The sequence below is a fragment of the Carya illinoinensis genome, chromosome 9 (genome assembly GCF_018687715.1).
Source record: "Carya illinoinensis cultivar Pawnee chromosome 9, C.illinoinensisPawnee_v1, whole genome shotgun sequence".
NCBI classification, from domain to species: domain Eukaryota; kingdom Viridiplantae; phylum Streptophyta; class Magnoliopsida; order Fagales; family Juglandaceae; genus Carya; species Carya illinoinensis.
Window position 1 is genome coordinate 15,471,628 of NC_056760.1, and position 69,968 is coordinate 15,541,595.

General features: G+C 35.7%; 8 protein-coding genes and 2 non-coding genes across 12 annotated transcripts; 6 read left to right on the forward strand and 4 right to left on the reverse strand.

Moving 5' to 3' along the window:
• The first annotated feature begins 2,210 nt into the window (after positions 1–2,210).
• On the forward strand, positions 2,211–4,488 carry LOC122276133 (cytochrome b561 domain-containing protein At4g18260-like). Its single transcript, XM_043085630.1, has 4 exons — positions 2,211–2,592; positions 2,782–2,946; positions 3,629–3,777; positions 3,892–4,488. The coding sequence occupies exons 1-4, from the start codon at positions 2,455–2,457 to the stop codon at positions 4,232–4,234; spliced, it is 795 nt and encodes a 264-aa protein (XP_042941564.1). The 5' UTR covers positions 2,211–2,454; the 3' UTR covers positions 4,235–4,488.
• Positions 4,489–9,807: 5,319 nt separating this feature from the next.
• On the forward strand, positions 9,808–15,933 carry LOC122276132 (urease accessory protein G). The gene is made up of 6 exons (XM_043085629.1): positions 9,808–10,324; positions 11,425–11,485; positions 14,493–14,694; positions 15,160–15,281; positions 15,411–15,515; positions 15,665–15,933. Exons 1-6 carry the CDS (start codon positions 10,035–10,037, stop codon positions 15,746–15,748), a joined length of 864 nt encoding a protein of 287 aa, XP_042941563.1. The 5' UTR covers positions 9,808–10,034; the 3' UTR covers positions 15,749–15,933.
• A 2,821-nt stretch (positions 15,934–18,754) lies between these two features.
• Positions 18,755–19,888, forward strand: LOC122276846 (protein FAR1-RELATED SEQUENCE 5-like). The gene has a single exon (XM_043086744.1). The coding sequence runs from the start codon at positions 18,755–18,757 to the stop codon at positions 19,886–19,888; it is 1,134 nt and encodes a 377-aa protein (XP_042942678.1).
• Positions 19,889–20,071: 183 nt separating this feature from the next.
• On the forward strand, positions 20,072–21,010 carry LOC122276847 (protein FAR-RED IMPAIRED RESPONSE 1-like). Its single transcript, XM_043086745.1, has 3 exons — positions 20,072–20,704; positions 20,785–20,826; positions 20,975–21,010. The coding sequence occupies exons 1-3, from the start codon at positions 20,072–20,074 to the stop codon at positions 21,008–21,010; spliced, it is 711 nt and encodes a 236-aa protein (XP_042942679.1).
• Positions 21,011–23,675: 2,665 nt separating this feature from the next.
• LOC122276134 (uncharacterized protein At4g18257-like) lies at positions 23,676–26,930 on the forward strand. Its single transcript, XM_043085631.1, has 3 exons — positions 23,676–24,039; positions 25,387–25,707; positions 26,584–26,930. The coding sequence occupies exons 1-3, from the start codon at positions 23,756–23,758 to the stop codon at positions 26,744–26,746; spliced, it is 768 nt and encodes a 255-aa protein (XP_042941565.1). The 5' UTR covers positions 23,676–23,755; the 3' UTR covers positions 26,747–26,930.
• Positions 26,931–27,384: 454 nt separating this feature from the next.
• On the reverse strand, positions 27,385–27,468 carry TRNAL-CAA. The gene has a single exon. It is a non-coding gene; the product is annotated as a tRNA-Leu (tRNA).
• A 94-nt stretch (positions 27,469–27,562) lies between these two features.
• Positions 27,563–27,635, reverse strand: TRNAR-ACG. The gene has a single exon. It is a non-coding gene; the product is annotated as a tRNA-Arg (tRNA).
• Positions 27,636–34,678: 7,043 nt separating this feature from the next.
• Positions 34,679–38,125, reverse strand: LOC122275784 (uncharacterized protein At2g34460, chloroplastic). Of its 3 annotated transcripts, none has more exons than XM_043085019.1 (5): positions 37,909–38,125; positions 37,476–37,688; positions 37,217–37,336; positions 35,201–35,518; positions 34,679–35,047 (listed from the first exon to the last, which is right to left on the reverse strand). In XM_043085019.1, exons 1-5 carry the CDS (start codon positions 38,044–38,046, stop codon positions 34,883–34,885), a joined length of 954 nt encoding a protein of 317 aa, XP_042940953.1. In that variant the 5' UTR covers positions 38,047–38,125; the 3' UTR covers positions 34,679–34,882. The 3 variants fall into 3 exon arrangements, with proteins under 3 accessions (XP_042940953.1, XP_042940954.1, XP_042940955.1); XM_043085020.1 differs by having other exon boundaries at positions 35,201–35,473; positions 37,909–38,122; XM_043085021.1 differs by having other exon boundaries at positions 37,834–37,977.
• A 2,816-nt stretch (positions 38,126–40,941) lies between these two features.
• On the reverse strand, positions 40,942–48,961 carry LOC122275783 (3-oxoacyl-[acyl-carrier-protein] synthase I, chloroplastic-like). The gene is made up of 7 exons (XM_043085018.1): positions 48,411–48,961; positions 46,528–46,959; positions 45,839–46,012; positions 42,919–43,032; positions 42,615–42,716; positions 41,927–41,993; positions 40,942–41,828 (listed from the first exon to the last, which is right to left on the reverse strand). Exons 1-7 carry the CDS (start codon positions 48,855–48,857, stop codon positions 41,761–41,763), a joined length of 1,404 nt encoding a protein of 467 aa, XP_042940952.1. The 5' UTR covers positions 48,858–48,961; the 3' UTR covers positions 40,942–41,760.
• Positions 48,962–59,361: 10,400 nt separating this feature from the next.
• LOC122275754 (high mobility group B protein 14) lies at positions 59,362–66,942 on the forward strand. Its single transcript, XM_043084969.1, has 6 exons — positions 59,362–59,530; positions 60,051–60,230; positions 62,095–62,152; positions 62,274–62,318; positions 66,489–66,569; positions 66,657–66,942. The coding sequence occupies exons 1-6, from the start codon at positions 59,445–59,447 to the stop codon at positions 66,708–66,710; spliced, it is 504 nt and encodes a 167-aa protein (XP_042940903.1). The 5' UTR covers positions 59,362–59,444; the 3' UTR covers positions 66,711–66,942.
• Positions 66,943–69,968: the final 3,026 nt, after the last annotated feature.

Below are 69,968 nucleotides of genomic sequence, written 5' to 3' on the forward strand. Positions count from 1 at the left end.
CCCACCCTTTTTTACTCTCTAGATCATTTCCAAAGATGAGAGATTACGACTAGTTTTTTTATTAATAAAATAACTCTATTTTTTCAAATTATGTCGAAGGAGGTGACGTGAAAATGTTTTTGACTCTAGTGGTTTAAATAACACATTGTAAATTGATTTATTGAAGAGTATCAAAAATTTTATATGCAATCACTTTTGCGTATTCCTTGCATACTCTAATGTGATTGGCTGCATTATTTTTTTAATATAAAATAATTATTTTGACTAATCATATCAGTGGAGTGTGTAAGGAGTACGCGAAAGTGACTGTATGTATACAAATAATAAACCTTTAGTATTTTTAATTTTTTTCCCACCAAAAAAGGGACTTGCCATGTGAAAGACAAGAATAACCCAATTGTCATTTTAAAAAATAAAAAAAGAAGGGAGTGGAACTAATATTAGAACTCAAAAGTGCAAACTGCAAACCGATGGTAAGTTGAAAAGAACAAAAAAATCCAACCTATATGCCTTTATTTGGGGCTATGCTATGAATTTTCTAGCTTTGATTATCACCAAGTAATGGAGACAATCAATGTTTCATTATTCACCATGTGATTGGATGTCGAGTATGGATGATATCTTCTACTATTTTTTTTTTCCTGCACTTTCAATGTTTGGTTATGTTTAACTGTATGAGGGGCAGTTGTCTTTACTTGAAATAGAATATGAGTAATTTTTTTCCACAAAAACAACAGTAAACCCCCCCTCCTCTCTCTCTCTTCACAGAAAAGAATTATCTGAGTCCTGCTGGAGCCTCGTGGATATGATCATAACTTTTCTTTCAGCAGTAAAATGGTAAAGCAAATACGCATCCTTATTGAATTATCTAAATATAAATGTAAAATTTGCATAATATAACATGATTTTACATTTAACTATTCCACTCAAAACTTATTTTTACATTAGATTATTCATCTATTAGTTAAAATAATAATATTTTTTTCAAAAAAAATTTCTATTAATTTTTTTTTCCAAATTAACAGTTTATATGGAAATACATTATTATTTTTTATTAAATAATATAGAGAAATAATGCACGAGGAAGAATGAGAATGGTGAGGGAGAATAGAGGGATCGAGAGAGAGAGAGTGTTTAAATATATTATTTTTTATTTATTTAGATGTGAAATAATAACGATCAAATTTGATTGCAAACCATAACTTTACTGTAACTAAAAGTCAAAAATTTTGAAATTAGATCATCCAATGTAGAGCATTGTCAAATTCTATTAACTAAATTTCCCATTGAATTTGTATTTGCATTATCCATTGAGGATGCTCATAACTCAACCTCGCCTCCCCCTCTCCTTTCCCTACTTTCCTGGTTTTACTTTTCAATGTCAAAAATGGAATTTAAAATTACACTGTTCATTCTAGATATACTACTCTCTTACTTCTACCAAAAACCAATCAATCAAAATGATGAATTCATTTGAATTTAAGAGTCTTTAGCCATGGGTTCGGTAACAAGAGGCGGTGATCAGAATTAGAAAGACGAGGCTCAACAAATTTAATCATTTGTATGCATTTGTCTTGAGGTGCTTTAATGCGTCCATAATCTATTGAATTGGGGTCATAGATCTCATGATGTCATGCCAGGGTGGATCGGTAGTTGTGTTTAAGAATTCTTCAAAGCTTTGTTAATATGCAGAGGCAGTTGAAATATACCTTCTGTCATCATGAAAAAGACATATCAATCTGAACATCCCCATATTATCAACTAACAGTCTAAGCTCATCCCATTATGTATTATTTACTGACTGTCGACCATGTTGTGCCTAACATGATTTTTGACGATAAAGTCATGAAGCAAATGCTTAAAAAAATGATGTAGAGTTGTGCAGAGTATGACAGACATGGTACCATGTCCATCATGCATCCCCTACGCGGTCCTTCTCAACCTTTCATCAACGAAAATTTTGACCCTTTTGTGTATGCAATCCCACATTCTCCTTTCTGTACCAAAAAGCTTGCCCATGTTAGCCCTACGTCGTTGAAATTGTTCGTACCCTCCCCGCCTTTTTGTTTTTTTTCGGTTTAATTTATGAATCCTAATCTTCTCACTCACACCAACCACCATGAATTGCATGACCATGCATATGAATGTCATAACCAACATATCTTGTTATTATCCATTTTGTATTCACTAATCATACCACACTCGGTTTCTTTGTACAGTAAAGAAGTGCAGTTTCTGGAACAGCAACCAAAACTAGCTTTAGTTAAAACTCTATTTAAAAGCTCTACCTCCCATTGCCACTGAAACAGACTTCAGCATAAAGCATCTACTTTCATAAAAAAATTAAGAAAGGCTGAACTTTGGAGAGGGATCGAGCGGCAGAGAAATTTCGGGTAGCGATCGAGGCAGCTTAGGATTTGTGGTTGTATTCTTGCTTTCCCTGGAGATTGAAAAATGCAGGTTTTTCAGAAGCTAGCACCTTTCACCATCTCTGCATACTGTGTTATTCTTCTACCATTAGCTGGCTGTTCATTCCACCAAAAAGTGAATCAGTCCGTCAGTCACAAGAGCATTACACACGACTTTCACAAGGTAACCCAGTTCTTCTTCAAGTTCCCTTTTTCCTCTTCTATCTTCTTCCTCTTCATCTTCTGGAGAAGTGCAAAGGAAGATTTTATTCACCATTAGCAAACTAACTTTCCCATTTTATTCTTGCATTAGTTTTACTATGAGCTTTTTAATAAGTACCAGAGGTAACAGTTATTTAGTCCCCTATTGCAGCTGAGTCCTCAGATGACATCTGATGTTGCAATTCATGGGTTTCTCCTATGGGTTTCACTTGGGTTCTTAATGCCTCTTGCGATACTTGCTATCAGAATGTCTAGAAGAGAGGAACCCCGGTCCAAAAGGCTCAAAGTTTTTTTCTACCTCCATGTTTTTGTGCAGGTATGATCTTCACTCTGTGCATACTATGCATACAGGTCCATCATCGAAACGTTGAAGAATGTATTCGCATCCATGCATATCCTCGTATTTTTTAATCATGGCAAACGAATGCAAATTCAGAGCTACAATATGAAACATTAAAAATTTGATCTTTTTCTACAAACAGCATCATGAAAGTTACTTGAACCTTAATGGGGTCCACAATTATTTTGGAAGAAAATAATTTTGTAGCCCACCGTTTGAAAACACTCGAGTTCAATTAGTTTCTCGAATTCCTAAAAATTGGCTTGGATGGCAAAAGAAGGTAGGGATTATGTAAATCTAGTGATTATGTAATCATATATTCTTTTTTCCTCGACTTCATTAGTAGGATACCCCCTAGGCTTTCTGTATCACAATGGTAATCACACGCTGAAAAATACTATAATCATTTCTACAGGAGCTAGCAAACTGCTGCTATCACTGACATATATATAATATTCCATTCCCCCAAGTTTACTAGATCAAATGATTTAGGCACCTTTCATGGGGCTATGGATGACTACAGGGGTGAGGTTTTTAAGAAATAGATGAATCAAAGAAGGCAAAAATCTTGCAAGTTCTTACACCAGCTCTTACTCCTGTCCTTCTTCTAAACCTTTGTCTCTCTACGTGCTAAATTCAATGTTTCTTCCTTTAACAGATACTGTCAGCGCTTCTTGCCACAGTTGGAGCTGTCTTATCGTTCAAAAAACTTGAGAACTCCTTCACCAACAGCCACCAAAGATTAGGACTAGCACTTTATGGTGCCATTTGGGTGCAAGCCTTGATCGGATTTTTCAGGCCTAAAAGGTAATTGGTACAATTTTCTCACGGTCTAAGTCTTACCATCGTTGATTCTCAATTAATGCCAAAGTTTAACCCACCAAAATTTAATTCATTGCATCATTTTCCTTCCTTTTGCAGGGGGAAGAAAGAGAGGAGTTTGTGGTACTTTGTGCATTGGATGCTTGGAACAATGATTTCTCTGTGTGGGATCATCAACATCTACACAGGCTTAAAAGCTTACAGTAACAAAACATCAAGAAGTGCGACCCTTTGGACCATACTTTTTACAGCAGAGGTCCTTTTCATTGCTTTCTTTTACCTCTTCCAAGACAAATGGGAATATATACAAAAGCAAGGTGTGGTTTTAGACAATGCACCTATCACAGTTTCTAATCAACAAATTCCCGATGGGCTCTACCAAAAGGAATTGCAGTCTGAACCATGTGGCAAGCGCATTAGATTTAAGAATTTGTTTGATTAATATGAGATTCTTTATTACCTTTTTTCTCTATTATTTTTCTTATAGTTGATCATTTGCACTTTGTTTTTTGATAACTGCACTGCAAGGCGATTTCTCAAAAGAATTATTGGAGTGCATGCAGCTATGCCCAAGGATTTTCCTTTTTCACGTGACATACGTACGCACTCTAGCTAGATATATCTTTGATGTGACACTGGCCATAGGAAATTATATATATGGAATTGATGGCGATTATGCAGTGCTTTGTTGGAGAATGTTACGAAGTTTGTATGTTTGCTTTTATAAAAATTTATATAAGAGAATATCACACATACCTTTCTCAAACCACCGTACACCATGTCTCTTTCAGTTCATGGAATAAAAGAAATCAAGTGAAGCCTTCGAGACTATTATTGTGGGTTTAGTTTGGTGGATGACAAGTCATGGATTCGGGTCTCTATGGACATAATGATAATACCAAGGAATTGAGATTCATATCCATTATCTAGAAGTGCATATTTCATTAAGAAGTGCTATAAATACACAGTAATAATATTAAAGTAAACTTACAAACTACGTGATTTCATATAATTTATTAAATCTATTTTATAACAAAAATAATTTTATAATCTGATATACTGCATCAAACCACACCAATTTGTAAATTTTTATTAGTATAATCCATTAGTGGCTAAATTATTTCTCTATTTTGATAACACTATATATATTAAGTGAAATTACCCAAGTACTCCTGTGTATTCACGAAATTATCTACAAATTCACTTGAACAAATTGATTAGATCTCAATCTTATAGTTATTTAATCAATCAAACATATAAAGTAAATAAATAAATTTTCACCAAGATTGGTAACGAAGGAAAATCTCTTAAAGAATTTTTTAAAGGTAAAACCCTACGGGACAGCTAAACCCAGAAAAGTCAATTTTATTATTTGAAAATCAAGTTATAAGTAAGTTCTCAATTACAAAACTTTCTTCAATTAACTCTCTTACTTAACCAAACAAACGATACGTTTGTCTCTAGCGCAGTAGTAGCTAGAATCTCTAACGATCTTCAGATATTGGCTTTTCTCCTAGAACTCTAGCGGCTGAAACTCGACCAATCAATTCTCCAACATGGAGCATGATCACACTCTTTGAGATAAACAATATGAAAATTCTCCAAGGAATTTTCTTATCAAAATATGCACTAAAAAGTGCTATAGAAAAATACCCAAATCTGAATCTCTACAAACCTAACCAGTAGGATCCCTTAAATAAACAATTTGAAAGCAGTTTTAGTTTGAGTAGGACTTTGCTGACGGAGTGAGTCTATCGCGAAGAGTTCTCCTGAAGGGATACTGACACCTGCGCTAAATCTTCTCTGCAGCAACAGATTTTATTTCAATTTCTTCTCTAGATAAATGCAGATTCCTTGGGACTCAATTTTCACACATATGATTTATCTAAAACAATATATAATAACTCATATATAAACTTAATATTGTCAATAAATAATTTACATTCATCCAAAATACAAACTTAATAATAGGATCAACTCTATCATTTTACTCACAGTCTTATCCAAACTTATCAATTTGATTATCTAGTCCAAGCCAAACTCTTGCATCTACATTAAAGAGATCCCACAAAGCAGGATTTATGTGGAAGAACCACAAATGTACTATCAAGACAAACTTGAGTTATATTACAGATCCAAACCTAGCCCACCAAAGGCATGGTAGGGTTAAGCTGGCATGGATGATGGCTCAAGTTCATCTTTCTAAAGTCCCTGTGGTTCTCTCGCTTCAATCATCCTTTGCCCGCATAGGTCCCTCTCAAAGGAACATCTTGTGAATAAAGGTACGCTACTATGATTATGCCCAAGTAGAGACTACCACTTTGATTTTCCATTTCCGTTTCCTTTTTATGAATTCAGCTATTTGTAAACTTATTTTTTGTATGAAATCATTCGACTGCCATCCAAGTAAACATATCTCCAGCTTAATATCAAGGGGAAGTTCAAAAACTTCACCGGCTGACAGCATGCGTCTTCTTCCAAGATATGCAGTCTCTGAAAGTGTGGCATGCCAGTCTAGAATTGAATATTTCTGGGAAGTAAACAAACTCTTGGCTCTTTGCAGTTTGCATATCTACCGAGTGGCTTGTGTAAGGCGATTCTCAAATAGTGTATAGAAAGGACCAAAATATATATTAAGAAAAAAAATTGGAGCAGGGTGTGGGTCCAACCCCAGAGGTTTTTGTGCAAATCCAAAATCCTAAACGACAAATTTTGCTGACTTTATATGGAGAATATCAAGGTTGGCATAATGCAAGCAAACGGGAAAAGTTGTGTGCATGTATGTGTATATATGCATATGTATACATATATATAGACATGGATATTAGTTAATTAATGTCCAAACTTCAACTGGAAAATCCCTGTTGAGTAGTCTTCAAATAATTTCCCGTTCTTACATTCCAGAAAAAAGGTTTTGTGGACACTCTGGTTCGTTTCTAAGCTGGAAGAAGAAAAGAGAGGAAGAGTTCAGTGGTATTAATTTCTTTTCTTTCCACTAGCAGCAAACTCAGCGAAAGATACTGACAAAACAGTAGTGAAATTTGTGAACAACAACAACACATTCCCATCTGCATTTTCATAAGCCAAAGAGAGAACCTTCTAGCTGCTACTTGCAGCGCCACGGCCCCATGTTCATCAATTTATGTGGTTTTCTACGTGTGCCATTGAATTCCTTCCTCTCAGAAGTTGCATCCAACAGAACCTCCACTAACTCAATACTACTAATTTGGCAGACCACCAATACTGCTTCCATATATATATATATATATAGAATATTGGGTAAGCATTGTTACTCTATTAATCAATACCAAAGGCAACATCAACACATAAATCTTACATGGTTAAATGCTTCTAAAATGAGAGTCATTATTCTGGCAAACTAGTTGCAGAATGAGAAAGAGTACGTGCATGGTCAGTCAGTTATCATGTAAATTATGCAATTGACAGTTAAAATTAAGTATTAATTGAGTCTTTTACCACTCATTGTTTGCCTTGCAATGTTCATGGGCAACAAAATGTATCACTTTCAAGTGGCATGAGATGGGAGCCCATCTAACATCATTTAGGTCCTCTATGCTCAGTTGGCATAAGGAAGTGTTTTTCCCTAAAACATATGAAAACACAAAGAAAATAATTAGATCAAATAAACTTAAGTCTTATAATTCTAATAAAAAATAAATTGATTGTAATGCACATTTTTATTAGAATTGAGGGGAAAAAATATTAATAATAACAATAAAAAAATAAAAATAAAAAACTCTTTCTTGCGTGATATAAATTAAATCTTGCATTTTTCAAGAGAGAAATTAGGACTTTATATCAACTTTGTCGTAGTCGATGTCCAAAAATCCAACTCCTGATCCGGACTCCAAGTATGGCCCAAACAACTTATATCGTGCTCCATTCAGACTCAGTTTAAACGATGTGGATACTGAACTGGATCTTGGGTTTTTTTGTGGGCCACTAATTTTTTGGACTCAAAGAAGTGTTATAATTAAAGATTTTTAAGATCCACAAAAAATTAAAGTGCATTAGGCCGCCCTATAGTTGGTCTCATCTCATTCTATTTAATTTCATCTCATCTAAATATTTAAATAATACTCAAATATAAATATTTTTTAATTTTTTTATACCTTTTCATCTAACCATTACTAATAATTATAGTATTAAATATAATTTAATAATGTATATTATATACATGATCACTATATATAAATAATTGTAATATATATGCTATATCTATAGTTAGTAATGTCAAAGTTGAATTCAGGGCGAGAGTAAAACTAGAGTCGGAGTTGGTCAAAGAAACACTATTTCTGACTCTGTCCCGTTTGAATTAAACAAGAAAGTGTTTAATCACATCTCATTTCATCATCAGTTTAAGAAAAATACTAAAGCCAAGTGCCGGATGCAAACGGCATGTAGACGGCGTGCCATGTTAGTTTCAATTTTTTTTATTTTTAATGAACCACATTGTTCAATGATATCACGATACTTCCTTAAACAAATTTACCAAATCACCCTGCAAGTCCCATCAAATTTTCAAGCTGTGACACTCTGTGCATAGATAACTTTTTATTTAAATAATCGAACTACCCTCATGTCCATACCTCTTAATCTTGTTGACAAAGCTGCGTAATTTTGTTTTTTTTCTAATCTTCAAAGTTGTGTAATTTGGTACCATACTAATTCAACGAAATTAGCATACTCTCTCTTCGTTTCCCTCTCATTTTTTTTCCCTTTCTTTTCCCTCTCCCTATTCATCTATGATCCCAAAGCCTTCTTCTGAATCTTTGAGAATAGGCCAGAGCAAAACTATCAAAAAGGGTCTTGTAAAGCCTTTTGTTGAATCTATCGTAGCATAGAAGCATTGCTCAGTGTTGAATCTTCTGTGATTCATTCATCTTTTCATCCAATGGAGGAATCTTCTAAGGATTATTATGAAAGCCAAGCACCAAAAATTGAGCTGCTTGGTGAGTTTGTGGTTGGAGAGATAAGTAGCTCTCTGAGGAGCTGTGGCACAAAAAATAGGAGGATATGAAGTGAAGATAGCATTTATTCCCTTTCTGCAAAGAAGAAGTCAGGAAGCAAGATCCATTCAGTTTCTTTACAGTCCTAGCCAACTTTCCCAGAGTTCTCTTCCATGAATTCTCATTCATATGCAAGATATATTATTGAGAAGAAAGTTGTGAAAAGGGTAGAGTTTAATGATGGCTCCACCACCTAGCTCTAGTTGCCGACGGAGAAGACCCACACGAAAATGAAGACCCAATGTCCCAAACGAACAAGAAGATTCAGACCCAATGTGGGTAGCAACAAACCTAGATGAGTCGAGCAGGAAGACGAAGTACTAACACGCACATGCGATTGAAAACCCAGACAAGCAAGAAGACGAAGATCCGGATGAACATGAGCTTTGTTTCAGTGCCTTTGTTTGGATTTTTTCTTTCTCATTTTGGTTTCACAATCTTTTGTCCTTTTTTTTTTCTTTTATCTGACATGGCATTAGCGACTCCGCACCGTTTGTACAAACCGACTATACATAAAAGAATTGTTCAATAAACATGCATGTCACAACATTACATTTAATTATATAGATTATATAAGATGGGATGATATAAGATGGGATGAGATAATTTTTTTTTTAAAGTTGAATAAAATATTATTATAATATAATTTTTTAATATTAATGTTGTTTTAAAATTTAAAAAAATTGAATAATTTATTATATTTTATATGAAATTTATGAAAATTATAATAATTAAATAAGATAAAATAAAATGAGATGTTTTGGATAAATAAATGAGAGTTAAGGTATATTTAGATGTTAAGAGTACCTTAACACTTTTCAACATACTTTATTACTATTCATTATTTTATTATAATTTTTCACATAATTTTTATTATTATTTATTATTATTTAATATTCTATTATTATTTTTATTTATTTATTTTTTTCATTATTATTTATAATATATTTCAATATTTCTTAGACACTCAAACCTAAGTGACAAGAGGAATGGTACACTTTACTTCAGCAATTGAAGGGCAAGGCCGCTAGCCAGCCAATCAATAACTGTTCAGCTGTGAAGCTCGGGCTCGGCGACTAAAAAATACACCGTTTGCACAGATATCAAGAAATATAAATGATTTAATCAGACATCATCTCCTTGTTCCTGATACAGGGTCGTCTCTTCCTTATCCTCACACTGCTTGGTAAACCTTTGCAGACTACAGTCACAATGGCTTCCCATTCCGACGACCATCATCACGACCACGACCACGACCATCATCATCACCACGAAGACCACGACCATCATCAAGTTCACGATCACACTCATGGGGATTCAACAACAAAGTCATGGGTCGGCCCCGATGGTAAGGTGTACCATAGCCATGATGGACTGGCACCGCACTCGCATGAACCCATATACTCCCCAGGCTATTTCAGCAGAAGAGCTCCGCCACTTGTCACCAGGGATTTCAGTGAGAGGGCTTTCACTGTTGGCATCGGTGGCCCAGTTGGTACTGGGTATCTCCTTTCTCCCTTCAATGTTCCATATGTTAGTTTCTTTACATTATTATCAACATTCCCAATCACCGTTGGATCACTATTAGTATTTTCTTCAAAGACGCGGAAATGATTGATTCTAATATCACACAAATCTTAAGTTCCCTATTCTTTTATGTAAAAGTCGGATTCATATGGGGATAGTTTCCTTGGAAGAGTACTCGGTACAGTAAATTTCTTTTAAAAGACGAGTCTTTTGCTTGGAGGGCTACTTTGGGTAAAATCTCAACCGCTGATAACCTTATACAAACAATGTTCCTAGTTGATTGGAGCTGCATGTGTAAAATAGTAGTGAATGTTTTGAAAGTTTCTGCTTCGTTGCCTTTTTGCGAGGGAGCTATAGTCCTTCGTCTTTTATGTTTATGGTGATCAATGGATGGTGCCAATGACAACGATGGATGTGTACTTTGGGAGGGGGGCGGGGGGATTTAAATTCACACGGATGTGTACTTATATGTCTTTTTAAGTCGGTGTTTGTTGATACTGGTAGCCATTTTGGGAACTCATTTATTCAAATTTTTCTTCTGAATTCATCAAGAAGGATTTTTCTCCCTCCCCTCAGAATTCTTTCTTGGATATGCTCAACTGTTTAAAAAGTAGGGACTTAGTAATCAAATTTAATTCCGATCCTATTTTGTAGTATATTCTATAAACATCCTTATTTGTAGTGAATTATCTTTCAATCCTCATCCCTCTAGTTGGGTGTTTCCCATTGCATACACATACTTGGGTTACGCCCCTTTAATAAACTTACTTTAAAAAATTATAAAAGAATATATATATATATATCATCTAGGCTCCAAGGTTTCTTACAGTTGTGCTATTTTGAACTTTGTTTGTTTCTTGTTATTGTTATTATGACTTGCTTCCTCATATCTGTTATTCTCTTGAAACGTAAACATGGATGACCAGAAGGGAAAATAAAGATGTTTGCTCCCCCGCCCCCTCTCCCTCCCCCCCTTTCTAGTAGATCCACTTTGTTTCATTTATGTATTCTGCATTTCTAGTCTGAATCCAACTCATAAATGGGTGTTGATGGAACGCTGTTTCATGCCTTACAGGAAAACAGCTTTAATGCTGGCTCTTTGCAAAGTATTGCGGGATAAGTACAGTCTTGCTGCAGTAAGTAGAAATTCTGATTTTATTTTATTTTTTAAATTTCTTCTCTTTTTCCTCCGTTCAAAGTTATTTATATTCCTACAATTTGGACTCGATAATTGCCACTCTCATTTGGAGGAGTTTAAAAATCACCTTTTATAAGCCCAACTTTAGCTCTTTTCTCTGCTTAACCAAACCATTAACAGACAAACCTGAGCGAAAACGAAGAAAGAAAGGGGAAGAAAGGATAAAGAATGCATCTTTCTTTTGTTCATAGCAGTATAGAAACTATTAATCTGATATATCTTACAACATTAATCAGCAGATGAGTATGCGTATGTTGTTTGTTCTTACTAAGCCTATGTGATAACTTTCTCTATTTTGAGTCTCTCTCCATTTCTGGGTGTTTGAAGTTTCTCTGGAACCTAATAGTAGAACCTTGCACAGTGGTTGATGTTTGCAAAGATATAAATAGGCATACAACTCACACAAAGGGGATCTGCATTTCTGGTTTTAGTGGTGCTTCTTTGGACTGAACTATAATAATTTCTCATCATTTGTTTCTAGATGTTACTTATATAATAAAATAAAATAAAAAATTGTTTCTAGACACAATCATGCACATAAATAGATACATAATGTTTGTATATTCTGTACCTCTGTAGATTCTGTGTTTGAACACCTATGTGAGGCAATTTATACCTTCATGTAGAGTTACTTGGGGGAAAATTCAATTTCCATCCTCAAACTAGAGGGCGTTTTTCATTTTACACCCCTATGATACCTCATATGATAAGGGTAGGTGGTGTGTAGGATCCCACATTGCTTGGGAAGGAAAAGTTCTTGCTCTTTATAAGGTTCCAATGGAGCTCCAATTATATTATTGACTAGTCTTTTTGGAGTATAGGTAATGTAGTTTGGGATTTCCATTAGGGTGTTACAAATAGTAGCAGAGCATATCCTAACAAAAAATGTGGGACTTGAGCCGTGCCATCTATGAAGAACAGGCCCAGTGAGGACGTCGGGAATTTAAGGGAGGGAGATTGTGATATCCCATATGATAAGGATAAGGGTAGGTGGGCTATGCCTATGCCTATTAATACTATCATTTACCTATAAAAGAAAAATGGTAGGTGGTGTATGGGATCCCATATTGTTTGGGAAAGAGAAGTTCTTGCTCTTTAGAAGGTTCTGGAACTACAATTGTATCATTCACTAGTCTTTTTGGAGTATAGGTCATGTGGCTTAGGCCTTTCATTGGGGCTTTACAACCCTAAACCGTCAAAATATACATATTGTGCCACCAAACTACCAAAACTTTGAAGTGCACACCCTACGTTGAGACCCAAGCGTCGAGATTGTGCCATGTCACTAATTGTCATCTATTAAGGGTAGAATTGGACGAATGTGCTAGTTGTCAGTTTTGGGTAATTTGATAGTTCAGGATGCAAAATGAAAGACACCCTATAATTTGAGGGTTAAATTGTGAGACAGCTAGAGTCTTGTGGTGTGAAGTATTCCGTCGAGTAGGGTTAAATTGGGTGATGGCGAAGTCAGTAGTTGAATTATTAGCTAGTTGGGCGATGCCGAGGGGAGATCTACATATCAAAGCTATGTGGAAGATGGTACCTATCTGCATTATGTGGTGCATTTGGCAAGAGCGAAATGAACGAACATTTGAAGATAAGGAGAGGACAACTGAGGAGCTTTGTATCTTATTTTTCAGCACTTTATTTCTGTGGTCTCTAGGTATAGACTTTAATGGCCTAAATGTACACGAGTTTCTAGTGACTACTATAGCCACCTAGATAGGTTTTACCTCTTGTATACCTTCTTGTGTACTTGGGCTATGCCTATTATTATTAATACTACCGTTTACTTATAAAAAAGAAATAATTTGAGGGAGGAAACTGTACTTGCCCATATTCTCAGGATGCAACCAAATCTTATTAGAAAGACACCCCGCACAGCCCCCTACTTCCATCTCTACAGATCCTAGACATAAATCTTGATTTGGAAAATGATACTTGGTCCCATGAATTTGCCCCGTCAAACTTACCGCTCGCCGCTTGGATATTTCAAATTTTTTTTTTTACTTAATAGTTAAGGAAGTGACTATTAGTGAAGGTGTGTATTTTTTTTTTTTTTTCTCTTAATGGTTAAAGATGTTTAAAAAATATTTGAAAGAAAATTGGAAAAAAAAAAAAAAAAGTGCAATTGTACTAATGGTAACTTTGAGGGGGCAAATTCAGGGGGTTGAGTAGCAGCACCCTCTTGATTTATTTAATCTCTTTCTAGGCTGTGTTGTACTTTTTTAAAAGTAAAATACAGCCTAGAATATTTAGCTTTGGACTTCCCTCTATATTTGGTCATGGAAGGGCAGAGGGTATTTTACCTGTCATCAACTCATTCAACCTGTTTTGGATATGGGTGTGTCCAAAATAATATGCTGCCGGTTTTTATTTATTTATTTATTTATATACATAAAAGACTTGAGCATGCAGTTGCAAGCAAGATTCCAGCTTTGTGAGGCTAACTTTTGCTTAGCCATAACATGTCATTGACCTTAACTCCTTGGGGTTGGCTCAAGTGGTAAAGTCCTTGGGCTTGGGGATATGCTCCCTCAGGTCTAAGGTTCAAATTCCTTTTGATTCAAATAATCTCTAGGAGCCATCGGATTAGGGGATCCGTAGTGCACTTGCAAGAACCTCATTGCCGAGGGAGATTGTGCACCCAGGGATTCAGAGGAGTGCATTAAAATTTTCTGAAAAATTTTGAATCTGTTTTGCTTGTTCCAAACTCCATGAGAACATACACATCCCTTTTAAAAGTCTCCTATAGTATTCATACAGAAGGATAAGATGGTCTAATCTTGAAGTTTGATATCACTGAGCCCATGCTAGAGCCTGTTTTTCATATTCTTCACGCACAACTAGTTAATTTATTACGTTTCTTCTATAAGATAAGATACATGAGGAAGAAAAGAAATTTAAACCTTTTATCTTCTGATTTTGAAATTGTAATTTTTCAGGTGACAAATGATATATTCACAAAAGAAGATGGTGAGTTCTTGGTAAAACATGGAGCACTTCCTGAAGAAAGGATACGTGCTGTCGAAACTGGGGGATGTCCACATGCTGCAATCCGTGAAGACATAAGCATTAATCTTGGTCCTCTTGAGGAGCTCTCTAACTTGTTCAAAGCAGACATACTTCTTTGTGAATCTGGGGGAGGTAACTTTACAAAAGATGATTGATGTGGTGGTAGTTTAATTTTGGTTGATGCAAACTGATATTAAAATTAGCATGTCACAAGTTAGTAACTGGCAATGATGGTCATATCAGAACGAGAATCAAAATGTAGAATTAATTTGATTTAAGATTTCATTTATGGAGATGCAGTTTAATTAGTGGGAGAAGAGCAGCAATGATAAAGTTGGGCAGTTTTTTTTCTCTTTTAGTGAAAACATGATGCATACTTGATGCCCCTTAAGAAAGAGGGTACAAGTTAGTTGCTCTAATTTCATTAAAAATTTACACTAATTAGTTCAGGATCTGTTTCTAAAAGAACGTTTCTGTTTCAAAACACAATTGTAAAAAAAATGCTTCCATGGCAAGCACCTATCGTATGTTAACGCTTGTGGAATTAAGTTTCAATGAGAAAAGGTTCAATATTCTCTTGAATTTGTGTTGATGCAGATAATTTAGCTGCCAACTTCAGTAGAGAACTGGCTGACTATATCATCTATATAATAGATGTATCTGGTGGTGATAAAATTCCTCGGAAAGGTGGCCCTGGTATCACCCAAGCTGATCTCCTTGTAAGTGTTTTCTTAAATTCATAACTGCTGCTTTGGCTGTGACACCCGTTTACTGTCAATTATCAATCTTTATAAACATAAAGAACTTGGGGAGTCTAATGGAAATGAGTCAATTGTTTTGGATTGCAGGTAATAAACAAGACTGACCTTGCACCAGCAGTTGGAGCTGATTTAACTGTCATGGAACGTGATGCACTTCGAATGCGTGATGGAGGGCCATTTGTCTTTGCTCAGGTCAGGTTGAGTACGTTTTTCTTATTTCTTTTGGTTGACGAAAACATGATGCAAGTTTGCCTTATTGGTATCACCTATCAAAATAAAGTTTGTTCTGTTGGTATTGCACAATTTGCCTTGTTCATGATGCATGTGATTTATATGTGCAGGTGAAGCATGGACTTGGTGTAGAGGAGATAGTGAACCACATACTACAGGCCTGGGGAGCAGCGACCGGAAAGAATCTTCACTGACTTCCATTTCGGGAAGTTGGTTCAGTTTGTATTTTGTATCTCAAGTCGCTATTGTATTGGGTAACTTTTTCAATGCCTGTGTGACTGCATTAGGGAATACTCACGACTTCGTTTCCATGTCTTCTTAATAATGAATATCTAGATACTAATTTATATTCGCCCCCCTTATAAATGGGTGTTTCTAATTTGGGTTGGGGGGCTATGGCAATTTGCTCTCGTGACTATGGGAGAGGAGTGTGAGAGGCAACACTAATGTGGAAAGTAGGACCAATTGCAAGGTGATTCTAAACTGCAATTCGAAGCATCCAAGTGTTTTGGTCAAGGGTTGTTGAAACTCTTGTCAAACTACAAATTTAGTAGAACTACAAAGGTGGAAGCTGAGCTAGACGGCGCATGGACACATAAAAAACCAAATGCTTCGGACGAGGAATACCCAGAGTGCCATTGAACTGAAGAAAAAAACCTCTCATGGAGGTGATTGAATTGGAAAGATTCGATGAAAAATGAGCAAATGTGTTAAAGATTCAATCATTGATTCAAAAGCCTTAGGACTCTTAAATATTAATTTGGTAAATTTTGAACTCCAAGGATCATAACATTCTATCATGCTTCTGAATCTGATGTTCACTGCGGTCCACTCTATCCATACTAATCCGGTGGTAGTCTTTTTTCTTTTGGCGGTTTCACTCATATATTAGTATTTAATGATTTAACACTATGTCCTTCATAATATTAAGACATTTTAAACTAGCTTATAGTTGCCCCCACTGTGACTTAAACTCGACATGGTCCATGATCTTATATCAATTGTTAAATATTTAATTATTGATTCAAAAGTACTAGAATTGTTGGATACTAATTTGATTAAATTTTCAACTTTCAAGATCATAACAAGCATGAGAATATATGGAGGGAAATGAAGTGGGAGTGTTGGAGAGGAGAGAGGGATCTCCCCGTCCAGTGCAACAAGAGATGAAGTTTTTTATATTTTTGATAATAAAGAGATGAAGTTGATAAAGAGAAGAAAATCAAGAATAACAAGAAAGAAGTGAAGGGGACGTATCCGAAAAAGAAGTGAAGGGGAGATATCACATTAAAGGAACGAAAATTTATGTCTTTTATCTAAAGAGTCGTGCTATATGCAGGCCTTTTAAATGGACTGTATTGCAGTCCCATGACGAAAATGACAAAATTATCCATACTTTCAAATATGAATAGACTAAATTACCCTCCTTCTACAACCTAAATCTTTTCACACATTTCAAATATAGCAAATATATTCCCCTCCCTGTCGTGCGTTCCCCCCAAATCTCCTCTACCATCGACGTCCCCTCCACCATCGAGAGACGCCACAACGAAGCTGCCGAAGACTTCGTTCAAGGTAAATTTTACTGGGTCTTGGTTGGAATTTTCGAGTAAGAACTAAAATCTTGTTTTGAAGGCATTCATTTGATTTTTGCTGCTCTAAATATGAGTTACTGCTTGTGCCTTTCAGTTCAGTGAGTGTACCTGGTCTTGGTTGGAATTTATCAACTTTCTTCTTGTTTTGAAGGCATTCATTTGATTTTTGTTGCTCTAAATATTATTGCTTGTGCCTTTCAGTTCAGTATGCGTGTACCTGGTGTTTTTGAGGAATTTATCAACTTTCGATTCTTCTTTGTTGAAGGCATTCATTTGATTTTTGCTGTTCTAAATATTATTGCTTGTGCCTTTCAGTTTAGTATGTGTGTGCCTGGTCTTGGTTGGAATTTATCAAATTTCTTCTTGTTTTGAAGGCATTTATTTGATGCATACTGAACTGATTTTTAGTATGCGTGTGCTGATTTTTACTGCTCTAAATTCATTTGATGACAATTTAGTATGCGTGTGCTGATTTTTACTGCTCTAAATTCATTTGATTTCAGTCCAATATGCGTGTGCTGGTGTGCTGATTTTTACTGCTCTAAATTCATTTGATTTCAGTCCAGTATGCGTGTGCTGGTGTGCTGATTTTTACTGCTCTAAATTCATTTGATTTCAGTCCAGTATGCGTGTGCTTTGTGTACCTGTTTTTGTTCATTTCAAGCCTATCCAAAAAACAACAGACTACCCACCCCCCTTTCATCTACCTCCCTGATCTCTCCCTCCTTTCCAACTTTTTCCCGTCCCCCCAAAGATCAAGCATTAATCCACCTCAAGGGATCAAGAAAAAATAAAAGTTAAAACCTATTGGGCCATATAATGGCCATTTAATATATATTGCATATCAGCTGCTAACTTTGAAAAGTTACCTAGCTTCTTCATTAATTAAACTCTTGGAGTACAATATGTAAATTTAATTAATTCATTAAACGCTTTGATCAAATATATAATTTAAGCACCATTATATAAATATATATAATTTGTTATATATAAAGGAGTTCATTTAATTACCATGCGTGCACATATAATCTTTGCTTTGGATAGTGTATTGGTAATGTCAGTAATATGCATGGGTTCATGATCAGAAGTCTAGTTTTAAAGTTGTCAGAAAATATTATGTACATGTTTTATCCCAACAAACTTGAAGAAATATATCAATATATCTACTCCATCATGCTTTTATATATCTTTTCTTTATGTTATTTTCATATTGCCTATTTAATTTTTTTTTTTTACTTTTATGTTGTGTTGTGCTTAAATATATCAAAATTATTGTTGATGGAGAAAGGGGAAGAATGCACATCTACTAGGCGACCGCTTTTTTTGATGAAAACAATAGATATGGATACCCCAAATGTTAGAAATGATGAGGAGGTAGTGCTGGAGAATGATGATGTTGATGTGGTATTAGAGCCAACACCGGCATATAATGATGATGGGGTTTCAGAACCAATGTCGGGAAATGATGATGATGGGGTTTCAGAGCCAACGCCAAGAAATGATGATGATGGAGTTTTAGAACCAACACCGGGGATGTTTTTTAAAACTGAGAAAGAACTCATTTATTACTACAAGTAATATGGGAGACAGGCTGGATTCAGCATAATGACCCAAAGAAGTAAAAGAGAAGAATATGGAACTGTTCGATATGTAACAGTTGGTTGTGCTCGTGGTGGTAAGACAAGGAAACGTATTACCAACCTTTCTAAACCACGCCCGACAACGAAAACTGATTGTAAGGCGAGAATTAATGCAAGTTTGGTTGATGGTGTCTTACGCATAACTACTGTCTATAATGTGCACAATCATGGGTTAAGTCCACAAAAGGCAAGATTTTTTAGATGTAATCGTGCAATTGATGATTCCGTGAAGAGGCAGTTAGATATTAATGACAAAGCAGGCATTGGTATGTCCAAAAGTTTTAACGCATTGGTTGTTGAGGCTGGTGGCTTTGAGAAACTTCCATTTATTGAAAAAGATGCAAGGAATTATATTGATAAGGCTCGACACCTTAGACTTGGCAAAGGAGGTGCACTTCGTGGTTATTTTGAGAGGATGCAGTATAAGAATGATGGGTTTTACTCATCGATGGATTTGGATGACGATGGTCGATTAAAAAACGTCTTTTGGGCCGATGCACGCAGCAGAGTGGCATATGAGTCTTTTGGGGATGTTGTAACATTTGATACAATATACCTAACAAATAGATATGGCATGTCATTTGCCCCGTTTGTGGGTGTGAACCACCATGGACAGTCAATACTTTTGGGAGCAGGCTTGATATCAAGTGAAAATACTGAAACATTTGTCTGGTTATTTGACACTTGGTTGAAGTGTATGGATGGGAGAGCACCAAAAGCTATCATCACTGATCAAGACAGAGCTATGAAAAATGCTATTGCAATAGTTTTTCCAAATACCCGGCATAGATACTGTTTGTGGCACATAATGAGAAAACTGCCAGAGAAGTTGAGCTCACATGCTGAATTTAAGTGTGGTTTGAAAAGTGCATTGCAACGATGTGTGTATGATTCTCTGACTTCTGACGAGTTTGAGAAGTCTTGGGAGGTGTTTATTGACACTTACAAATTGCATGAAAATGTCTGGCTTCAGAGTCTCTATAGTGAGCGCACGTATTGGGTTCCGGTATACCTGAAAAATACATTTTGGGCTGGGATGAGCACAACTCAGAGAAGTGAGAGCATGAATGCCTTTTTTGATGGATATGTACATTCATGAACTACATTGAAAGAATTCGTAGATCAATTCGACAATGCACTGATGAAGAAAGTAGAGAATGAGATGGCAGCGGATTTCCATTCATTTAATTGTATAGTCCCTTGTATATCTCATTTGCCCATGGAGAAAAAATTTCAAACAGTGTACACAAATTCCAAATTTAAGAAAATGCAATCAGAAGTAATGGGGATTATCTACTCTCACTGTGTTATCATAAAAACAGAAGGGGCAATTACTACGTATCAAGTTAATGACCAAAGAGAAGTTGAAGATGGCATCAAGAAGTCAACTTTGCAGGCGTACTTCAATGAAGAAGAGTGTGAGGCAAAGTGCATGTGTGGACTATTTGAGATGAGAGGAATTATATGTAGGCACATTCTTTCTATTTTTGCCGCAAGAGATGTCCAAGAGTTGCCAGAAAAATACATTATGGAGAGGTGGAGGAAGGACATTAAACATAGATATGCTCTCATTCGCAGCAGTTATGATGACTTGAATGGTAAAGCTAGTCGGTACTCTGGTTTGATAAAATTATGTTACGAAGTAGCTACAAATGCATGTGAAAGCGAAGATAATTCCCTGGACATGACAGAGAAGCTAAAGGCAATGAATTCAATTTACACCAAATCAAAGCCTCAGGCCACAGTTGCAAGCACTCATACTTCCATTTATGCTGAAACTGGTAGTTCGAAAAAAGTGTTGAGTCCTCGTGTTGTTAGAGGCAAAGGGAGGCCCCCATCAAAGAGGAGACAACCTATAATAGAGAAGCTGCAAACCAAAAACAAAAAGGCTGGTAGCAAGCGCCAAAGAAAAAGCGTAGGCAATTTAAATAATGTCATTTTGTTTTAACGCATTTATCTTTTACTTATATAATTTGTTTATGTATTTCAATGTAGGCAACATCACATACGGAAGATGTCTTAAACCCCACAGATGAGGTAATACTGCATGGCACACCACAAGGTGTTTCGCAAATATCTGCTACACAACAAAGTGTTATTTCTCAGGAAAATATTAAATCCATCATCCCTGAGAGTCCAAGTTTTGCATGATTTTTTACTTTGCCATATTTTACCCTACTTGCAGGTGAACATCGTATCTCATGGCCCTCTCGATAATTGATGAAAGACATGTAAGACTGCTGTGCTTAGACTGTTGCGCCAAAAGCTATTAATAAGATCTGAGCCCTCTCTATTTTGTATTCTTGTAAACTTGGTGTAGTGTTATGACGTTGGTGTATTGAAGAAGCTTGGATATTTATTGACATTTTAAATCGATATGTATTATGGAAGCTTGGATATTGCAACCATTTTAAATCGATATGTATTGCACAATCATGGATATTATAACCATTTTAAACTCTGTGTATTGAGATATGTTTCCTCATTCTCAAATTATTACAGGATCGTAATGTTCATGAGATTGGTAGAGAAAAGTTTTAACATGAGATAATTTCCTCACTTTTAGTATTGAAAAGATGGCAATCCAAATTGTCTAAAAGCATAACACTTATAATAACTGATAGGATATCACAGGTTCACAAAGTTCCATACACAACTGATGGGTTTGAATATTACAATATTCATAAAGGTTGTAAACCTATCTATTACAACCTACGTAACAACATTACATAGTTTGATACAAAGATACTTAATTTTTAACTGTTCTTGATCCTATCCAACAACAAAATATTAGAATTGCAAGTCCCCAATACATGCAGGATCGTATGCGTGTACGATTTATGTCTCGATCATTCAAATTGTCCTCCCACTTTTGGAGATATTCCTCCCACTGTTTGAGTTCTTCCTCTTTCTTTTGGAGTTTTTTTTTTTCTTTTGGAGTTCTTCCTCTTTTTTTTGGAGTTCTTCATCTCTCTTTTGGAAGGGATGTTCTCTTTCGCAGATAACTTTGTCTTCATTTTCTACTTCAATATCTGCCCATAAAAAGTACTTGCAGTAGGGCCTTCCCTACAGCAAACATCTAATTAGTGTGACAAATTATAATTAATACAAGAATGTTTGCACAAACAAGACTAATTAGTGTTTACCTCTCTATTATAATTTGGACAGGAATAAAAAGGTCGCATCGGATTTATTGGTGTTTTCGATAACTTTAGGCGTGCCATCTCTCCGCATAAACATTTTGGAGCATAATTCGAAGAATTCGATGAAGAAGACATTGCGTATCAAGAACAAAAACTCTCAATTGAAACTGTGTAGTGCTGCCCTGCTATATGCCTAAAGCAGTTAATTATGTAAAATATTATTATGTAAAAAAAAATGAAAGTTGGTAGGAGTGTAGTGAAAGCATAATCTGACAACATGAGATGAATTGGTAGCAATAAGATGTAGTTCAATCCCTTATATATATGGTGTCTATGCATGGATGTGTTTAGTAATAATATGTAGTTAATCTAAGAGTGTATGCCAATAAAAGAAGAAACAAGCATTCACTTCATTGACATAAATATTTATTGGGAAAAATATACTTACTCCCTCCAGCGTTCAGCATCGCAACCTAACAAAACTGACACAAACTACATGGTACAATCGTAACCAACAAATCTTAACGAAAATATCTATTTGATAGTTAACGGTAGTTAGAAGGTTCAGTATATGAATTTTGATAGTTCAGGATACAAAGTACTATAAAATACATGTTAGTTAGAAGGTGGAAAAAATGTATATTCTCCATCTTTCCGTTATGGCATTTCCAAAGCAAAGTGAAATTTACAGCGAACTTGGTTGAGTAGGCAAATCCAATATGAGTTTTCTTCGTGATTTGTTTTCCTCATTTCTTTTCTTAGTTTAAAGGTAATTAGCCTAACCGATTCCTCCAGCAGTGTACAGTTTAAAATTATATTTAAAAAAGAAAAAAGCTTATAAGTTATAGCAATCAGAATTTGGTATGTCCTGGTGCCAGGTTTTCTAGGCACGTGGGTGCATGCACCTTTCCTGACTCAACGCCAAGTGATTATGAATGAACCAATAGTAAAAACAGAGAAATTATATGCCGCTCATATTAATTACAACATAGAGTAAGAGTAAGAGTTTTAGATAATAACATAGAGTAAGAGTTTTGCAGTTTATATTACTTACAATTTGCTAAAATTTCTTTGTTAATGACCAAAGATACATTTTAACAAACATTTAGGGTGCACACAATCAAAACCAGAAAATTTATAATTACAAGTAAAGATCTTAACACAAATTTACAATGTGACAATATTAAACACACATGTACGATTTTCCATTATCAAACACCAATTACCAGAACCCCCTACCAATTTTCCAGCACAAAATACAAAGGGAAAAGAAAAATAAGATGGACTATAGTTTCGGAATACGTTACAGCACCGATTGGAAGCTGCGACGGAGATGGGGAGCCGTGACGGTACGATGACGGTGCCGAAGCTGCTGGGTATCGGACTGGGTCTACTGGATTTTGGGTCAATAGCTTCTGTCGATGATTTGGGTATGGGGTGACTTGGGTATCTGGGGGTGAAAGACTTGGGTATACTCCTTCTTTAGTATGTTACTCGTTTTGCTTTCAAAGAGCTTAAGATGTCTTTTGCACTTGGTCTCCGTGTAAATGAAATGAAACGACTCGTTTCATTATGTCTGTGTTGCAGTCCACTTAATCGGCCTGCAAGAAGAATTATTCTTATCTAAATGAAAAAGAAAAAGAAAACGAACTTATGACGATGTCCATGGGCCGAGCCGTTTACATAGAAATAAGGCCCGGCCCATGTACTCCACCGCCCCTAATTCTGTAAATTGAATTTCCCCTTCCCGATTCTCATACCAAGCCCTCGAACAGAGCAAAAAGTCGCAGAGCATTCCCCATTGAAATATATATCAGGAAAGAATGGGGGAAGAGGTGGAGAGGAAGAGGAGGGTCGTGGTCGAGTCGCTTGGATGGCTGACGGAGTCTTCCATAATGCCGAAGAAGCACAGGGCAATAGAAGGGGTGGGGCCCTCCTCCATCCTGGAACTCAAGGCCCACCTCTACAAGTCCCAGGAGGAGTCCAAACAAACCAAGGAACTCGCTGGCGTCCCCGACTCCGTCACTTTTCACCGCGCCAAGCAGAATATCGCCGCATCCGATTCCTTCTCCGCCAAGAACTCCGGCGTCGACGCTCGTGCCCACAAGTACCCTTCTCTTTCTGTGTTTCCCTTTTTGTTTTTGATTTTTCTCGTTTTGGATTGATTTTTATTGTAATTTTATTTTGTTTCTTGGGTTTATAATGAGAGAACTGATCTTGAAGGGTCATTATTTGAGTAGAATTAGGGTTCTAACTTGTGGGGTCATGATGATGATTTTTTTTACTGGTGATACTTAATTTAACCTTGCATGTAATTAAGGAAGAAACTTGCATGTAACATCAATTTTTGGTCGATAATGGATATGAAATTGGCAGTAGGTAACTTGCAATGGGGGTTCTTGAGCTGGCTTTTGTTAGCAACTGTTATTTACTTCTTCCATAATCTAGAGTTTTCATCTCCTAAATTAAAACTTCACCCGAAACTAATGACCCTTGAGTACGGGTGGCAATATGTTACACGACCCGTTAACCCAACACAAATACGACACGATAATAGCTGGTTAGGGTTTAGTCTTAACGGGTTCGGGTGAAAACGGATTGACCTGTTAAGACACGATTGCTTAACGGGTTGATAACGGGTCAACTCGTTTTGATCTGTTATGACACGTTAAGAAGTTCAATTACTTATACTCTTTTACCCAAAAGTAAAATTGTTAGAATTTTAATTTCGATATTTTTATTATTTAGATTGTAATTTTGGACTTATAGTTAGTTTTATAATTTTTATAGATATTGTGATTTTAACACTTATAGAAAATTATATTAAATTTAATCAAGTCAAACAGGTTAATTTCAGGCATATTCAACTCATTTACATAAACAGTTTGAAACGGGTCATAGTGTTTCGTGTCAACCTATTTAGTAATATTCACTAATGGGTCAAAACGGGTTGACACGACACGACACGTTATGTTAATGGGTCATGTTAGGGTTTGCGATTTTGACACGATAAGCTTAATGGGTCAGGTTAGAGTTTACCTATATAGTATAATATACATACTTTGACACGACATGAACACGATCCGTTAACACGATTTGACACCCCTACCCTTGAGAAAATCAATCTTCCCCTTTTATATATTCCAGTCTCATGATGATTTGATTACTGGTGAAGCTTAAGTTTCCTGTTGAACGTAATCAATACAATAACTGGTATTGAACTATGTATCTTTCTCGATGAGGATGATTGCTAGTAGAAGAATAATGTAACTATCTTGAGGTGAACATATAACTCCTTGCAATTCATCACTTTTCATTTTGGGAATTATTTCTATCAGTGTCCAAATAGGACATAGGATGACATAAGTATTGTGTCCTCTAGTGTCCACCATGCCACTGGACTCTAATTTGGCTTGCCACTTAAGTGGAATCATGTTTTGGTGTCAAAATCCAGGGACAAACTCGAGCTGAAAGCAGCTAATGATGGATCAGCCAGCTATGCAGCATTAGAGAGGAAGGCTGCATTGTATGATAAGCTAATGAGGGGAGAGCTATCTGACGAGGAAGATAAGGAGAAGTATTGTGTCGATTTCTTCCGCAAGAACGTTGAACAGGATGAATCAGAGCAATCTCAGGACCCAGATACTCCCGCTACAGTACCACCAGAAAGTGAAAATGGTGAAAATGATGCTTCTTTTTTGTTTAACACAAAACCCGTGGGGCTCGGAAGAACAGCTGGAACACTGGACAATGATGAACACAAGCGTTTTGTGAGGTGAGAGTCCTAGCCATTTCTTGTTTAGAACACAAAAGTTTTTTCTATTGTAAAATTCTTAGTAATAAATATGAATAAAACACAATTCGTTTAGATATGAATTAGGTGGGCAATGATTGATGAGGGCTTGGGCCTCTGGCAGTTCAATTGAAGTTATTAGTTTATAATCAAGAATTTTTGTTGGTCAATAATTTTATGCAAACTCATTTGTTCAGGTATAACACCATGCAAACTCATTTATTACACTTAACACTGTTATTTTCCTGTTTCTGCCACCTGTGCAGCCCTTGGGTTAGTAGGGACTTTGTTCTCGGACACCTGGTGCCAATTAAAGAAGCAAGTACCCGTGCCTGCTAGCCACTATAATTTGGTTGTGGCTGCTGTTTTTTACTCATCTAAGTTGCATTATTGTGGCTGAAAAGTCAAGAATGGCCTGGTTTCAGCAGTTGATGCTATTGACAAGCTGCTTAATTCTTAACTCTTTTAAGTTTTAATAATAAGCCTTCAATTATTGCTGTTACACAGCATTGACTTTACACTATCTGGCTTCAGATTGAACTCATTTGACAAGGACTATAAATATAATGTATTATCATCTGTATTCAACTAAGGATACAAGGAACGTAGTTCATGTGGATTTTAGGCAAAATCCTATCATAAAACTGAGGAATGCTTTTTGGCAACACATGTAAGTAGAACATAAATTTCTAGTAACAGCTAAGAAACTCTCAATTACCGTCTATGTTCTTTGGCTTGTTTGGTTGTGTATATCCCTGAGACCCCTGCCTGATTTTATTGTTTGAAAAATGTTGTTTGTGTCATACGAGTAAGGCTCAATGGCTCATAACATGTTTATTGTGTTTGTGGTTTCCTCAGGGAAGTTCATGAAGAAGTAAATCAAGCAAGAGAAAAGGCTTCTGAGCTCAAACTGCGCAGGCAAGAGCAAGCCGCAGCTCGTCGTGAGAAGCTGAGGCAGGCATATTTAAAGAAACGGCTGGAGAACCTGAAATCTGCTGCATCAAATTCAGAGCGGACATGATTAGCCGAAGGCTAGGTCATTGGTTTTTATTGTTCATGTTGGTTTTGCCGGCTCAAGCTTGTGGAAGTTTGTTGGTCCTCAACGTGTGAAAAATACACTTCATCAAGCATTCAATGTATTTTTCTTTTTGGTTTTTACTTGTGAACAGTAAAGTGTTTTATAATACAAACTAGATGATCAGCAACGTCCATTCCTCCCCCATTCTACTACTTCCCCCCACCCACCCACCAAACAAAAAAATAAAAGACTTGCAACTTTGATCCTTCTTTGTTCAGCTTTTGCCAGGCCTTGAATGGATTGCAGCATTTGATTCTGGTGCCGCAATGGAGAGTCATTGTGTCTGTTTCAGATATGTTGCATCCTTTGGCCTAACAGAAAGTGAATATGATCACAAGATTCCGGACTTCAAACGTGTCATGAGATTTCTAATCAATCCAAACTGGAAAATTGAACAGATGGATTTTGGAGAAAGATCTTATAGATGCTAGTAATCAAGTTGTCAGCTTAGTGACATTTTTCATCACAACCGAGCCAAACCTAAACAATCATTCAAATTTAAAACACACAAGTAATTCCCTTTTCACATTTACTTCAATGGTCTTCTGCAGAAAATGTAAAAAGGAAAGAATGGTAGTTGTTGTCAGAAGTGGGATTTGAACCCACGCCCTCGTTAGAGGACCAGAACTTGAGTCTGGCGCCTTAGACCACTCGGCCATCCTGACTTTTGTTTACTTTTATAGAGGAATATTTTATTTAATCCAATTTACGAAATAATTATTAGTCAGCTGCAAAACCGAAAGCAAAAGTAACCGAAAGCGACTCCGCTGGGGATCGAACCCAGAATCTCTGGTTCCGTAGACCAGCGCCTTATCCATTGGGCCACGGAGTCCACATTTGGTTAGAGGATGGTTGTCATTAATATATAACTTTAATTAGAGAGTCATCCCAACACTTTTAAAATTATTTTTTATTTTTAAAATTTTATTTTATTCTTATTAAACTAGTTGAATTGTTTTATTTATCATCCATATATTTCATACTTGTTATAGAAAAAATAAAATAAAATAAATATAATATGTGAGGATGATAAATAGAATTATTCCTCGTATCATTACCATTTTTTTATAAGCAAGCATAGCAACCACCTTGTCAACACTCACAATATTCAAAATAACGTACAATTATGATTCTTTTATATCTATCATGGGAAATGCACCCCAACACCGAGAGTAAGAGAAGTGGAGTTCTTTCATATAGCATCTTTTTCACAACTATGGTTTGAAGTCACTACCAATCAATCCAATAATTGAATCAACTCAAACTCTCTTTTGGTGATTTCCTCGTTGGTTCAGTTAAGAAATGTAGGACCAAACCTATGATTTATTGTCCATTTTTTTAATTTTATTCCATCTTCCCCCCGAGCAATACTGTGACGCCCCCAAATTTCATTTGAAGCGTCGAGACATGCAACACAAGGTTACCTGTAACAGCCCGCTAGAAATTCAATTGTGAAATTTCTATTAACTTTAAGAACCTCGTGAAAACCCCATAAGTTTTCACGAATCCATTAATCATATAGGTTTTTGTCTAACTACATAGTTAGTGTTATTATTTACTATGGTATCAGAAGTGTGTTTTTGATTATTGGAGATAGTTAGAAGTGACAAAATGTATTATGGTTTGTGCCATTAGACTCGGAGGGTTATTTAAAGTCTTATGGCGCAATAACATTTTTTCATATTTTCGGTCAAAACGTCTGTTTAAAACTGTAGATATTATTGGATAAAAAGAAATATCTTGAGGTAATTTTCATAGATATTATTAGATAAAAATATCTTAAGTTGATTTTTTTTTAGATATTATTGGATAGAATATTATAAGATAATCATTTATAGATTTTTTTTGGGTAGGAGAAAACTACACTCAACTCTCAAGTCCAGCCTCATCTCTTCCATATGTCATCCATAAGTATCTCCAGCCACCTCTCCCCACGAAATTATCTAATTACACCTTCCAATAAAAGATTATCAAACACTCTCTCTCAGATAGCTTTTAGGAGGTCTTTTGCACGCCCATTTCGAAGCTATTGTAAGTGTTTTATCATAAAGTCTCCTTCATATAAGTTGTTCCTTTTTGAGTCTAGTTTACATGGATATCTTATTTGCCCCATTTGAAGATCATTTGGTCAGTAAAATATTGTATAAACTATAGAAAGGTCATTCTGGGAGATAAACTGGAGAATATGTTATAGTTTGGAGTTTTTGACCAAGCTAATGGATAGATATTGGTCCGAAATTTTTATGGAGTATTGTTAACATGTATATGTGACTATTGGTTGAGGATTTTTGCATGATTAAAGGTTTTGATGAAAGATTTACTTAGATTTAGAAACTTAGAAACTGGAAGAAGAAAAACAGTTTCTGTTTTGAGAAAGTTTAACTCTTTGGTGGTCTAAACCTATTCTAATGACTTTAATAATTTTATTGGAGGATCCTAAGTATGTTATATACATGTTATATTATTATTTTGAAGATATTTGATGTTAGTTTCAAAGATATGAAATTTTATGCAAAGAGATATTCAAATAAGCCAAAGTGTGGATATTCTTGGCTAAATTTATGTTTTGGTTAATTTCTAACCATGTGATCTTGAATTAGAAACTTATATATGTTTTAGGACATCTTTTTAAACCATGTGATGGTTTGGTTTGAAAATCATATATTTATAAGTCATAGATCAAGAGATTTATCAAAACTAGTTGAGGAAAAAGTTTCTGTTTTTGAACTAAGTGTAAAACCAAAAACTCCAAATGTTATTTTGTGATTTTGGTGACTTTAGTTTGATGATTTAAAGCATGGTTGATGTTAGGATGATATTATGAATATGTTAGAAGTAAGATTTGATTTTTGAAATTCTTGGAGATGTTTTGATTTAAGGTCAAAACTTGTAATTCAAGTGCTTGGATCTTTTTACAAAAAAAGTTTGGTGTTGATTATTAGCTTTTTCTAAATGGATGTTTTAAGTATGGTTTTGAACTTAGGATTGGAAGATGTTTGTTGCAAAATTTTGGTTTAAGCATGAGTTTTGAAGTTGGAAGGAATTGCAACAAAAATAAAGGGAAATGACCTATGGATGTTTCAATCATAGTGTGTTCTTCATAGTTGTGTTTTGTTTTAAATTTTTCTGGGTTGATATTTAAGTTTAGGATAAAATTTACATGAGGAATGTAAATTTTAGAAACTTTTAGAGTTAGTATGCAAAATCCTTAAGTTATGGGTAAAACGGTCATTTTCCCACATGTAGAGAGTAAAATGAAAATTTTACTCTTTAAGTTAGTATTTTTCATATTTCAAATTATTAGTGATTTAGTTCTAACTTTTAGAATCACTAATTACAGTTCCTCGTGATCGCACTTGAAGTTTTATAAGAAACGCGGAGATCGAGGTAAGTTAGCTTTTAACTTACTAGCAGTCTACTGTGTATGTGTGCTAAGTAAAAGAATTACAGTGTATGTATGTATGTTATCATATATGTCATGCCATACCAAGTTATCATGTAATTGTCTATTATACAGAATTTATTCTGTCATCAATTTTTTTCTGTTACACAATATATTCTGTCATGTATTACTATACATTACAAATATGTCATGCTAAATATGTTGTTTGTTATATGTTATGCCATGTTACGAAATGTTATTATCTCAAGTTGGTTATGTATTTCAAATTATGTTCAAGTCACGTTATGTTACGTCAGAACTTCAGTCCTTTCATATTCCAGTCACATTTCATCTTGAGTATATTCAGTTTATGTAGAATACATGGGGCCACAACAACTGTAGAGTATGTATTTAACTACAATTGTGATGCGTAAAATACATGGGGCCACAACAACTGTGGAGTATGTATTTTTCATATTAAGTCAAGTTTTTGTAGAATACATGGGGCCACAACAACTGTGGAGTATGTATTTTTAATGTTAAGTCAAGTTTGTGTAAAATATATGGGGCCACAACAACTGTGGAGTATGTATTTTTCATGTTAAGTCAAGTTTGTGTAGAATACATGGGCCACAACAACTGTAGAGTATGTATTTTTAATGTTAAGTCAAGTTTGTGTAGAATACATGGGGCCACAACAACTGTGGAGTATGTATTTTTCATGTTAAGTCAAGTTTGTGTAGAATACATGGGGCCACAACAACTGTGGAGTATGTATTTTTAATGTTAAGTCAAGTTTGTGTAGAATACATGGGGCCACAACAACTGTAGAGTATGTATTTACATGTAGAATACATGGGGCCACAACAACTGTGGAGTATGTATTTTTCATGTTAATTCAAGTTTCAGAGCAAGTTCATGCTAAGTCAAGTTCAGTTCATGATTCAATTTAAGCTATGTCAATTATGCTATGTTGTACGCTAAGTTATGCTTTAATTACTTATGAATTTGATTATGCATTTATGCTTTTACTGTCATACATGCATCATTAGTCTGTATGGAAGTTTTTTGTTAACTTGCTGAGATTTGTAATCAAATCTCACTGTGGTAGTCCCAACTACCATTCCCCCCGAATGGTAGATCTTGTTACAGGACCTGAAGGAGGATCAGGAGCTGACCAACTAGACACAGTCGACTGAACGACGGTGCGTCGTTAATGTTAATATAGTAGTTAAATTACTACTTGTACGATGGAGTTGCATCTCCAGTACTATTGGATCATAACTATTTTGGAATAGTGCTGTGATCTTAGTTATTCAATGGATCTTTATGTATGAAGTATGTTTCAAGTATTGGGATATTTTCAGTTTGGTGCATAGTATTGCTAAAGAAAAAAATTATCCGCTGCGAATATTGCATAATGTTAGATGCATGTTAGGATTATTGCATCTTATATGTCATGAACGGGGGCAGGTAACCTTGTGTTGCATGTCTCGACGCTTCAAATGTCCGTCCGATCCCAAATGGAATTTGGGGGCGTCACATTACCTGCCCCCGTTCATGACATATAAGATGCAATATTCCTAACATGCATCTAACAATATGCAATATTCGCAGCGGATAAATTTTTTTCTTTAGCAATACTATGCACCAAATTGAAAATATCTCAAATGCTTAAAACATATTTCATACATAAAAATCCATTGAACAACTAAAATCACAACACTAGTCCAAAATGGTTATGATCCAAAAAGTACTAGAGATGCAACTCAATCGTACAAGTAGTAATTTACATTAATTACTATATTAACATTTATGTCGCACCGTCGCTTAGTCAACTGTGTCTAGTTGATCAGCTTCTGATTCTCCTTCAGGTCCTGTAACAAAATCTCGATCTCCGCATTTCTTATAAAACTTCAAATGCGATCACGAGGAAAAAAGCTTCGAAATGGGCGTGCAAAATAACTCCTAAAAGCTGTCCGAGAGAAAGTATTTGATATTCTTTTAAAGGAACGTGTAAATGAAGATAAGTTTGTAGGCGATGGCTGGAGCTACTTATGGATGAGATAAGGAAGATGATAAGGCTGGAGTTGAGAGTTGAGTGTAGTTTTCTCCTACCCAAAATATCTATAAATGATTATCTCATAATATTCTATCCAATAATATCTACAAAAAATCAACTTAAGATATTTTTATCTAATAATATCTATCAACTCAAAATATTTTTACCCAATAATATTCACGAAAATTACCTCAAGATATTTCTTTTTATCCAATAATATCTACAGTTTTAAACAGACGTTTTGTCCGAAAATATGAAAAAAAAAATGTTATTGCACCATAAGATTTTAAATAACCCTCCGAATCTAATGACACAAACTATAATACATTTTGACACTTCTAACTATCTCCAATAATCAAAAACACACTTCTGATACCATAGTAAATAATAACACTAACTATGTAGTTAGACAAAAACCTAAACGATTAATGGATTCGTGAAAACTTATGGAGTTTTCTATAAGTTTTCACGAGGTTCCTAAAGTTAATAGAAATTTCACAATTGAATTTCTAACGGGCTGTTACAAATACAATTATTGTTGTAATGAGATTTTTGTAAGGGGAACTCTACATTCACTTCTTGTTTCTCTTGAATGCATCTTTGATTTTTTTTTTTTTTTTTTTCTGCATAGACTAGTCTGCCTATAAGATCTAGTGTTTTTTTTTTTAATAATGTTATATACAGTCGTGAGTGTGCAAGCGTTATGAAAAAAAATATTCATTATTAAATAATTAATTTTTTATGTAGATCTCATATTTACTCACTTTTTTCAAATAGATGCGATACTTACATACTCAACGACAGTAAATATCATTTCTCTTATTATTTTTCCCTTGATTCAATGATGCTACCCTTCATCTGGAGGGATCGTGGGATTTAAAAGTTGGGAGTTCAAAACTTCAAACCCCTACGAGGGCTATGGTAAACTCTTCCAAACTTCCCCACACAAAAAATATATAAATTATTAGTGACTCAAATTAAAAATCTCACAAAGCTATAATCAATTGGCAAGGTGCCGTTACACAGTTAGCCCAGGCTGGTACGGGTTGTAGTGGAGTTAATTATAAATTATAGGGAAAGCCCACTACCTTAAAATGATCATGTTTGGGTTTAAACCAACATAACTAGCTGGAAGATTCTTATTTTCTCCTCAAACCCTCCCTATAAAGACCGTTTCCACTTTCATTTTCCTCACTCAAAACTCAAACCCCCATTTCTTCAATTTCCTTGCAAGTTTTACCCCCAACTTGTCCTCAAGTTTCCATAGAAACTAGTCGGAAATGGGGGATTGCAGGATGACTATGGTTTTGGCAATCTACATTATGGTTCTTCTGTCTTTTGCTGCTTTCAGAGCCACAGTTGCACTTGAAGATGTCGGTGAGATAGCACCATCGCCGATGATGGAAAGCGCCGGAGCGGCTTTGGGTCTTCCAGCTGCGTTCACAGCTATTGCTTTCCTAGCTGCTTGGTTCTTCTTAATTAATTAATTAATTAATTATTATTATTTTTTTTTTTCGTTTTCCATTACTTGTCGAAATCATTAATGGGATGGAATGCCCAAATTCTTTTATATTGTATTTGGAATGAGTTTTTAAGGCACTTGGGCTTTGAAGAATGTGAAATCTTTCTATTCTCATTATTTCTGTACTCAAATGTTGCCTTACGATCTGATCGTTACAGTATAAGATGATATATAATTAAGATATGTTGACGACAAGGAGTCCCTTTAAGGATTCCGATGAAAAACTTCTCCACAACTTTATATGCAACGACCAATATGCATGGAGAAATTTCAGATGATAAACATTCTTCTTTTTCTTTTTTTCTTTTCTTTTTTTTTTTTTTTTTTTGGTAAAATGGGTAAGGGGTTTCGAACTCAAGTTTTCCATTTGAGGAACCGGGTCATTTGCCATCAAGCTATCAAGCTCTTGGCCAGATGATAAACATTCTAAGAGAACAAATTAGGTCCTTTTATGCAACTATTTGTCCTTAAAACCCATGGAGAGCAAAGAATGAGAGTTAAAAAAAATAAAATAAAAAAATAAAAATCTAGGTGGTTCATATTCCTAATCTAGTTTGCCTTGCTATTGTTGTTGCTCTTCTTAGTCATTTTGCTTTCACAAATGTAACATTCGCTACGTCTCAGTTTCTTATACAGAAGCAACCTTTAGGGGAAGCCAAATAATGGATTTCTACAGTATGAATTCTTGTATGAAGCATCTTATTAAGACCACAAGACAATTCACCTCAAGTGAATCTGGTGTGCACGTCACGAATTCAAATTAATTTTTGTTTCTGAGCACAACTTCAGAAATGAAAAAATAACTTGAGGTTTGAAGTGAACACCACACCAAAAGTAACAGACTCTCACTTTCAAAGACACAATTAAGATTCATTCAAGTGCTTTAAGGCAACTGTCTATTGAACAGGATTGAGTGTATACTAAGCATTTTGCTACTTTATTAAGCATTTGTCTAGTTTGATAGGCATATACTTTCATCAAAGTTCAATATATCTGAGTTAATCAAATAACATGAGCTTGAAAATATAATGGCAAACATATATCTGCCAGAAGAAAGAAAGAAGTCAGAAATAGTACTCTGCCTATGTCACGTTCTGAGATTTAACTTTGAAGTCACCGCTGCTTAATGGACCTAAAAAGGTCCTCATATGACCGCTTAGGAGCATCAGCTCGGGAAACTATCTCTACAACCTTATAAGATGCTTCAGGATGGAGTAAAGCCTCAACGGCAACTTCTGCAACCTGATCTCTGGATATGGTACCTTCATAAAGAGTGTCCTACAAAGAAGGGGAGGAAGCGAGATAGAGAAAGCAAAGAAAAAAACAACTGAGTTCTTAGTATTTGACATAGTAGAATGTTTTTTAATAACCAATATATTTGAACACCTGGTAGAGAAAATGTTGAAGTTTAGCAAAGTACTCTTTCATTACCTCTGGCTCCATAAAAATATTTCCTGCCGGGGGTTCATTTCTCAGCCCACCAGGCCTTATTATAGTATAGTTTATACCCGATTTCCTGATATATTGCTCAGCCTGAAGCTTTGCAATTAAGGTAAGTCCAAAAACATTGAGAAAGATGTAAGCTGGATTAAGTATCTGTCCCATTGCAGCTCCATTGACTAAAATGGAACTGATAAGTATGAATCTGTTGACACCTAGTTTACGGCACGCTTCAACAAGGTTTACAGTGCCAAAATTATCAACCTGCAACATCATATTTTTCAGACAATAATAGCCAAAATTATCAACCTGCAACATCATATTTTTCAGACAATAATACTCATTACTAAAGAGCACCAGAAAAGAAACAGGGCATTTGCAAAACATGGACCATCAAATACCAAAGGCTCATGAAGGACTTCACAAAAAAGTACAAATGACGGTTGATTCTTTGATTCCTATTCTATATTCACATAGGCTTAGCTCAGGACCCCACTACTCCTCGCATTAGGTTTTGTATTTCTACTGCATGACTTCTTTTTTTTTTAATTTATTACGTAAGTCATGGACAAGAAAAACAAAAATAGAGTACATTTGTTGAGCAAATGTGGATATTATCACTCATATTGAAACACTCTTCACGACAGTAAATTTAACATTGGGAAACTGTTACACTATAACTTGTACACACAAATAATGCAGAGATGCACTAGTTTGAGGAAAGATTACAAGAATGAATTGAAGACATTTCTGAAAACAATTTTTTTTATAAGTACATTTCTAAAAACATAAACCTTGCTCAAGTAGAAGATCACAGAATTTTACGTCTCTTTAAGGTGTCCAAAACATATAGAGCTTAGAGAATCTTAGCAAATGCCAAGGAATAACAATTTACTTGAATTAAATTAGAATCAGAAGAATAAGTATCTGCTAAAGATTATATGAGTGTGAAGATATATAAGTAAATGGAAAAAGTCTTAGACTTGTGACTGCCAAGTGCAAGAAAAGCCTACCAGTGCAACGGTCAATAATAATTTTACTTCCAAGTTGAAGGCAAGAAAGGACAAGTGAAAGGTCCATAAGAGGCAGGAAATGTGTAGTAAGCAAGGTTTAACAGAGGATATACTTCAAGATAAAGCTGACTGGAAAATAAGACACCAACAAACAGAAGTCATTGGGACTAAGGTTTGGCTGAGTTGGTGTGTAACAACCTAGGGAAACACTAGCCACATATGCCCTATAACCCCAAAAAGACTAGTCAATTTAAAGCTTCCCTATAATCACTTATAAGGCCATGTTTCGCCTAGTAAGTAGCCACTGTAGGACTTAGCAACCATGACTACCTTTATAACCTACCCGCTCTTTGTAGGTTATTCTTTTTCACATGTGGGACTGAGGCGTTACATGGTAACAATATGATCTTGACGCAGGATTAAGTGTATTGCCAAAAGATTTTGGAATCAACAAGCTGCTGAAAGAGTTATTTTTAGCATAGATGTATGCACAGGTTGACCACTATCTTATTAATCTACTTGTCAACTGAATCAATAAAATGAACTTAGATTCCTTTGTGTTCTACGCTTTATCTACTTGGACAAAATACAAGTGCCTGTGTCAGTATTGTTTGGGATAACACCAGATCTTGTCGGATACGAAAATATTTCCGTAAACTGTGATGCCGGAGAAGAAACTAAAACATATATGCACTTCAAACTCAACATGAAAGCAGAAAGTGACACAACAAATATTATTAGCCTGTCGGTCCATGTTCAGTGACAACAATAATGTAGTGTCACACAAGCTAAGTAAAAAATTAATTATTTTTTTAGTTAATTTGAATGAGAATTGATAAGAGCTGTTTATAATTTAACATAGACGAGCAGCTTCCATGTGATTACAGATAAGTTGGGCATTAATATGAACAATGGATCAATGCACTGCGAAATTGGCTACAAAAATACATATGCGGGTAGATATATAAGTTGAATTGGCACAAAATGGAAGGACCTTCCATGGAGCAAACAAATCCCACCCCGGCCGAAAGCCAGTTGCACATATCACAGCTTCTGAATCATCACCAATAGCTTCTGATAGCTTCTCAGAACCCTCCGTTACATCCGCTTTCACCTGAAAAACAGAAAACCCATAACACGTATCTCGAAAAACTTAGACAAACTCAACAAAAATAAAAGTGAAAAAACGCAGTTAAATTTTCACACAGACACAATGTTTAAGTCTTGAACTTCAAACATCCGAGAAAACTAACAATTTGAAGGGCCGGGTTGTCATGGGAAAGCGAATTTTTGGCCTTGTCCAAGTCACGAACCCCGGCTTTAACCTGAAAACCCTTTGCCAGCAGCTGCTCAACAATTCTCTTCCCAGTACTTCCGGTTGCTCCAGCAACAAAGATTTTCTTCTTTACAATCTCATTGGCTCCTGAATTCTCTGCCACATCTTCTGTAATCTCACTTCCTTCCATCTAACAGAAACGGTTGGCACGCATTGCAATGTCAAGTTATGAGAATCAATAGTCTATTTTTCTGTGAACCCATTTTACCCCACCGTTTGGAAACTGAGAAACCATAGGAAAATAAAACGAGAAAAAAAAAAAAAAGACCCAATACCGAAACTTTCTTTTACTTTTCCTAGACAATGAAAGAGCGGATTGCTGACTTTGCGTGCGGGCGTGCGTGCGTTACCTTTGTGGAACAGAGGATGGAGAGAGCCTTGGACTTGGGGATGGTGAAGAAGGGAAGGGAAGAGAGGGGTTTGTTGGAGTGTGGAGTCCAGAGACAGAGAGGTGAGGTCCTGAGAATCAGAGGAGAAATAGTGGCCATTGTTATCTCTGAGCTTTCTTATTACATGTTTCAGAACCAAGGCAAACCCCGCCACTGATTTCTTTCTCAATCTACTAATAGCCTCTCTCTCTCCGCCACGTACTCAACCCTTCTATTACCCGTCCTACTTCTCGCCTCTTAACGCTTCTAATTAGATATCACGGAACGATATTCGCAGTTAATTTATTTTTTAATAATATATATTTTTTAAAAATAAAAAATTGCACAATTTATAATTATATTAATATAATTAAAAACTTTTCAATATATACATTTTTAATTGAAAAGGGATCTTAATCTTTTTTTTGGGCTTTTTATAAGATAAATTATAAAGAAATTAACTTCCGCCCCTCCCGCTTTTTTAATTTCCACAATTTGTACTTGGGTTGTAGTTTCTGGCGTTTTAGATAGAGGATGTTCCTTAAGTTGGTTTAACCTTTCTTAAAGTTGATTAAGTTAAGAGCAGTGATTAGGCGACACAAGAAACATGACCATTGGTATATAGTACGAAGACCTGTCCCAATTTCAGCTAAAATAGAAACAACTTGATATGCTGTTCCAAAATATTCATCAGCAATCATTTCCTTATAATTTTCACATTCCTAGCGATTCTCCTACCATCAGAATTTGCAAACTGCATGCAACACCACTCCATTCATCCATCCCCATCCATTCATTCATTCATTTTTTTCTAAATTTCTCCTGTTTGGCCCTATTTGATTACGTAGTTCAAATAAGATAAGATATTTTAAATAATAATGAAAAAAATATTGTTATAATATAATTTTTTAATATTAATTTTGTATTAGAATTTAAAAAAGTTGAATTGTTTATTATATTTTGTATGAAAATTTAAAACAATTATAATGATAAGATGAGATAAGATTGTTCTAGTTTTTGATAACCAATCCAGGAATTTTGACAATGATCTTACATTATACACACACACATACACAAAGAGAGAGAGAGAGAGAGAGAGAGAGAGAGTTATTGAGTATGATTTTGATCTGTCTGAAGAGCAAGGACCACAAACGACACAGCAAAGTCTATATCTAAATTAAAGATCACATGCAATCTTGCTTAACTATCTTCTTTCTTTGGTAACAAAAAACAAAATAAAGCCATACTTTAGTGAGAGAAGGTCCTCCTTTTCTCTAAGAAAAAAAGAAGTAAATCGTCCGAGGGGGTTGGGAGCCACGGGTTCCCCCTCCCTCCATCCCCTCTGTTTGTTCTAGTTAGGTTCCATTCATTAATAAGTGTTGGTTGGCGGTGGTCATGGTGGCCTAAAAGTTTCACTATATGGCCAAGGATATTGAAGTCTTTTATCATTTTATTTCACCCAGAAGGGATGAAGGTTGTTTACACGATGGAGGTGGAGGGCTTTGATGTCATTGTTTCGGTCGTGAGTGTAGTTTGATTGAAAGCATGTTATCAAAGAGGGACCACCATGGAAAACCACGTAGCTGGGCGTGGTGGTAAAGGGGAGGGTCTCCAGTGAGAGTAGAGCCAGGGCTTTTTGAGCTTAGAAGCTACAAAATGCATGCAGTTTTGGGGCATACTCCCGCGGGAGTTCAATGACTCTGTTTTATCCATGAAAAATAGAGGTGTCTTTCGAGATGCATGCTAGAATGCATGGGGGTTTAAGGAGGTTTCTAGGGTGAAGCCTAAGCGTAACTTATGGTAGAGACTCTCTTGGAAGGTGGCCAGAATGGGGGTGATGCAACGCTTGCTGCTTTCTTTATAGTTTTTTTGGTGTTTTTTCGTTTGTTGTTTTATGTTTTCATTTCTATTTTAGATTTGCATTTTGTTTGGATAACTGTAAATAATAAGGCCCTTGATGACAGTGGGTAACTTAAAAAGGGGAAGAGAACCATCCACTGTGGCTTCCAGGGTGGCTTGGCTTACTTGTAGCAACGTCTCAACTGAAATGGAGGAGGTTCTGCTAGAGGTGAAACTTGTAGTAGCGTTTCATCCTTGGAGCAAAATGTGAAATTGGCAATGGAGTGGTGCTTTGCATGTAATGCTCGCATGCTTGCAGGCTAGCTAGTGGGTTCAGGGTGCTACTCAGAGGGCTTACATGCTGTTGGCAATGGGGGGCAAAACATGGTTTTGCTCAAAGGTAGTGCAAAAGAGCTGTCGGGGGTTATGTGTGCCATGTGCCGTAGATGTACATACAACATTTGGGAGGATGGAACAAACAAACAAAATTGATGTACGTACAGCGTAGTGGATGGGACAAACAGAAAAAATTGATGGAAAAAGTCCATCGACCTACAGCATTTTGAGGGCCATTAGTGTTTTTTTACCTAAGTGAGACGATGAGCTGATTGATCGATCACAATCTGGAGTAAGAGCTGGTCGTGGGCGATGTTATGGCCGGTCTTCGTAGTGGAGGCTGTTGTTCGTGCGTGAGCTAGGTGCTCGTGCCGTTTTGGGCTTGTGTCGTCGATGCCTGCAATAGGTGTGCTGTCGGGACTCAGGCCGGTGGAATTCTATTTTTATGTGTGTTTTGTATTGTAGTTTTGCTCCTTAGTTATTAATAATGTAGAATTAGGCCATTGGACTTGACATCCACAGTAACAGTGTCCTCTGTACTCTACCTCCCTGTGAGGATGAATGGAGTCTTTCCTCTCTGTTTATATAAAGCGCTCTCTCTCTCTCTCTCTCGCTTATGAGAGATTTAAAAGTTAAGACAATGTCCAACACTATGTGTGCGTGAATACTTTAGAGCAGATGCGTAGGTTGACTTATAGTTTGGATTTTCTTATATTAATAAGTCACACTTGTAACTTGAGTTTATTGAATAAATTCAATGATCTACTTCCAAACAAAAAACTATGTTCTTTGGTCACCAACAATGACGCAACCACACACGAGTAAATTAAATGCTCTAAGAACGCAAAATTAAAGGCTTCCATTCCATAAGAGAATTACCAAAATTCCGCAAACAACGAAAACAGTACCAAAAAAACAAAGACCAGTAGTAATCAGCTCAAGTTTTACATGAGGGCAAAGTTAGACCCCCACCATTAAGATACATTTTAATCACCTCCATGACCACCATCAGCCTCTTTACCCAAAGAGAGAACACAACGCTGGGCTTCAAATATTTAGCAACTATCTGACCTGGTCGGAAGCTGTCCCTGTCAGCCAATTTTGTGAACCTCTCTAGTCATCTACATTCCGATCACCGAGCCAGAAAGATAGTCAGAATCCCGTCATAAAGCAAAAAGGCCATCAGCAATCTCTCCCTCTCCCTCTCCCTCTTCTATCCATGACATAATTTAAAACTGAAAATAGATGGAATAGTTCCAAGTACAGATGTCACAAAGTAATCAGAGCTAGAATTCAACTCATAACTATCACTAAGGCAGCATTTGGTACCAGGCTGAGTTCAATTTAACCAAACTCATATCATCTAATTATTATAACTTTTCTAACTTTCAATACAAAATATAATAAATAATTTAACCTTTTGAAATCTTGAAATAATAATAATATTAAAAAATAAAATTCTAATAATATTTTATTCAACTTTCAACTTTCAATTCATCTCAACTCAACTCATCATCCGAACCGGGCCTTAACAACTACAAGTGGCACAAGCATGCAGTTGACCCCAGAAAGTAGAAAAGGAAGCGCCTCACTAACAAACAAGCAAACTCCTAAAAATCAAGACTCATCTCCTACAAGAAATCCAGAATGGCCGGATGATCAAGGTTTGAATGCAGAAAAGGCCACGACTGAGTTGTGTCCACCGAATCCAAATGAATTTGAAATGGCTGAAATCATAAGACATAGATGAGTAATTAAATCTTGGATGCTGAAGCTTCACAAGCAATTGGAAATGAAATGCTGTGGTGTACAATGGGCATCTTACCAACATTCACTTCATGCTGCTCCTTTTTATTTGCGACGGTGTCAAAGTCAACCGAAGGCTCTGGATTCTGCCTCCATTGAAGAGAACGTGTCACTCATCATAATAACATTATTCTAATCTTTAACAAAACTGATTAAACTAAAACTTAATCACTAATTTATTTAGTCTACAAAAATAGACCAAAAGAAAGTAAAAATTCACAACCATAAGATTCAGAAATTATTTTAAAAAATATATAAAAAGTCAACTCTCATATGATTGTGGTTTGTACCATGGCTTCAACAGCAAAGACACATAATTTGTTTTATTTTTAATTGGCATCAGAGACATAATTTGTAATGTTAGGTGATAATATTAAAAATAAAAATAAAACCTCAGCTCAATTAGTTGTCTGCAGTGACTAGTGGAGAATAATGTTCACAACTTCCTGTCACATTCAGTGCTATATGATGGCATTAACCACATATTCCATCTCCATAACTTATTCCCAGTCTAACATCTAAGATGAAATAATAGGATCAATAGAACAAATCAGTATAAGAATCAAAACTGGCTAATATTATGGAGTGTACTGTATCTGTGCTTCACAAGTTTTTCTTTTAAAAAACAAAAATAGGAATCTGTGTTACACTAGTTAATTCTAATTCACATTCTCCAAAGCAAGTGTCAAGTAGAAAGTAGCACATACAAATTGATTTATGGTAGGATGCAGCCATCCAGTGGTTATGGCTTTCACAGTCGCAATGGCTTCCAAACCTCCAGCAGCACCAAGGCAATGTCCAATCATTGACTACAACAGAATGAAGACAAGAAACAAAACAAGATGAGACAAGTGGAACTAGGATACCTAGATTTTTTTTTTTTTTTGCAAAAAGTTAATGTTTAGAATCTACTTTATAAAAAACCTTTAAAATATGAAATATGAAATATGAAATTTGGAAGCTTATATTTGAAAGAAGAGAAAGTAAAGCATTCACTTGGGGAAAGATTACCTTAGTAGCATTAATTTTGATCTCTGAAGTATTCTTGAAAACCTTTTTTACAGCATTTATCTCAGCCAGGTCACCAGCAAGAGTGGAAGTTGCATGCGCATTTATGTAGTTAACCTAGAAAATGGGGAAAAACTATTTTAGTATCCTTATATAGGGAATCCATTTTATTTACTAGTACCGTCATTCAGAAATAATTGTAGGCATAGATATTATTTTTTTCTTTATAAGTAAAATCAAAGTATATTAATGAAAAGAATAGACAAAAGCCATGTTCAGTACAATGAATGCCATATCTATGTAGGCTCAATAGTACAAGTAAATCATGGAAATTTTGGCCATTAAAATTAATGGCAATGCCCAAGTACAAAGAGTTCTAAAAAAAAAAAAGCTTTTAGTTCCTCCATAGATCTCTCTTTGTCCTCAAAAGTCCGTTCATTACGCTCTTGCCACACACACCACATGATGAAAATGGGGATCATCTTCCACATAGCCTTGATCTGTTGAATGCCTCTCAAATCTGTCCAACAAGCCAAGACCACCACCACTGTCTCAGGCATTACCCAGCCCAAATCTAGTCTACTTAATATCTCATTCCATAATCCTCGAGCTACATCACAGTGTAGTAAAAGATGGTCTACGTATTCCCCCCCATTCCTACACATGCAACACCAATCTGCGATGAGCACCCTTCTTTTCCTCAAGTTGTCCGTTGTGAGAATCTTACCCAAGGAAGCGGTCTACACGAAAAACACTACTTTGGGAGGCGGCTTATGTCTCCAAAGCTTTTTCCAAGGAAACTGAATGGGGGACTCTTGTGAAAGAGATTTATAGAACTAGCGAACCGAGAACAAACCTTTACTTGTAGGCGTCCACCATAATAAATCAGCAAGCTAGTTGCTCCGTTTGAGTGAGTACAAGAGGCTGCAAAACTGTCCATTTCCCAATCGTGTGCCGCCCTGCTGAAGTTGATGTTCCACTGGATTTGTTCCCCAACCATCACCATGACATCCGCCACTGTAACCTCCTTATCCCTTGCGACCCTAAAGAGGGCAGGAAATTGGTCCTTTAGAGCACTGTTTCCATACCAAGTATCGTGCCAAAATTTAATCTCAACCCCATCACCTAAACAAAAACTTGTATGACGAGAGAAAACCACCCATCCTCCTCTTATATATTTCCACAACCCCACTCTATATGCCCCTCACCTCGTTGGTACACCATCTACCCCAAAGGCTACCATATTTACTCTCAATCACCAACTTCCATAACGCATCTGGTTCTTTATGGTATCTCCACAACCATTTTCCTAGTAGCGCCCGATTAAAGGTTCTCAAATTTCTAATGCCCAAACCACCATAAGAGAGAGGACTACACACCTTTTCCCACCTCACTAGGTGGAATTTGAACTCTTCACCTAGTCCTCCCCACAAAAAGTCCCGTTGCAATTTCTCAATACGAAGCACCACACTTACTATAATAGGGAAGAAGGACAGGAAATAGGTTGGCAGATTAGATAGGATACTCTTGATCAAGGTAATCCTACCCCCTTTTGACAAGTACATTCTCTTCCAACCTGCTAATCTACGCTCTACCTTCTCAATCACTGGAGGCATAGATATTAATTATAGGCCAAACATTGATTTTTTTTTTTTAAATCTAGTTTAATTTACAAACTGAGTAGAAACAATGGAGAGACAGTGGACCACATACTCCTACACTGTAAGTTCACAAGTGAGATATGGAACTACTTCTTCAACAGAATGGGAATAGCATGGGTAATGCCAGGTCGGGTGGTGGAGCTTTTAGCAAGCTGGCGAGGAATCTCCGGGACTCCGCAAATTGCATCTTTGTGGAGGATGGCTCCAATTTGTATTTTTTGGTGTATTTGGAATGAAAGAAATGAGAGACTTTTCGAGGATCATGAACATTCCTCGGAAGAGTTTCGGAGTTTCTTATGGAAGACTTTATTTCTGTGGGCCATGGCTTTAGACTTTAATGGCCTAAGCTTCCATGATTTTCTTGCTTCTGTCTCTAGTTCCTAAATAGGTGTATGCTCATGTATACCTCCAGTGTACCTGGGCTATGCCCATCTTTATCTTAATAAAGCTCTCTATTACCTATCAAAAAAAAAATTTACAAACTGAGCACTTAATATTATTTGTCCATTCCACCACATTCACCAAATATGAATGGAAATAATCGGTTCCCGCACGGTGTCGGTAACAGCTCAATCTCTCAGACTTACAAAATTGACAGCCCTTTACAGCACTTAACCATCACCTCAACAGAACAAAACTTCAGAGCCATTCTCTTGGTTCATCTACAAAGATGTTTTACACCATTGCACTCTATCTATGCCATCCTCCTGCCACTTCAAAGCAATACTGTTCCTTCCTGAGTTCCCTTCTCCATGCAACACCGTCAATTTGATTTATATTAGTGCTCACTAAAGCACTAACGAATTACTAATTCTAGTCATCGAGACCGAACTTTAACAATCTGAGTTTCTGACAATGGTGCTAATTGACTTCTCACAGATGGATGTGTTTTAAGTCCTTTCTGCCTTGCCACCATCTATTTCCAACATGTTTATATAGACTGCTCACTTCACGGACATGTTTCCTGACTGTCCAGCATCCTCTACTGGTTCACTGCAGAGAACGTGCAGTCGTCTAAAAATGCCAATGAATTTCCACTTTAAATCATTATACATGCACCAATCATAATCTTCTCCAAAAGCATCCCTACACTTCATCTATCCTCTTTTAGCCTATGGCAACATCAGTCAGCTCCTCACAGGCCCAATAGTCAAACCAAAGTAACTCAAATGGTCACTCTTGAGTATTAACTAGTCCCCCTGATAACTAAAAAAAAGCACTATACAGTAAAAAGATCTCCTTCAAAAGAAAAATGACAATACCTCCTCAGGTGACACGCCGGCATCTTCAAGGCAGCTCTCAATGCATGAAGACACACCAAGTCCATCTGCTCTTGGATCAGTCATATGATAAGCATCACAGTTAACAGCACCTCCCAAGTACTCAGCAATAATTGGTGCACCTCGTTTCATTGCATGTTCTAAGCTCTCCATTATCTGTCATGGAAATCTCAGTCTTACACTAATAATCATATCAATTCATGAAGCAAAATTACATGTCATTACAACCATGACAATAAAACTGTTCGAAGCGAGACAGGAACTCATACAAAGCAAGCTTATTGACATTTAATCAAACAAGCAAACTGTTCAAAGCTACGGAAAAAATACGCATGTAACTTCTAATTGGAAACTCATGTTGCTTGCAAGCAGGCCATTGTCTACACTAATTACCAAGGAGGCCTTGTAATTATTTTTCTTTGAAGTACCCACAATAATTACACCTTTGTCTGTTACCATTCTCTAAGGCTACAAATTTTATAGAAACGAACAAATCATAATGGTTGGTTGGCATTCCAAATCTCCATTGGATTCCTGTATAGGTTAAGTATAAAAGCAAACCCAAAAAGTGAAAGTAGTCAACTAGTCAATGTAACTTTGGCCTTGTGTTATTTATGGTAAGCAAGCTTACATCCTTTTTACACAACTAACACAAAAAGAGGTAGGCTTACCAATACTCCAGCTCCTTCACCCATGACAAAACCATCTCGATCTTTGTCCCATGGCCTTGAAGCAGTCTTTGGATCATCATTTCTCTGAGATAAGGCTCTGCATGCAACAAAACCCCCCAGTCCAATGGGAATAACAGCAGCTTCAGTCCCGCCAGCAATCATCAGATCAGCCTCACCCCGACGGATGTGATTTGCAGCAGCATAAAAGCAATAATTGGAGGTTGCACAAGCCGTCGAGATTGAGTAATTTGGACCCATGAAGCCTATATCAATTGCAAGCAATGCAGAACCCATGTTTGTTATAGCATAGGGAATGAAAAAAGGGGTTATTTTCCTGTGACCTTTCTCTATTAAAGCCTTAACACCCTCGGAAAAGACTGTAAGACCACCCATCCCAGTTCCCACAAGCACACCAGCCCGCTCCTTATCAATCTGCAGCAGCAGCAATCACAGTGAGTCAGCACATAGCCAAAACTAAAAGAAGAAAGAAAAGAAAGGCAACACACTGACTTAAGCTTGTATGATGCATAAAAAATAATCTTCTAGACACAAGGGTGAATGCTTGATAGAAATAAAATAAACAAAGAAATAAAAAGAAATGGCATTGTATCGAAGACTTCCATTATACAGGCATTCAATTAAGGATTGGACATTTGATGTGCTTGAATAGAATATTTTAACAGCATAATGACAATTTTTTTATCAGTACGTAAGATTTTTTTTTTTTTTTTGAGAAAAGTAAAATCAGTAAATAAGAATTTTATTCATGAGAAATAGGCATAGCCCAAGCACACAGGGCATATACAAGAGCAACACCTCAGCATGATTGACTAGAGATAGAGGGAGTTCATGAACATTCAGACCATTGAGATCTATTACAATCAACCAATGGAGTGAAGTGTTAAAAAAAGGATACTCTACACTCATCCATCAATCGCTTGCGATGTTCAAAGCTTTCAAAATAAGGAAAAACATATCTCACCATTTTCATCATTTCATATATAGAGTAATCGACGCATGAATAAAACTTCTTAATTACCTATAAAAAAATAGATATTTATATATCTATATATATATACACATAGAGAGAGAGAGAGAGAGAGAGAGAGAGAGAGAGAGAGAGAGAGAGAGAGAGAGAGAGAGAGAGAGAGAGAGAGAGAAGCAACAGACTGTTATCTATAGACATGACACAGGATCTCTGTTCTTATTAACTACCAATATCCTAAAACTCCTATCCCCTTGGAAGGCTTCTTGATGCTATGATTTACATCTCCAATCTAGAAAAACTTAGGTAACAAACATAGGACTTTTGAGGAAAGAAAAAATTAGGTAAGCAACAAAATTGATTCACATCTCCAATCTAGAAAAACTTATTCCAACTATCTACCATAAAATTGGTGGTGCCACATTCAGTTAGTTGGAAAATGATAAACCTACAATTAGTCTACAACTATTTTACCACTACTTAAAGTGAAGGATAACCATGTATAATTGAAATTATTTTTAAATGAAGTGTCATAATTACGTTAATTGATTTAAAATGGGTTGTAAAATAATTGTAAAAGAGTTTTAGGTGCATCATTAACCTTTGCAGTTACATTTGAAAATAGTTTTTTTTTATAAGACATTTGAAATTAGGTTTTAGCAAAGGATAAATGATTTATCCGATCTAAAACATATCAAATGCATGCTTACATGTCAACAATTTGGCCATGCGTCATTTGCAGCAAAACCAATATATTATAAAAATTCAAAGCCAATTTTATTACACATTACAATTTAATCACAATAACCCAAATCAAACATCATGCACCACAATTGAATGAAGCACATATAACTAAGGTATTGAGTAGAATAAGAGTTGGAGACGAGAAATAGTGGACCGTGGAAAGTTTATCGCTGCCAAGATCGGCATGCTCGAGAGCCTTCTTCCCGGCTACAATGCAGTATCGGAGGCAATCATCGAGGCGCCGGTCATTTTTGCCATCAATGTATCCCTGGGAGCTGAACCCACGGATCTGGCCTGCGAACCGGGTGGGGAACTTGGAGGCGTCGAACCGGTCAATGGTACCGATCCCGCTCTCGCCCGCAAGTAGCTTGTTGTAATACTCATCGACGTCGTTTCCGAACACGGATACCAATCCCGTCCCCGTGATCACGACCCGCTTCTTGGGGTCCTTTTCGCGTTTCGGCGCCGAAACGACGGGAGGGGACGAGGCCGCAATGAAGGGGAGGCGGCGCCTGGCGTTGAAACGGAAATGAGAGGAGCTATTCTTGCGGAGTGGGCCGAGCGGCGAGGGGCAAAGGGTCGGGGATTGAAGGGCTTGCATGGCGGCCTGAGAGGTGAGGCAGAGAGTCGGTGGCGAACAGTCACGACGAATGACGTTGATAACTATGCGCTTGTAAAGAAGCGAGTGTTTTGAACTTTTGAGTGCTCCCGAGTCCCGTCTTTATTAGTCGATTCTGGGAAGTGATTTTATTAAATTAAATATTAATAATGTTACGTATAGTGTTGAGTGTTTAAATATTATGTAATTATTTTTAAAAAAGTTAACTTATTATTAAAAAAATTAATTTTTTTATATGAATCTTATATTAATTTATTTTTTTAAAAAAAATTACACAAAGTTTACATAACTACGATTATAAATATAATTTATTTTTATTAAATTAAATATTTGCAGCGGGGAATATTATTTTTATTTAGGCCTCCTTTAATTATTTAATTCAGATTATTTTGTAATTTTATTAAAATTTAAATAAAATATTATTATAATATTATTTTTAATATTATTTTATTTTAAAATTTAAAAAATTTGAATTATTTATTATATTTTATATAAAAATTTATAAAAATTATATGATAAAATAAGATGAGATAATTTGATACACAATACTCAGAAGCAAAAAAAAAAAAAAAAAAAAAGATTTTATGGTTTTGTGTTAGGTGAGTTTGGTGCAACCATAAGATTTCAACTTAGATTATACCATTGCTAGGAATTAAGAGTTTTATAATCAAAATTAATATTTTTTTTAAATATAATTTCATGTAAAACAATTTGTAAGGTTGGAGAGAATTAACTTTCATAATCCCAACTCTTTCCTACTTACATAATGTCATCTCATTGCTTTTTTGTCAAAATTTACGATTTTTAATAATGTAAATAATTAAATCTTAAAATCTATTTCTTATGGTTAATTTAAAATCTTTTGATAAGTGATGATTTTATATAATACTGGAGCACAGATCATGAGGTCGAATCTCGATTATTCACTTCGCTTTATTAACTAAATATTTTACATATCAAACCCACTTATCCAAGAGAGAGAAAAATATTAAGAATGTAAGTTGTAAGAAGTCTAAAATAGTTTTGAATCTTATTAAATGGTAGCCTTAAAAAATAAAATAAATAAATAAATAAAAACCATGCGATACTCAATACCATACAAGATGGTCAGAGTCTATTCTCAAATATAATAGTATTATTAAATGGGATCCTAATTTAGCTCAAAACTTAAGATATACTTATCTTAAAATATAGTTAAAGATGGAAAATTTTATATACTATACTATTATCCCACTTGTATCTTATTAAGAAAGATGTGGCACATTTATCACCATTGAATGATTATTTATTGTATGTTTCTTTATCATCAAATGGTGATAAATGCGTCACATCATACATAATAGGATGTAAGTGAGATAGTGGTATAATATATAGCATTACTCACTTAAGACATACTTTGACAAAACTTAACATACTATATACTATACCACTATCTCACTTGCATCTTACTATATGTAATATAGTATATTTATCATCATTTGATAATAAAGTATATAATAAATGATCATTTAATAGTGATAAAATGTGTCATATCTTATTTAATAGAATGTAAATAAGATAATAGTATAGTGTATAGAATTATCCTTTTGAAATATGAGTTACTAGGGTTTTTTTAAGAAGGATCTTTGTTCTATAACTTTGTCATTGTTATTTGCTATTAATTGCAATGCATGAATGATTGAGATTCAAGCAAATGTAGCCGTCCAAAAAAAATTATTTTATTGGCTTGAAAATATAGAAAATTACAGACACAACGTTATTTAATAAAATTTATTTTAATAAAAATAATCTTAATTTAATATATAATTATATGAAAAAATTATTAAAAAACATGTATTTTATCATTACATTAAAAATTAAAATTTATAAGGTTTCATTTAGATAGCTATCTCAACTTATTTTATCTCATTTTCTTTACAAACATCACTTAAACACAAACAATTTTTAATTTTAAATTTTCAAATTTTCATCTAGGGTAATGCTACATGCACTGAGGGATGCCACCGAATTTAGTCATCAAATGTGCAAAAAAAAAATTTCAAACAATTTTTAAAACTCTCTAAACTTTCTTTAAAAAAAATCACAAACTCATTAAAAGCACTTCTTTAACCATTAAATCAAAAAAATTAAAAATAAAATAAAAATCGGTAGAAAATATTGGTGGATATTGTGGATGGGAGTAAATGTTTCATTTCGTTTAATCATTACCTAATCATTATAGTTTTTTCAAAATTTCAAACAAAGCAAAAAAAAAAAAAAATCAAATACTTTATCAAAAGTAGTGAAATTTTTAATAGTAGTGAAATTATTTAAGTTAAGATGTTTAATAGAATATTGAGAAACATGAGAGAAAAAATTGAATAAAAATATTATAAAGTTAAAATATTGTTATAATATATAATTTTAATATTATTTTTGTTTTGAAATTTGAAAAAACTCAATTATTTTTTGTATTTTGTTTAGGATTTTGGAAAAATTGTAATGATTAAGAAATGATTAAATAAAAATTTTGAAATTTTAAAGTTGAAAAGTGTTTGTATTTGAATTGTGTTTGGATGTTGATATGAAATGTGTTGAAACCATCTGTGAAACCAAACAAGACTAAATCTTTTGTATGTTATATACCCAACACGCGTGGATCCATCCGAGTCTTTCACGTGATTGTGTTCTGATGTCTTTTATTTTATATAAGTTCTAGAAGGTTCGTGAGTCCTCTTTATCAGTTGTGTTTTTCAGTGATAAGTGAATTGGATCATGTCTTAGCATGATCAAGAGTCTGTTATGTTTAGAGTTCTATTTAAAGTCCAAGTTCTGATTTAATGAAGCAAATATTTCCATTAAATCCACATTAATATTTTGGAGGTTTTGGCCCCTTAAAGTGCCTATATTTACAATTATTATTGAGAGCCCTAGTGGTATCCAGAGCCAGGTCGAGTCTCATAACAAAAGGTACTCGATTTACTCAATTTTCGGAAGTAATTTATCAACTTAAAATCGAAAATGTAAGTTTGGAAGATACACAGCTGCAACTGACAAGAGCCCAGACGAGACAACACAATCTTCTGGAGGAACTGATACAACAAGTAGCAATCTCAGCCTCAAGCTATAACACGTTGCCCTACACCCTTGCCCACCCACCACAACTCACCCATAACATTGACCCTAGAAGAAGTGGTTCCCAACACCACCAAGACACAAACTCTCCCACAACTAGTCCTATCCATCACAATCCCCTTTTTGACACACCGAATGGAATCTATACTTGCACTATGCATCTAAATTTTCTAAAATTTGACGGAACCAACCCCCTAGTTGGATTTTCCAAACCTAGCAATTCTTCACCTGCTACCACACCCCAGACCCACAAAAAATTCATTTGGCCTCTTTCCATATGGAAGGAAAAGTCTTGACCTGGTACTAATGGTTGTTTGAATCCCACCCGGTTCACTCTTAGGCCAAATTTGTACATGCCTCATGAGTTTGATTCACCCTTACCCCTTTCAATGACCCTATAGTCGAATTTATCATACTTATGAGTAGGGGTGGTAATATGTGACCCGACCCGTTAATCTAACACGAGCACAATATGATAATAGCAAGTTTAGATTTAATATTAACGGGTTCGGGTCAAAACAAGCTAACCCATTAAGACGCGATTGTTTAACGGGTTGATAACGGGTCAACCCGTTTTGACACGTTATAATTCGTTAAGACCCATTAAGAAAGTTAAAGTTACAATTATACCCTTATACCTAAAAATAACATTTTTAGAATTTTAATTTCGATATTTTTATTGTTTGAATTGTAATTTTGAACTTGGAGTTAGTTTTATAATTTTTATAGATATTGTGATTTTAACATTTATATAATTATACTAAATTTAATTAGATCAAACCAGTTAATTTCAGGCATATTCAATCAATTTACATAAATAGGTTGACATGACACGACTCGTTATGTTAATGGGTCGTATTAAGATTTGATATTTTGATACGATAAGTTTAACGGGTCGGGTTCGGATTTACCCATATAATATAATATACGTATCTTGACACGACATAAACATGACCTATTAACACGATTTGACACCTCTACTTATGAGTCTGATTGGCTATGAAGGACTACCAAACCCAATTTGAACTACTCTCTAACCAAATTCTCATCCATTCTAAAGATTTTCGGGTCAACACCTTCTTAAGTGGCCTTTGAGATGACATTCAAATCATGGTTCCCATGTTCCGACCCATCCTCCCACCCATTTGGTCACTTTTCTATCGACCCAAGCCCAAACCATAGGAATACTTTCAGTAGACCACCAGCCCCGAACCCACCAAACGCAAAAAGAATCCTCTGCCTTTTCTCACCCCAACCCAAGTAACCGACCCTTACCCCCTCCTAAAGCCAAGCCCAATGTACCTATCCAACTAATTAAGTCGGCCCAAATGAAGGACCAAAGAGATCGTGGGCTTTGTTACTACTATGAGGACAAATGGTCATTGGGCTACAGGTGCAGAGCACCTAAAATGTTTTTGTTGGGAGGTCTAGAGGAATAAGATAGTATTGAAGTGTATAAAACAGTTTCTACTATCCAACAAAAGATACCAATGAGGATGTAGAAGCCGATGGAGAGGTAGTGGAGATTTCTCTCCATGCAATTTCTAATACACCAACCCCCAAAACCATGCGGTTAATAGGCTCAATTGGGAACCAATAAGTGACAATATCAACACAGGCAGCACACATAGTTTTATAAATCCAAATTTTGTAAGACATGCTAAATTGTCAATACATGAGGGGTGCAACATGAAAGTTATGGTGGCAAATAGGGCTCACCTGCCTTGCTCGGGTTGTTGTGTGATAGTTCCTTTTAACCTACAAAGTTGCCAATTCTCGATAGATCTCTATTTATTGACATTGGGTGGTTGTGATATTATTTTAGGGGTTAATTGGTTGTGTACCCTTGGGCCTCTATTATAGGATTTCTCTAAGCTCACAATGAGCTTTCGCTGGAATGGCCACCCTATTCAGTTGCTTGGACTAAGCCCATCAACACCGATGTTAATGGAGATGGAAGAATTCTGTACAAGGAAGGGTCTGGACACTAAAGGGTTGGTAGTTCAACTAATGGAATCTATGTCAGCCACTCCACCAACCCCAGTACCACAAGCACTTGAGGCAGTCCTTCACGAATATAACAACATTTGCCAGAACCCAAATGACTACCTCCACATTGAAGTCATGATCACAAGATCCCTTTTGTAGAGGGTGCAGAACCTGTAAGCACTAGACCATACTCAAGTGCGGAGCAGTGGTATTAAAAATGAGAATTTGAGAAGCTGGTTGAGGACATGTTGAGCGACGGTATCATCCACAAAATTTTGAATATCATTTCGGTGGCTGTTTCTGTTAAGGCATTTAAATGAAATATTTCGGTATGGGTATCATTTCGGATACCATTTTGGGATTAATTATATATTATATATAAATAATTATATGTATATATAAACTATCAACTAATATAATAAATACATATATATGTAAGTGTGTATCATGTATATTTATATATGGAAGAATTGAAGATTTATAAAATGAATATAAGTTTAAAAAATAAAAGTTGGGAAACAGAAACAAAGAAAAAAAATAAAAGAATACAAAAATTATTAAAAATAATGATATTTAAAAAAAAAAGAATAATGGGACATACTTAAAGTTACAAAAAAAAATTAAAATTATATAAAAACATTTTAGATTTTAGAACTAATTAAATACCATCTGAATTTAAAATTTATAAAAATGTCATTTAAGGGTAAGAAAATTACAAAAACAGTCCGAAATGGAATAGGAGTCGAAATGTCAATTCCGGTCGAAATGACAGAAATTTGACTAGAACGGCCAAAATTTGGAGCGAAACGGAATAATGAGGTTTTGTGTACCAGATACTATACTGGAACGAAAAATTCTAGAGGAACGGCCGGGTGGAACGGAATTCAGAACTATGATCATCCACCCTAGTCAAAGCCCCTACTCCTCCTCAATACTCCTAGTTCAGAAGGTGGATGGCAGCTGGCTACTGTGCATAGATTATCGAGCACTCAACTAGGTTACTGTCAAAGATAAGTAACCCTATGCTGCTTATTGATGAATTGTGTGGAGCTGTCATTTTTTTTTTTTTTTAACTAGAACTTCATTCTGGGTACCACCAAACCAAATTTGGGTAGCACCCAAGGACATCCTTAAAACAGATTTCCAAACACAAAGGACACTATGAATTTTTAGTTATGTCATTTGGGTTCACTAATGCACCCTCCACCTTCCAATGGTTAATGAATGATATCTTTCGGCCTTATTTGCGTAAGTTTGTTCTAGTTTTTTTTTGATGACATACTAGTTTATAGCACATGCATGATGACCAAAACTCCCAACCAAAACTCCCATCAAAGTATCATTTGGGTGTTCTGAAATTAAATACCTAGGGCATATTACCTTAGTTGAAGGGGTCAAGGCCTACCCATCCAAAATATCCTGCATACTACAATGGCCGACCCCTACATCTCTCTATGCTCTTGGGAGATTTTTGGGTCTTATAGGATACTATTGCAAATTTATCAAAGGTTATGGCACTATTGCTCTGCCACTAACCATGTTATTAAGGAATGAGTCCTTCCATTGGGGTGACACGACCACAATGACCTTCAACCACCTTAAGCAAGCCCTAGCTACCCCCTTTACTAGGCCTTCCTAATTTTACAAAAACATTTGTCATTGAATGTGACGCCTATGGCAAAGGCATTGGTGTTGTGCTCATGCATGCTCATGCAGGATGGTCATCCTCTAGCTTATCTCAGTCAAGGGCTTAAGGGCAAAAATCTCTATCTCTCTACCTATGATAAGGAGCTTCTTGCCCTAATGATAGCAGTCAAGAAGTGGCATGCATATCTATTGGGCTAGAAACTTGAGATTCGTACAAATCAACAAGCACTCAAATATCTGGTGGAACAACAATTTAGCACGCCAACACAGCATAAGTAGATCTATAAATTCATTAGTTATAAGGTCACTGTGGAATTCAAGGCATGCTATGAAAATAAATCTATAGATGCGTTGTCACGGGTTGGACAACCAGAGAAGTCAATACAAGCCATCACAGTCACTTAATTGGAAAAATCATGAATACAGAGGGTTCAAATGGCTTACCAAGGAGATCCACAGCTAGGAACACTACATCAACAATTGTAGGAAGGCACACTTCGAGATACAAAACACAACTTATGGAAGGGTGTGGTACTTTACAAAGGTCGACTTCATTTCGAAGGTTGCAAGGAGCTTCATTAATTGACCCTACATCAAATGCACAACAATCCATTAGTAGGGCACTTGGGGTATTACAAAACATTAGACAAAGTTTGAAAAAAATTTTACTGGCTTGGATTGAAGGCGGCATGTAAGGCACTATGGTCTATGTTTGAGAATGTGAAAATTGCCATAGGAACAAGGTAGAGCACCTACATCCCGCAGGACTCCTACAACCACTGCCAATACTAGACCAACCTTTGTCTGATATCAGTATGGACTTCATCAAAGAACTCAATCCAACCACAAGAATGTCATCATGGTAGTTGTAGACCCACTAACCAAATATGCCCATTTCCTTACCCTAAGCCACCCCTACTCCACCCAAACAGTAGCCAAGCTATTCTTAGACAACATTTTCAAAATAAATGGCACCATATCCTCCCAAAAAAAAAAAAACAAAAATCCATAGTCAATGACTATGACCCCATTTTCATATCCCACTTTTGGTCAAAATATTTTTGACTCCAACAAACCCAACTCAACCTCAGTACCACTTACCATCCCTAGTTTAACGGACAAACAAAGATTGTTAATCAATGTTTTGAAGGATATATCAGACGGTTCACTGGAGACAAACCGAAAGGATAGGATAGTTGACTCTCGTTGGAGGAATAATGGTACAATACTAGTACTCTTTCTTCCATCAAAATTACTCATTCTGAAGCTGTGTATGGATTTCCTCCTCCTCAACTTCTCCAATATGTCCCAGGCATCATTGAGGTTCAAGTTGTTGAAGATTCATTAAAAGAGCGTGATGTCATCTTGTAGATCTTGAAAGATAACCTGTAAAAGTCTAAAGACCAGATAAAAAGTATGCAAATCTTAATAGAGCCGAACGAACATTTGAAGAAAAGGAATGAGTTTACTTGAGGCTAAAACCCTACAGTCAACTCTTTATAGCAACTCGAAGGCACCAAAAGTTGGATCCGAGGTTTTACTGCCCATTTCAAATCTAGGAGAAGATTGGAAGCATCACGTATAGGCTAAAGTTGCCACCAGAATCCAAGATTCATCCCACATTCGCCTTAGAACATCATCAATCCCTCAACCTCGACTTTCTCCAGCCAATGTAGATGGCTCCCTCCGCTTCGAACCTGAAAAGATACTCCAACAGCGACTTAAGAAACAAGGAAGGACATCCATCATGGAGCTCTTGGTGAAATGGCTAGGATTGAGTGCCGACAATGCAACTTGGGAGATTAGGGCTTTCCGTGACAGATTTCGACACCTTGTGAACAAGGTTCTAGGAGATGGAGGGGTCTGTTATGTGCCCCATACATGTGGATCCATTTGAGCCTTTCATGTGATCATATGTCTTTCATTTATTCTGATGTCTTTTATTCTATTTAAGTTCTAGAAGATTCATGAGTCTTCTTTATCATTTGTATTTTTTAGTTTATTATATTTTGGTTTGTACGGATCTTTAGGGTAGTGGGCCATGTTGGACGCCATTAGTAAGCATGTTGGATCATGTCTTAGCATGATCAAGCGTCTCTTATGTTTTCTAAGGGCTTGTTTGGAAAAAAAATTCTATCTCAAAATTCTCATTTAATTCTATTTCCTTTCCAAACATCACTCGAACACAAATGCTTTTAAATTAACAATTATAATTGTTTCAAATTAATCATTACAACTTTTTCAAAATTTCAAACAAAAAATAAAAAATAATTTAACTTTTTCAAATTTCTAAACAAAAATAATATTAAAAACTATATTCTAACAATATTTTAACTTTCTAATTTAATTTTTTCAACTTTTTCTCTCTCGTTTTCTAAAACTCCATAAAACAACTCAAATTATCACATTATTCACAAAAATTTTATCTCATCTATGTCTCAAAACTTGTCATTTAGGCTGCGTTTGGTTTTTCAACTCCTCTAAACTCATCTCAACTTATCATTATAATCTTTTCAACTTTTAACACAAAATATAATAAATAATTTAACTTTTTCAAATCTTAAAATAATAATAATATTAAAAAATAATATTCTGATAATATTTTATTCAATTTTCAACTTTCATCTCAACTCAACTCAACTCAACTCAACTCAGCTCAATATTTGAACCGGCCCTTAAAGTCCAAGTTCTGATTTCACAAGACAACTATTTTCATTAGGATAAGATTAGGGTGACTACCAAATGTGTACATTAGTACAAATGATTTTTTTTAATCATTTTGTAAACATCCTTAATTATTAATAAAAATAAAAAAATAAATTCACTAATAGTCACTTTCTTAACTATTAAGAAAATAATAATAAAATATATAAATAGACACATTTAATAAAAATATTTAATAATCATACTAGCATTTTCCTTTTCATTAAATCTATATTAAAAGCACTAATAATGGTCTCAATAAACTTTGGCCAAAATTTGACTAGAAAATTCACTCTTATAAATTTTAGCTAACCACTTTTCATAACAACAAATAATAGAACTTAACAAATTTATCACTCTTCTATTAAAATATTTATTTTGAATTTTTCATTATTTTAATTCTAATTGTATTTGAATATTAATTAGTTCTTAAAAAATTACACATTAATTTTCTAACATTTATATTATTTTTACAACGGTCATTTTTTTTAACCACTATATGGTTGTATTAAAGTTTATAGTTATATTAAAATTTATTATTGTATTAATGTTAGTTGTTGTATTGTTATTTTATGGTTGTATGAAAGAAGTCAACAAACATAAATTTAAAGATAAGATATCAAGTAAACGTTATTTTTATAAAATATAACCAACATTAGAGTTAAACGAATCCAACAAACATAAAAGACTCCTAAAATGTCAAATATTTTTGAAAGTTTTCGCCTGTGCTATCTACTATTATTTTTGAGAACCATGACATTGTACTTCCCTTTTTATGCACCATTTTTGTACCTGCTTGTTTTTGAGCAGTGTTACTCTATTACTCATAGTGTACTGTTCAAACTGATCGTTAGTTAATTTTTTTTTTAAATATTTTTTAACATATATTTAAATATTTTTTAAAAATAAAAAAATATATTAATATATTTAAAATCACTTTTTTAAACACATAATAAAGAAAAAATTTGCGACCAGCGGTCATTTGAAGGGCAAGGAAGATGGCACAGTGGCTTTTACCAATGTTTTTTATTGTAACGATTCAGGACACTGTCGAATTGACTATTTACCCAACGCTGTGTCAACCCCGAGTCACGGCCGACAACCTAGAAAAGCAAAATGGCGAAGAAAGCTAAGAAGTCCCAAGTATCTCGCTCATCTCGAGCTTCTACGTCGGCCAAGGCCCCCAAGAGACCATCCAATGAGTAAGAACCTCTCGCTCCCTTTACTCCGGGTTATCCTTTTACTATTTTAGCTGCTATAGGCTTTCTGCTTGGTTCCTGAGAATACCCAGAAAGAGAAAATGAAAGAAGAAAAGAGAAGGACAACTGCTCAATTTATTGAGTGTGGCGTTTTGGATTTTGAAAAGGGGAGAGCACAATTTAGCTTAGAAAATCAGTTGCATTCGGCATTTTTGAGTGCCTGGGGTGGGGGTGGAGGGTTTTTTTTTTTTTTTTTTTTACCTCTTGTTGGTGGTTGTCTCAGCAACCAAGAAAAGTATGAACGTATATCCAAACCACATCTCTAAAAGGTTCCAAAACCATAGATATTAGAGAACGCCGTGAAAACAAAAATGATATATAGGAGAGGATTTTCTTTTTCCGGTTCTTACGTCAGCAGCACTTTTATTATGCTTTCATAGTGTATACCTGAAGTTTTTTTAGTTTGATTTCTTGTAGCTTCATTAACGTCAACTAAAGAGTGGGTTTGCTTGAAAATTTGCAGTGAAATGGTGTTGAGGGTAAAATCAAGCGAGGGGATGAGGAGATCGGCAAGGGTGAGCAAAGTTAGCGAGGGAAGGAGAACCATGTTGGTAAAGAAGTCCAACGCAAAACAAAAGAAGAAAAAGAATAAATTTGATGAGAAGAAGCCAAAAAAACCGCCAACTGCTTTCTTCTACTTCTTGTATGTGTCCTGTTTTATTTACCAGTAATTGGTATGTGGTTTAGTGCTCGAATGCTTGAATCTGCTGGAAAAGATTAGACACTAGTACGCTATGCCAAAATTTAATCAGATTTAGGTGTGTTTGGGTGATAGTTACTAGACTACGGGGTGCTCATCTATTTAGATTTCATGCAAAGGTTTTTTTTTTTTTTTTTTTTTTTTTTAAATAAGTAAAAAGAAAATTTTATTGATATGAATGAAGTAGGCTAAACCCGTGTACACAGGAGTATATAAAAGAACACCTAAATACATTCTAGGAACCATAAATTAAAAACAGAAAATCATGAACAGTAGTTCCATTAAGCACAATGGCTGAAAACCAGAGCAATAAGGTGTGTACGCTAGATGCCATGCAAAGATAATGGAGTTATTGAATTTTAGCACTAGCACAATCTATATTTGAGGTCATGCTTATGGAAGTAAGCTAGTAATTGTAGCAAATTAGTCTTTGTGCACAATATGCTTGTCATGGCTATATTTTGTTGCACACTTGTGTGGGCAAAGGTGATTGTGCTGGTTGAGAAATAGATGCATAGGCTATCTTTTATATCCCATTTTGAGGGAGGAATGAAAAAGTAAGGGCCGGCTTGGTATACATCACCATATAATTTACCTTAATATGCACTAGAAAACACCTTGATATAATATCTATATATATATATATGTGTATAGATTTAAAAGCCACCCCATCGATGCCTCCCATCTTTAAAACCTTCACGGCTTTATGGGATGACATCTTCACAAGACTAGGCTTGGCGTGGGTAATGCCTAGAAAGGTGATTGATCTTTTGGCTTGTTGGAGAGGAATCCGGGGTAAGGGCCAGATTGCAGATATTTGGAAAATGGTGCCACTTTGCCTAATGTGGTGCACATGGAACGAAAGGAACAGTCGCTGTTTTGAGGACAAGGAGCGATCTCCGGAAGGCTTTAGGGATTTTTTTTATCACACTTTAGTTCTATGGGCATCCTCTATTGTAATGAATGGCACTTCTTTTATTGAACTTTACGCTGCCCTTCGCAGCTCTTAGCCTGTAGCAAGGCTCTTTGTATACCCCCTGTGTACTCGGGCCTTGCCCTTTCATTGTTCTAATATATCTCTTTTTACTTATCAAAATAAATAAATAAATTATGCGTCTTAAGAACATTGTCGGCAGCTTGACTTGTCATTTCACCCATGTCATTATTACCATTTGTGAGCCACGCTGGGTAGAAAAGAGTCTCATCCTCATCTCATTTCTCCGATTGCCTCTTTTTTGTCTCTCTGTTGCTGGATTCTGCCACAGCCTTGTCACAACCTCAGCACACGCCAATCTCCCAGCCTCTCCATACCTAGCTTCATGTGCATCAGCCTCCCACTGCTATAGAGGTGACCTTATCAGATTCAACTTCCCGCACTTGACCCACCCTAGTGAGCTCTCTGTGAAATGTTCTCCAGCCCATTCCATTTCTTCATTATTTTTTTATAAGCAAGAGAATTTTATTAATTCGAATGAAATAGGAGAAGCCCATGTACACAAGGAGCCCACTGAAATACATTCAAAGAACCAGAAAATGACAACAGAAAATCATGAGCACTATCTCCGTTAAGCACTCAAGCAGAAAACCAAAGCAGTAAGGTGTACACAAAAAAATTTTGAAGTTCCTCCAAAGTGTGCTCCTTATCCTTTCGAAGTTCATCATTTTATCGTTGATGCTAGAAATGAGTAGTATTGTCTCAATTGTGGCAATATATTAGTAAGCTTACTATGGAAAGCTGTTCCATATGCGAGAACCTATCTTTGAACATGTCTAACATCATAAAACTAATTTTACTTTGTTTTTCAAGGGAGGATTTTCGTAAGGAATTTCAAGACCAGAATCCAAATGTCAAGTCAATGCGTGATGTAAGTGGTGGGACATATGTTTCAATTTTACATTGTCTTATTAATTCAACATCCTCTCTTTTCTGGTTGCTCACTCTCTTCTTTCCTTTTGCATGAAATATGTTCTTTTTCCATCTTTCAGATTGGCAAGGCTTGTGGAGAGAAGTGGAAAATAATGACATATGAGGTTTGAGCTGCATCTATATTTAAGCATTCTTTTGTATTTTTCATTTGTAAGTTCTTTGGCGTAGGATTATGGATTATTCTCTTTGCTGAGTTGAGAAGAAGTTCCCTGGCAGACACTTGTTTTGTTGTCTAGTCTGAGTAATTAAGGTTGATTATGTCCCGATTGTTTTGCTTCTTGAATGTTTTAGACCTTGTTTTATTTACTGGCTTGAACTGACAAAATGTTAGTTGAATTAGTTAAAAATTTTGACAAGTACCCTTGATAGTTTTGTATATAGGAGTTGATATGCACTATGTGTGGCTATACTCTCTTACAACATACCTCAACTTTCCCTTGATTGTATACACTTGAGTCTGTACAACTCTTGTGACCTACAATTGACGTTAAATAATCTTCTTTGCTGTTGTCTGGTTGGAAGAGTAATAATCCCTGACCTTTGCCCCAATGGCAATTGGTGGATGATAATTTGATAATTCTAGTGTCCCACAAAAACCCAAGACCCTACTAAACTGCTGGAGTTTCCATTTGTCCCAATAAATGTTACTTTTACTATATTACCCCATGATTGAGAGGGAGTTGTTCTCTTCGTTTTTCAACAGATTGTATTCCTTAGGTGGGGAAGAGGTGGTAATGACCAAATATGTTGGATCCCGTTCAAAAGAGGGTCTTTGAGGTTAAATCCTTTTTCAACGCATTCATTCGTCGTATTGGTTGACATATATTTGGAGAAACAAGGCACCTTTGAAGGTTTTTTTTGGTCTTAATAGCCGCCTAAGGAATGATCTTAACCATGAATAATCTGAGAAAGATGCATCTTGTAATAATGGATTGGTGTCTATATGCTAACATAATGGGGAAAATATTAATCACCTTCTACTACATTGCGATTTGATGCGGAGTTATTGTGGAAATATCAAGTTTTCAACACATTCGGATTGAGTGGGTTATGTCCCAGTGAGCGGTTTGTTGGTATGTTGGTGAAATATTTTTGGAAGCCATAAAAATTAAGAAGTTTGGAGGATAATACCTATGTTTAATGTATGTGGCAAGAATGTAATGCCTGAATGTTTAAAAGCCAAGCAAAGAGGGTGATAGGGTTAAAAGCTATAGTATTCAGCGAGAGGGTTGTAACACCCCGATCTCACATTGGGAAAATGAATAACTCATGTAGAGTAAGTTATAAAGGTAGTCATGAGTGCAATGCCAAGTCCCACATTATCTTTATTAGTGATTTTAGTGAAAATTCAGTTTACGAGTTTTTTTGGGTTATAGCACAGAGGTGGCTGGCGCTCTATTTGTTGCATATGGTATCAAAGTTAAGTTGTAGAGCTAGTCATGTGATATATTGGAGCTCTATGTAACATGACCCTGACTAGAATGTTAGGAATTTAAAAGGGAGGAGTTTGTAACACCCTACTTCCATAGTGGGAAAATTAATAACTCACATAGTGTGTAAGTTTTCAAGGTAATCATACTTATAAAAAAAAAAGTTTTCAAGGTAATCATGAGTGTTAAGGGTTAAGTCCTACGTTGGCTATTTACTGGCAGAAACTGAGTTTTACAAGTGATTCTTGAGAATTTTCAAATTGACTAGGTTTTATGGGTTATAGTGCATATATGACTAATGCTTTCCTTGGGTCATTACTCATATACTACCTTAGATTGAGTGTATGAGGGTGGAGAATAAGATCTCACATAAATTGCAAGGGAGAAGTTCTTGCACATTATAATGATTCCAAGGGGCTCCAATTGTAACCTTGACTAGTCTTTTTGAAGTATATATGTCTTGTGGCTTGAACTTCCTGTAGGTAGTAGATATGGTATTAGAGCCAATTTTAGATAGAAGTGTGGGATTTGAACCATGCCACCTATAATAAAATGACCTTGCAAGGACATCAGGTATTTAAGGGGAGACATATGTGATACCCCGAATTGGGTACAAGGGTGGTGAGTGAGATTTCATGTTTTTTTTGAGAGGGAGAAGTTTTTGTTCTTTATAATGAATCCAATTGACTTAAATTATAACCTTAATTAGTTCTTTTGGAATATAGGCCTAGATGTGGCTTGGGTTTTCCTTGAGTCATACAATGGATTTAGGGGTTTAACGGGTCCAGTTCGGTCCGGTTTTGGATAAAATCTAAGACCGAACCGATATGTACCGGTTTTATATTTTCAAAAATCGATTACACACCAATTACCCCCCTAAACCGGTACGTCCGATTTTACCGGTTCCAGTCTGGTTCGATCCGGTTTTTCGGTTTTAATATATTAAGTATTAGTATTACTAACGTATTTATAAAAAAAAAATATATTAAGAATTTATTAGGAAATAAAATGTATTTAATATATATATTTTATATTTAAAACATATGATCAAATAAATATTCATGTTTAAGATTAAAATGTTATGTTATAAACTATAATATATTATTTCATACATAATTATATATATTATATATAAAATATATTATATATAATATTAAAAATTAATAAAATATATATAATATGTGAACCGGTCCGGTCCAGTTTGGTGTTAGAAAACAGAAAATCGATTCCAGACCGGATTTGATCGGTTTTTAAAATAAAAGAACCGATTCCGAACCAAACTGGTCGAAAACTGGACCGAACCAACGGGTCCGGGTCGGTTTTCTGGTTTGTTAGTTTATTCTTACACCCCTACAATGGATGTTTCTCTTTTTTCTTTTCTTTTTTTCTATTTTTTATTTTTATAAATCGGTAAGAGGGAGATTATTTAAGTCTAGATTGTTTGAGAGGGAGAACTTAATTTGCACCCAAGGGGACTTGAACCTTAAACCTAGGGGGAGCATACCCCCAAGCCCAAGGCCTTTAACACTTGAGCCAATATTTCAAAGATGTTTGCTCCTTTCCTTCTTCTGGTTAGTTGGGCATTTTCATTTGTATGCTTCCTGTGTATTTGGGTTGTGCCCCTTTGCGCTTTGGTTGGGATATGATATTTAGTACTTGTATTCTATATTTTCTTTTGTATGCGTCTGTGCACATGGGTTGGATTATGATCTTACACACTAGTAAAGTTAGCTGCTAACTTGGTGATATTTCTTATGTGGATGCTATGAAACTATTTGAATAGGAGTAGGTGACTACTCTGTTTAAGAAAAAAGTTAAACAACATTTTTTTTCTTCTCTCTACTTAAATGGGTGGCAAAGGTAGAAGTTTTCTTGAGGGTTATTGTGCTTCTGTTAGGGTGGTGCACTGCCAGCAAAAGTGGGGTGCCATACAAAAATGGTAGTGGTGGTTAGGGCATATTGCCCCTACCTGTTTTAGGGTGGTTTTCACCAGAAGTCTTCCATTTTCTTCTACGGTGTGTAGAGTAAGCCTCCAAAAACCGAGTTTTTAGCCCAAATTATAATCCTATTATCGGGTCTTGTTTTCACTCCTCGTTTTTTAATTTTATATTTAATATTAGTTTTTGACCTGTAATCACCAATCTGCATTCACATTATATTTTTCTTACATGTGCACAAGTTTGATCTCTGGAACAAAATTCTAAGGTGATAATGATAAACAGGTGTGCGGAATCTCTGTGATTTCCTTCTCTCTCTTTCTCTCATAATATATATTCTGATTCTCCCCCCTTTCCCCAACTTGGTTTTTGGTTCTGAGGCCTTGATATCTTGATCTTTTGCTTGATTTTAACTCATACATTGATTATTGAGGTTTGAGTTGAGTACAACAGCCTCTTGTTTAAATATGACCAGAACTTCAAGGACTCTCCTTTAGGTTCTCCCGGAGCCCCTACAGCAATTGGAAATATATTGTATAGAGTTCATTGCAGAAATATATTTTGACAGTGTTTGAAGAAAAGTCCCCCACATATTTTTTGTGTGGTCTCTTTAAAGCTGATGAGTGCTGTACATTTGGAACTTTGTATTATGGGGGAATTTTGATCTTAGAATTTTTGTCATTGGTAAAATACTATTTCTTTCCTAATCAAAGCTTCTCATTTCACTTTAATATGTTATTAGTTTACCTATATTTTGGTATAAAGTATCAAAAGATGTTGCTTATTTTGATTAGTTTTCCAAATATCATATTGCAAAGCTTCTAGAAGGAAACTGGCAAGAGTTCTACCACTCTTAATACTTTTTTTTTTTTTTTGTTGTCTGTGTTTGTTGTGGTTCTTGCAATAGGATAAAGTTCAATATTATGACATAGCCACCGAGAAACGGGCGGAGTTTGACAAAGCCATGGCGGATTATATCAAGAGAAAGGTAAACTAGCTTTACATGTTCTTCTTTGTTGTTTGCCCCAGAGGCAGTAAATGAGGCAAATTATATGAAAACATTTATCTTTTACAGGAAAGCGGTGAGGATCTAGAGACTGAGGATTCTGATTCAGAGTTTGATGTGTAGAACTGTGGGAATGTTCTGTAAACGGTAACGTTTCTATAGGGGTAAATAGTGGTTGGGTAACAGGTTGTATATCGACTGACGAATCATTTGTCATTGAAACGGTCAGTGTCTGTATCATTTTTGTGTAGATGACTGCTTGCAATTGCTTTCTCTGATAACAAAATTTGACAGTGTGTCGCCAGTTTGATTTTGTTATGAGCTTGGTTTCTGCCAAGTTGTTTCTTGGATTAAATTGCTTTGAATTTGATAAAGAAAACTGAAAACAATGGCTGGCTTTACGTCGCCAAGTGAATTCTGGTTTGAAACAACCATACCCGCTCATATGTTCATATAACATTAGTAACTCTACAGTTCTCTCTCTCTCTCTCTCTCTCTCTCTCTCTCTCTCTCTCCAAAAAACAAAACAAAAAGAAAAAGGAAAATGAACTTTTAGGAGAGCCTTTTATTATAATTGGACAGAAGTCATCTATAATTTCAGAGATGTCATGAACGAGAGGGATTGGAGGGTTGGCACAAATTAGATTGCTTTGCGATCGTAGGATTTCTGGTATGTTTGTACCTGACTGCTGTTTTCTTAACCACACAGACCTTTGAGGAGTTTCACACGCAATTTTGTTAGGAATCGTGCTACTTAGCATCCTATTTGACAACCATTTTATACAACCATCAACTAGTTTTTTCTTCCAGCCATAATTGATGCATGTCAATAGAAAGTCATTTTCATTTAAAGAAAATGTAGATTTTTGAAAAAAAATGAAGAAATATAATTTCCCAGTAGGATGGCACACAATCCGTGTGGTTTCAAGAAAGGTTTGTGTTTGGGAGACATTAAAAAATTGTAAGGGGATTTTTCGCTTGAGGCCCAAGAGTGCAAGCCCAAATACAAAGAGCCCGAACCAACCATACAACCCCTCAACCCATTTATGGCCATAATTCCCCTTCCTTTAGGGTTGGAGGCCCTTTGTAGGCTGAAGGGTTGCTTGGTTGGCTCAGGCTCCTCATATCTAGGTCTGTGCTCCTAGGCCTTAGGCTTGAGGGGAAAAATCTCCATACTTTTTTTTTTTTTTTTATATAACAAACAGCATTTCATTTATAAAACGTACTAAACGGTTACGGCTATCAAGCCAATAGTACTAAGACAAGAAAGGAGGAATTGTTCCCATCCACAATTCTGTATCCGAAACCGACCACGCATGCTTAGCAAGGATGTGAGCCACCTGGTTTCCGCTTCTAACAACATGTTGAACTTGATGGTCTTCAAGTTCGGCCTTGCTCATAGCCAATATCACCTCTCCCTTTCCATCCCTGAGTACTGCACCCACTCCAGCCTTTTTAAGATCAAAAAATAGGGCAGCATCTATATTAAGTTTATAAAACCCCGAAGGGGGTGCTTGCCAACATCCTACTTTATGCATTGAAAAGCTTGGCTACACTCTAGCTGGGAGACTCGGCTTGTAAGTATTGATAGCACTGTTAGCAACCTGAAAGGGATCCAGCAGTACCTTCTCAATAGCCCATTTGTTTCTCCTGTACCATAAAGACCATGCAATTAGGAAGAAACAGCTCAACAGCCCTTGGTCCCCTCTGTGTAGTAGAAATAAAGCTGCATCAGAAATGGTTCTAACAACAGATAGATCAGTAATATTAGGCATCAACCGCAGCCACACATCTCTAACATCCTGGCATTTTAGTAAAGCATGAGTACAATCCTCAACTGAGAAACTGCAGAAAGAACAGGTTGCACACTCAGTGATTTTCCTCTTCAATAGGTTTTGCTTGGAGGGGAGACTATCCTGACAGGCTCTCCACGCAAATACTTTAACTTTATTTAGAGCCCTCATATGCCAAATTGATTTCCACAGCTTATACATGTCTCTGGTATTGGAACTTTCGGCATTGACAAGATTATGTTGAGCTGTGAGGACCCTGTATCCACTTTTTACACTATAGACCCCATTTTTTTCATGCCTCCACATCAATGTATCTTCATGTTCACCTGGGCTTAGGAGGATTTTCAGAACATCTGAGGCTATGTTTGGATTGAAGAGAGCTCTAACTCTCGAAACATTCCACCAACCTGTGTCAACATCAATTAAAAAGGCCACCCTTGTTGAAAGATCTCTTCTTACTGTGCCATTTTCCTCCATAATTAAGGACTGATGACCAGGTATCCAAATATCCTGCCATATGAGAGTAGTAACCCCATTCTCAATCCTCCATTGGTAGCCTTTCATCAATAAAGTCCTAACTTCCCAAATGCCTCGCCATGTGAAAGAAGGATTAAAACCCTTTTAAGAATCAAAGAAAGAGGAATTTGGGAAATACTTCGCCTTCAACAGTTTATGGACCAAAGAGTCTTCCTGTTTCAACACCCTCCAGGCCTGCTTCGCTAATAGAGCCATATTGAACCCCTTCAGATCTCTAAAGCCCATTCCGCCCCTCATCTTTGACACACACAGTCTATTCCATGCAACCCAATGAATTCTTCTCCCATCATCTCTTTGTCCCACCAAAACCTAACCATCATCTTTTCTAGATCTCGGCACAAAGTACCCGGAAGCTTAAAACAACTCATGGCAAAAGAGGGAATAGAACATGCTACAGCTTTCACAAGTATCTCCCGACTCCTTTGAGACAAGAGTTTCTCTTTCCAACTCTGTAGTCTTCTCCATACCTGGCTCTTAATATCTCCAAATGCAATGGTTTTTGCCTTATCAACTATAAGGGGGTAGTCCCAAATATTTCTTGTATTGTTGGACTGTGCTTCCACGCCACATTGCCATGATGGTTTGTCTCAGACTGCTTGGCACATTAGAGCTGAAAATCATAGCTGTTTTCTATTTGTTAATCATTTGGCCAGATGCTAGTTCATATTTCCTTAATAGCCGCTGAATATTGGCTAAAGTAGTAGTGTTGGCCTCACAAAACACTATAGAATCATCCGCAGAGAGCATATAGTTTATAACTGGAGCCCCCTACAAATTTTGACTCCCTTTACAGATTTGTCCAACTCAGCATTTTTTAACAAACTGACCAAAGCTTCAGTACATATGAGAAAAAGATAAGGGGACAAGGGGTCCCCTTGTCTAAGTCCTTGAGTTGGAAAACTGGGTTCAATGGGATTTCCATTCACTAAAACAGAAAATGAAACTGAGGTAACACATTTTATAATAAGACCCACCAAACCACTGCTAAAACCCAATTTCAGTAAAATACACTTAAGAAAATCTCACTCTACCCGATCATAAGCCTTGGACA

Excerpts from the sequence above, each read along its gene's own strand:
- LOC122276133 (XM_043085630.1), top strand. The coding sequence starts at position 2,455 with ATGCAGGTTTTTCAGAAGCTAGCACCTTTCACCATCTCTGCATACTGT. Across the intron at positions 2,947-3,628 it reads ACCTCCATGTTTTTGTGCAG|ATACTGTCAGCGCTTCTTGC; the intron begins GTATGATCTTCA and ends TTCCTTTAACAG. Across the intron at positions 3,778-3,891 it reads GGATTTTTCAGGCCTAAAAG|GGGGAAGAAAGAGAGGAGTT; the intron begins GTAATTGGTACA and ends TTCCTTTTGCAG.
- LOC122276132 (XM_043085629.1), top strand. The coding sequence starts at position 10,035 with ATGGCTTCCCATTCCGACGACCATCATCACGACCACGACCACGACCAT. Across the intron at positions 11,486-14,492 it reads ATAAGTACAGTCTTGCTGCA|GTGACAAATGATATATTCAC; the intron begins GTAAGTAGAAAT and ends GTAATTTTTCAG. Across the intron at positions 15,516-15,664 it reads GGCCATTTGTCTTTGCTCAG|GTGAAGCATGGACTTGGTGT; the intron begins GTCAGGTTGAGT and ends TTATATGTGCAG.
- LOC122276846 (XM_043086744.1), top strand. The coding sequence starts at position 18,755 with ATGACCCAAAGAAGTAAAAGAGAAGAATATGGAACTGTTCGATATGTA.
- LOC122276847 (XM_043086745.1), top strand. The coding sequence starts at position 20,072 with ATGGGGATTATCTACTCTCACTGTGTTATCATAAAAACAGAAGGGGCA. Across the intron at positions 20,705-20,784 it reads GCAAGCGCCAAAGAAAAAGC|GCAACATCACATACGGAAGA; the intron begins GTAGGCAATTTA and ends ATTTCAATGTAG. Across the intron at positions 20,827-20,974 it reads TCTTAAACCCCACAGATGAG|GTGAACATCGTATCTCATGG; the intron begins GTAATACTGCAT and ends CCCTACTTGCAG.
- LOC122276134 (XM_043085631.1), top strand. The coding sequence starts at position 23,756 with ATGGGGGAAGAGGTGGAGAGGAAGAGGAGGGTCGTGGTCGAGTCGCTT. Across the intron at positions 24,040-25,386 it reads GTCGACGCTCGTGCCCACAA|GGACAAACTCGAGCTGAAAG; the intron begins GTACCCTTCTCT and ends GTCAAAATCCAG. Across the intron at positions 25,708-26,583 it reads GAACACAAGCGTTTTGTGAG|GGAAGTTCATGAAGAAGTAA; the intron begins GTGAGAGTCCTA and ends TGGTTTCCTCAG.
- LOC122275784 (XM_043085019.1), bottom strand. The coding sequence starts at position 38,046 with ATGGCCACTATTTCTCCTCTGATTCTCAGGACCTCACCTCTCTGTCTC. Across the intron at positions 37,337-37,475 it reads ACAACCCGGCCCTTCAAATT|GTGAAAGCGGATGTAACGGA; the intron begins GTTAGTTTTCTC and ends TCTGTTTTTCAG. Across the intron at positions 35,519-37,216 it reads ATTTGTTTGCTCCATGGAAG|GTTGATAATTTTGGCTATTA; the intron begins GTCCTTCCATTT and ends ATGATGTTGCAG.
- LOC122275783 (XM_043085018.1), bottom strand. The coding sequence starts at position 48,857 with ATGCAAGCCCTTCAATCCCCGACCCTTTGCCCCTCGCCGCTCGGCCCA. Across the intron at positions 43,033-45,838 it reads CCGGCGTGTCACCTGAGGAG|GTTAACTACATAAATGCGCA; the intron begins GTATTGTCATTT and ends CCCATTTTCTAG. Across the intron at positions 42,717-42,918 it reads TCAAAATTAATGCTACTAAG|TCAATGATTGGACATTGCCT; the intron begins GTAATCTTTCCC and ends ATTCTGTTGTAG.
- LOC122275754 (XM_043084969.1), top strand. The coding sequence starts at position 59,445 with ATGGCGAAGAAAGCTAAGAAGTCCCAAGTATCTCGCTCATCTCGAGCT. Across the intron at positions 59,531-60,050 it reads CCCAAGAGACCATCCAATGA|TGAAATGGTGTTGAGGGTAA; the intron begins GTAAGAACCTCT and ends GAAAATTTGCAG. Across the intron at positions 66,570-66,656 it reads CGGATTATATCAAGAGAAAG|GAAAGCGGTGAGGATCTAGA; the intron begins GTAAACTAGCTT and ends TATCTTTTACAG.